Source organism: Strigops habroptila, chromosome 13 (genome assembly GCF_004027225.2).
Source record: "Strigops habroptila isolate Jane chromosome 13, bStrHab1.2.pri, whole genome shotgun sequence".
Lineage (NCBI taxonomy): Eukaryota > Metazoa > Chordata > Aves > Psittaciformes > Psittacidae > Strigops > Strigops habroptila.
In genome coordinates this window covers 10,993,449-11,046,271 of record NC_044289.2, presented here as the reverse complement: position 1 = coordinate 11,046,271, position 52,823 = coordinate 10,993,449, and the positions used below count along the sequence as shown (strand labels likewise).

At 51.5% G+C, this 52,823-nt stretch overlaps 2 protein-coding genes and 1 long non-coding RNA gene across 6 annotated transcripts; 1 reads left to right on the top strand and 2 right to left on the bottom strand.

Annotated features, from left to right (window-relative positions):
* Window positions 1–230: 230 nt before the first annotated feature.
* Window positions 231–34,880, bottom strand: HNF4A (hepatocyte nuclear factor 4 alpha). Of its 2 annotated transcripts, none has more exons than XM_030502672.1 (10): window positions 34,682–34,880; window positions 15,009–15,183; window positions 13,259–13,353; window positions 10,716–10,822; window positions 8,056–8,211; window positions 4,985–5,072; window positions 4,309–4,464; window positions 3,790–4,026; window positions 3,012–3,134; window positions 231–2,467 (listed from the first exon to the last, which is right to left on the bottom strand). In XM_030502672.1, the coding sequence occupies exons 1-10, from the start codon at window positions 34,728–34,730 to the stop codon at window positions 2,325–2,327; spliced, it is 1,329 nt and encodes a 442-aa protein (XP_030358532.1). In that variant the 5' UTR covers window positions 34,731–34,880; the 3' UTR covers window positions 231–2,324. The 2 variants fall into 2 exon arrangements, with proteins under 2 accessions (XP_030358532.1, XP_030358531.1); XM_030502671.1 differs by lacking the exon at window positions 34,682–34,880 and adding an exon at window positions 18,732–18,972.
* On the top strand, window positions 22,300–26,354 carry LOC115615039. Of its 3 annotated transcripts, XR_003993930.1 has the most exons (3): window positions 22,300–22,874; window positions 24,475–24,571; window positions 25,805–26,354. It is a non-coding gene; the product is annotated as an uncharacterized LOC115615039 (long non-coding RNA). The 3 variants fall into 3 exon arrangements; XR_003993932.1 differs by lacking the exon at window positions 24,475–24,571 and having other exon boundaries at window positions 25,853–26,354; XR_003993931.1 differs by lacking the exon at window positions 24,475–24,571.
* Window positions 34,881–36,383: 1,503 nt separating the features above from the next.
* On the bottom strand, window positions 36,384–40,205 carry R3HDML (R3H domain containing like). Its single transcript, XM_030502673.1, has 5 exons — window positions 39,856–40,205; window positions 38,494–38,612; window positions 37,826–37,958; window positions 36,922–37,037; window positions 36,384–36,834 (listed from the first exon to the last, which is right to left on the bottom strand). The coding sequence occupies exons 1-5, from the start codon at window positions 40,114–40,116 to the stop codon at window positions 36,708–36,710; spliced, it is 756 nt and encodes a 251-aa protein (XP_030358533.1). The 5' UTR covers window positions 40,117–40,205; the 3' UTR covers window positions 36,384–36,707.
* Between the last annotated feature and the right edge of the window lie 12,618 nt (window positions 40,206–52,823).

Genomic DNA, 52,823 nt, shown 5'->3' with positions numbered 1-52,823 from the left:
CTTTAATGAAAGTCAGGATTGCCTTTCAATCTTACGATGCCAGCACATGTGGCTTCAGGACAGACACCAGCTAACATTAGTCTTGCCAGGAAATAGTGACAGCTGGCGACAGCATCAAACACTTGCTTGAGCTTTTTCCTCAATACCCATATGCTTTGTGCTCAGACCAACAGGGAGGTGAACCCCTTGGTTTAAAACAAATCCTCCCAGAAGAAAGAAATCCATCTGTCTGGGGAAAGTTAGAAAATATTTTTGCATTTATTTCTTCTCTCTTTTTTTTTTTTTTTTTTTATGAATACAAACTCTAGTGAAGAAATATTCCTCTGTTTCCATTGGAAGGCAGTAACCAGCAAAAATTAATGTACAATATCGAGGAATGCTTGGTGCAAGCAGACCAAAAAGGATTCCCCACAGAGTATGTCTACGTACAGGAAAAAGGGTTGCTGCAGTTGGAAAAGACAGCCTGGTTATTATGGGGGGTTTTTTTGCATTTAATCTCCCAATTATAAATAATCAATGTGATTTACAGAATAATTTACAGAAAATGATTGGATTCATCATTGCAATAAATTACTTGGTCTGATGCCACCACTGAAAGACAGTACAATACTTGTGACACCATCAGCACAGGGCGAGGTGTTTCATTTTTGCATTGGAAATCACGGGGCAGATGTGCAGCTCCTCTGGCTGGGCTGGCTCACATTCCTTCCTGCCAGGGACCTCTCCACAGCCATGGTTCCACCAGCTCCATCTTCCCCAAAGCCAGCACCACACACACATAGTTCATGGTTGGTTAGAGCTGCTATTGCCTTGCGCTGCCAAAGGTGACTGAGGGCTGAAGCCATGCAGGGCTCCGTGAGCTCCAGCCATTCCCGGGGAGATGAGCTCCTTTCCTGGATTCAGCTGTAAACCAAAGGTCAGATCTGTGGGGTTTTGGCACAGGCAGGCACAGAGAAACAGGGACTGTGGCAGGTGGGTGCAGAGCCAAGGCTGCAGCAGACCCAAGGGGCTTGGGCGACACAGGGTATTTCCTTGACCTCTGTCATTCTCTGCAGGACTCGAAGCATTGTGGTTTTGAAGTTGCTGCCTTCAAACCCTCTAAGGTCTGAAGGAGCCATAATGAGTTCTTATCATGTTATGAAGAACTATAAATCTGTTATCAGCCACTCACTTTAAGCTGAAGGAGTGGCACTGGATTGGACAAGTAGATTATATGGCATATAATAGCATTAAAACTGGGTCTGAACTGATATCCTAGTCACGATGCTCCCAGCACTTGGGCAGCCCAAGACGTTGGTCCAGTTTGTGAGGCTCAGGCTCTTCTCACCCTCACAGGCATATCCCCTTCGTACATCCTTCCTCCCGCTTCCTTCCAAATAGGCATCCAGTGGTTTTCTGACTGCTGAGAAGCAGTAGTAGGGCCAGTGATGTTTTGGGCACTGCTGCCCACTGCCAGCCTGAATGGGGGTAAGCCCATCCCATTCCCATCCCATCCCAATCTCCTGAACCCTGTAGTCCCCCAACTTCCCAGTCCAAGTAGTGAGGAGGCAACAAGTGGTGTAAGGGAAGAGTTTGGCAGTGGTTGCCTCTCTGAGCCTTGTGGTTGGGAGGGTGCAAATAACAAAATGGCACAGAAATAACAAAACACTGCAAAAGACAGAAGGATCCAAACAGTGGAGAGTCCTCATGGGCCAGACTTTGTCCCCATATCAGCTGAAAAGATGTGTTAGACCTGGCTGGTTTGGGGGGATTAGTGTGCTGGAGGGTGACACCATGCAAAGACCTGGGACTAGCCAAGGCTGAGGAGCAGTTCTGGCAGTGCTGCCTGGACAAAACCCATATGGTTCACCTGATGTGATGCTCCTGGGGGAGCTGCCATCTCCACCAAGTTTGGCTGGACTGGGGACTGTCTGGGGAGCTGGCATGGCTGCAAGAGGGAAGCCCGCCATTCACATAGCACAGAGAATTGCTTGTTCGCTGGGTCTGATGTGTGCTGAACCAATGCTGAGAGGTGGCAACGGGGGAACAGCCCCCAGTCACTGCAACCTCCCCACAGAGGGAGGCAGAAATCTGGCCCTTCTCACAAGGACTGAGGGTTTCAATAAGGCTTCAGCCTTAGTTCTAGGACTCAGGGCTGCCCATGGCATGTGCTGTCTGTAGCTGCAGGAAGACAGCTTTTGGTGGTGGTGGACTAGTCCAAGAAGCAAGTCCGTGTGTTTGCGCCCAAGGAACTCTGGATGGCTTCTCTTTTCACAGTGACAGAGGCAGTTTGGGCCTTTCTCCCACACGGTCTTCTGAATGGAGGCCAGCTGGTCTGCAGGTTGCTAGATGACCTCCTGTTTCGTGATGGCAGGTTGCGGGATGGAGGTGGGCTGTTTTGCCACAGTTGCAATGGCTCCAGGCAGCAGCTTGTATTGCTCTGGCCCTGAGCCTGCAGGTGGAGAGGGCTGTGGAGTTTCTGGAGTAGCTACAGAGAGAGAAACAGAATTAGAAGAAGGCCTCATGGATCTGACAGCATTGGGGTCTGTCCTCAGCCACAATAATGAACATCGAATGAGGTGAGTTGCTGGCATTTTGACTTGTAGTGGCCATTTTTTTGGTCAGCTGAAGCCATCTCAGCCCAAATTCCCAAGTGGTGGCCCCATGTGGTGGCCCTGTGTGGTGGGCCACGTTTCCTGCAGAGGGCAAAGTGAGGTGTGTCTGCACCATTCAAGGGAGCCTTTCCACTGATTTCTGTAGGCACTGGATGGGATCATTCATCCCTTAAGGGCTATATAAAAGTTACAGTCTGCCAGGGAACATCTTGTTGAATCAGTCTAGACTAATCTAATCTAATCTAACTCACCCCTCTGTTTGTCTTTCCCTCCTTTCTGCATAGGAATTTCTCACACACTTATTATCAGAGGGTCTGTCTTGCATGGAAATCTCCTTGTGAGGTAGAAACTACTTTCAAGGCACACTTGAAAGCTCAGTTTCTCCTGGGAGCTCTCCATCTCTCTGGTGATACTCACACATCTGCCCGTTGTGCATCTGAGGAGGCATTGTGTTGGCCACGATGACGTTTGTTCCCAGGTTCTCCTGGATCAGATGAGGGTGCAGGGGGTGGTGAGCATGTGGCGTTTCACTTGATGAGCCTAAAAGACATTAGTTGCCACAATAGCAGGAGACAATTCAGTTGGGCAGACTCACTGCCCCAAAATGTCCAAGGCTTTGTGCATGATCAGCTTGTGCACGTGTGATTGGAGCACACCCTTCCCGTTTTGCTCCATGGATGAGGAAACAACCTCACTAACCCCTGCCTGCTGCCTGCATTTCCTTATATAGGATTATATTCCTCTCCTCTTGAGTCATACCTCCATGTAAAGAATAGCACAGCGGCAATTCTTCATTTTGTTTTGTCCCATTGGATGCCTCCCACTAGAAAATCTGGGACACACTTTCAACCTGAGCTTTCAGACCTTTGTGTTTTGATGACTCCCTTCTGGCACAGAGGAGGGTTAGCGAAATGGCTGGTAGGAGTTTGGGGGTTGCATAGAAAAGCTTGTCTACGTGCAGAGGGCTGGGGATGCCTCTCTCTAAATAGATGCACAGCTAATGCATCTCTTTAGGTGAGCAGAAATGGAGGACTCTTTTTAGCACTGCCAGTGCTAGGGGGAGATGATTTTGTGTGAGTCAAGGGCTGACCTGTGGACAGGCTGTCCTCACCTTTTTCATGTAGGAAACAATGGCTATGGCAGTTCTCAAGGGGATGGTGATCAGGGAACACTGAGAGGACCCTCAAGAACTCACCTCCCAGCAGCATCTCTTGCAGCAGGTTGTCAATCTTAGCCATGCCAAAGAGCTTGACAAACTGGATCTGCTCTATCATCTGCCAGGTGATGCTCTGCAGCACCGGCAGCAGCAGCAGCAGCTCCCCAAAGCGGCCCCGTGAGTCATACTGCCGGTCATTGATGTAGTCCTCCAGGCTGACCTGCACCTGATACCGCATCCGCTTGATCTTGGAGGGGTCACTCAGGCCTTTGGCATCTGAAACAACCCATAGAACCGATTGTCCAGACTGCTTCCCTAGGAGCTGCCCTTCAGCAACCGCATGAAGTCTGGGCGCAGGCTGAAGTGAGCTGTCTCTGATTCTCTTATCATCTCTAAGGGATGTTTTTTCCCTTCTTAGGATGACTTCTCCTCTCCCTCTAAGAACAGTTTGGCCCAGAGAGGAGATCAGGCAGCATTTTGACAATTCAGGACTGGTATTAGTTGGCATAAGCCAGACTAGTCCCCTCTGATGGTAGCCCTCACCAAGCTGGAGCATACCTGGGTCAAAGAAGATGATGGCTTTCAAGCAGGCGTATTCGTTATCATCTATCTGCACCTCCTGGAAGGGGAGGACCAGCTCGTCCAGGATGCGGATGGCCACGCGGTTCACCTCCACCAGCTCGGGGCAGTTCCGTGGGATGATGTGGTCATTTCCTTTAGACAAGCAGCACAGAGATCATCACCTTGTCATTGCCCAAGGCTTACCAAGAGTGGCAAGGAGTTCAAAACCCAGGCAACCAATGCTGGGATAATTATGAGGGTGGAGGACTTAAGAGGTTCCTCCTTCTGCCCCTTCCCTGGCTCAGCCTGCCAGCAATGCTGATCTGTGTTGCTAGAGCAGCCTCTCCTTGCACAGGAGTCACTCAAGCTAGCAAAAGCTGACCAGGGACCAAGAGCCTTTTTCTCAGTCACACCACAGCCTGCTTACACAGATCTTGTGGTGGCAGTGTGAATGTTCATAGTTCCCCAATTTTGCCACATGTCATGGCCTTGATGTGAATGTCAGCCAGGCCTAGCTGCACCCAAAGGTTGTGTTAGGCTCACTAAAATACAGAGGAGCTCAAGCCACCACCCTGCAAAAAGGATGTCCACGAACACTGAACCACCCTCTCCTTCACCCAGCAGGGAAGCTTCACAGAAGCAGATGGGCTGGGTGCAGAAAGATGCTCTTTACCTAGCAGCAAGACATCCTTGAACACCATGGACCTCTTGGCAGCTCCCAGTAACAGATGTTCCCCTGCATGTGCTCGCAGCAGAGCTACCTGGAAGGGCAGGGAAAAGTTATTTGGGTGATGCAGAGACAGACACAAGGCTGTGATTCCATGTAAGCAAGAGACAAAGCCCAGCATTCCTGTATTGCACTCAAGGATGGAGAGTGAGAGCCCCTCTCCAGTCGCAGTCAGAGAAAGAGATCAAAAAATGGTTTACTCCTGTGCATTAGCAGCTCTAAATCCATCAGGACCAGTGGCGTCTGAAACATCCCATATTCATGACGCATCATGAGCAAGTCCATGCTACACTGTCCCAGGACTTCACGCCAGCAGTGGGACATGTTCATAGTGGGCCATCTGCAGACAAGGCAACTCCTACTGAGTACAGAAGCAGGGATGGTGCTCCAGACTGGGAAGTGGGGAGATGTACAGTCCACTGCTGTGGACGATTGCTGTCCCTCTGGACTGTGCCCATCTTCCACTGAAATCTCACTCATGGGGACTCACATCCGCCCGGCTCGTGGGGTCACCCTCTGGCCATTCATTCCTGCCGCAGCAATGGGCATTTGGGCCAGGGAAGCCAAAGGGATGTTTTTCTGCCCTGACATTAATGATTGAAGTGTTTCATTTTACACCCTCCAGCAGCTCCTGAGAATGTTCTGAATCTTTTGCCCTCCTTCAGTTAAAAATTTCAGAGATTTAGGCAGAAACAGAAGTTAACGATTGGACAGCCTGACACGGAGGCTTCTTAATGTCCAGCCAGAAGCCTCTGCTGGAGAAAACAATCATTAAACATTAATGGAGAGACTCTGAAAAGTATGTCCTGATGGGAATGGTCTCCTTCTCCAGTGTGTTATCCCTTAGCATCTGACAAAGCCAAGAGAAGTCTTACCCTACCACAAATGGCCAGGGGAATGTGTCACCCATGGAAGAGAGCTCTGGTTAGAAAAGATGCTCATGTCCAAGAGAGGGATATTTATTTTTTGCAAAGGGTGAAAAAAGTTATGCAAAATAAACAGAGTGGAGGTCCTTGCAAAAAGACTATGCACACATGATAGTGGGAAACCTTTATCTATATGCCAACATCTAGTCTCTCTCTATCACTATTCAAACATGGGTGGATATGTTAGCCAAGCTCCTTGTAGTTAACAGAGCTGCACAAAACTAAGCTTGGAAAAGGATGAAAAAACTTCAAGTCCCAAGGGAGAGCAAAGCCCTCCCATAGAAATTAACTGCCTAATACAAAGTCAAGATTATGTTTCCATAAAATTTGCTTGTTTGAGCAGGGTTAAAATCAATTACTTCAGCAAGGCAAAGCCATCTCATTTATGCTTGCAGTGATCAACCTGAAATATGTCACTCTGTTGTGAACTAGGATAAATATTAGAGTTGTAACACAACAAAGTAGAATTTTAACTTCAAAGTGAATAAGCTTTGCCCCACCAAATCCAGTACTTTGAGATTTTGGTGCAGAGGAAGAATGAGGGGTTGGGTAGGACTTTTCCTATAAAAATGTTGGCTGTGATGATTCATTCTCAGGCAACATTTTAGTGGCAATGTAACTGCATTTCCTAACATGAAATGTTCCCACTGGACACGTCTTGACTGGCTCTTACATCCCTTGGACAGCTGCTTGCACTTGGTTTTGTTCATTCCTGCTCCCTGGCATTCTGTCCTTCCTCCTGCACTCCCCTGATTATCTGCTGCCTCTGTCCTCATATTGTTCAAAACCAGGTTAAAGCATCAGAGTCGTTCCTCTCAAGCCCTTTGGGACAGATTGGCAACTGCTCATGAGGAGGGGTGGCTGGTCATAACAGACCTATTTCAGACGAGCCAAGCCCATAGAGCATGCCTGAGAGCAGCCGCTCCGCTGTGGGAAGGCAGGGTCCAGACAATGTCATCTTTAGGTTTTGTTTTCTTCTTTGAGAAATTTTGCAGCCCCACAATTGTAAAATGAGCTCACGTGGAAATTGCTGTAGTTTGCAGAGTTATTAACCAGGTTTACTGCCTCTGTTCCAAATGGCACAAGGATGTGCGGAGCTGCCCCAAGCCTCTGCTGGGCTGCCGCCTGTGTGCTGGGTAAATGTCATTTGCCACTTGAGTCCATTTTGCTTTTCATACTTTTTGATTTGTATTTGCCTTAGGAATTTAACAGATTTCTTACCATTTTAAACAATTTAGCACTTGCACACGATAGAAAAGAGGGAGACATGCTCCTGCGTTAATAGCACTGAATTCCCTAGGGCTCTGTGCTGCTGAGTGTTACTGAAGAGCTCAGATTTAGGGGGTTTTGATCAGCTGAATACTCTCACTTTCTGGATATCCTTTTTCTTCATGATATAAAAATTACTTCTAGGTCCATAGGGCTGGAGATTGATCCTAGCTGAAAAGAACACATGCTGGTCTTGTGACTATAGACTGGACAGATTAGGAATACCTTCCTACCTGTGACAGGACCTGTGCTGGCCACTGCCAGAAGTGCTATCTCTTTGTTAAATGCAAATATATTCCTGGTTTTTAACCCTGAAGAGAGATTTTCTTACTGCCTTGGGAGCAAACTCATATTTAGTTTCAATAATTCCACACTAGGAGAATGGATACAAACACGTCACCAAGCAAGAAGCAGAAAGATAGACAGGCAGGTTTATGCTTAAGTTTAAGAACAAACTAGGATAGGAATTTGTCCTACCAAGTCTGATTACCCAAAGCATTTGTATATAACCTCAGGTATTCAGAGTGCTGCACAAACTATAAATAATAAATAACTGACCAATAGACACATGCAAAATAAGCATCTGATTATGTACCTAATTTGAGCTCAGTGTTATCATGACTGTGCTCATCGACTGATTAGCTGCACATGCAAATGGCCTGTGCTGGCATTGTATGGATGCCATTCCCAATCAGCTGCAGCAGTCAGGATAACAGAGTGTCAATGCACCTTTCCTTTGAAGGTCTCAGCTGCCTGGCTCTCCTTCGGCTCCCCGCCGCCTTCACCAGGACAGAGCGAGGTGGGGTGGATGGAGGGACTTGCCTGGTCATCCAAGGGCAGCTCACAGAAGGCAGGGATGTACTTGGCCCATTCCACCAGCACCAGCAGCTGCTGCTTCATGGACTCGCACACATCGGAGATGTTGGCAATCTTCTTCCCTCGGATGTCTCCATTGAGCACAGGAACTGGGGGTGATATCTGGAAGGAGAGAAGCGATTCTTCAGCTTTCAGTGCCACAGAGGAAACACAGACAGGAAAATGCCCAGCCCATGGATTGTGTTGATGCAAAGTCCAGCATCAATAATTACTTTTTCCATTGCACACCCAGCCTCTACAATACATAGCCCAGCACAACTCATTTAAATTGAGATCAGCTTGGGGTCTGTGAACATGAATGCTTCAGAGCTGAGGCTGTGGATCATCTTGGTAAACTGTCATGCCTTGAATAGACTGGAAAACACAAAAGAAGTGTTTCTAAAGTGAAGGTCTTCCTTCCACTGAACAAATGTGTTCAGCCAAGACCCAGGAGGGAGCAAAAGGACTTGTGTAGCAGTCAGCCTCACCAGGAGCCAGGACACTTCCACCCAGTGCTGCTACACAAGCTACTTGTCCCACCAAAGGGCAGAGAACTGCTCCCCGTTTCACTCTGCTCCACAACTAGTGCTTGTCCAGACCTGCCTTGTCTGCTTTTGACAGGACACATGCAGGCTTTACTTCTCCTCCTGCCTGTGTCAGCATGAGCACAGAAGTCTCTACTGAAGGTAGCCTTCCAGGCCTGACATTGCTTTCTGTGAGCACCATGTCATTAATATTTGACATTATCCACTTTGAAATGCTAAAGACAGGCTTTAAAGACAACAATCTCCCACCTCCCCCCAGCTCTTAGGCCCTTTTGGCAAACCTGCTGATGTACAAACATGCCCACCAAGAATGTTTTGCATGGCGAATTATTTGTGATTGCAGAGGCAGATGGGGCCATTTCATTTACAAAGGACAAGCCTGACAGCTCTGAAAGTACTGTCACACAGAGCCTGAAAGAACATCTCCCCCAAACCAGGCACCCAACTTCCTCTCTGGTTCTCATGCATAGCTGCTCACCCAGCTCATCTGAAAATTTGCCCTTAGTCACTACTTTGTCCTCATGCTCCTGTAAGCAATTAACTCAAGCCCGTCGCTGCCCTCCACCTGCCCTCTGTGCTCTTGTACAACATCAGCTCTTCCTGTCCTGCTCCTGCCAGCGTTTTCAGCTTGGACCTTGCCAAGGAAATAGGATTCAAATGCCACCTGCATTTTTTTTTTCCCCCAGGTTGCATTACCTGGAAGCTTTCCAGCTCTCGAGCTGTTATTGAATAAATACGATTGTAAAAATCTCACCACGTATTACCCTAATCAGAGAGCCCGGAAGGCTTAGCAAATAAAGAGAGACCTCTGAGTGAGTGACCCAAGATCTTGGAGAAAGCAGCTCCTCAGCAGTATCTCGTTCTAATTAGGTAGGCATGTAAAAGTTACCAATTACCGTGCTGGAGCCTGCCTTGTTTAATGAGTCTCTCCATGCTCTGTGGGAGATCAGGAGCTCCCCTGGATTTGTCGATGGTTGTAGTTTTTATCAGAAGACCCTACTCCACACTTACATATGATGCCCCTACAGGAGTCAAGAGTCCCAGAAGTGTCCTTCTCTTGCAGATCTGGTGACTTGAGACCCCCTTATCTCACACCTTTGGCAGCAGTACCAATATTAATTTTATAGGGTATGTAAATATATTAGGGCCTGCGTAGGACATGGTGAGATGTGGGATGAGACTGGATATGCTTCTTGTGTACAGGATTGGCCCTTAGCCCTTCTGGCATAGCCCCTCCTTGGGGCTTACAGCCTGAGCCCAGAGCACAGCTTGTCCTGCCCTGGAGCATCTCCCAGGGCAGCCTTCAGGGTAAGATGACCCTTGAAGCAAGAAGGAACATGGACTGCCAACTCAAACGCCTCTTCATGTTCCCTGGCACAAGGAGTGCTGCTCTCCCCACCTCCCATGAAGAGTGGCAGCTCTTGCCTCCAGCCCCATCCTCATCACTTCTTCTCACAGACAAACCGTCCTCGCAGCCTGTGCCCTCCCATCCTGTCCTGTGTCCTCCCAGAGAGTGCTGATCTCATGTACACTGTTTGCCGTATCCAGATTCTTAAATCAGAGTCATCTTTTCAGGTGAATGCTCTAGGAAATAAGTCCTGGCAGTGTGCTTGTGGAAATGGGGACTTAAAACCAAACACTGGAAAGAATATCCGCATAAAACAAACATGAAACTGATTCCTCATGAAACTGCAGGAAGCCAGATTCCAAAGTTTATAGGAGCCGATGGGAAGGGAGATTGTTCATGTGAGGCCAGCCCCTCGGCTGGCTTAGGTGGCTGCAGCTCCTTGGATTTCAATGATTCTACCCTATTTTCTTCCAGCAGGCTCTCCAGCCTTCATGTGTCACAACCAAGCAGAACAGATTACTGTGTATTATTACAACTGAATTCTGGACCAAGGAGCATTAAAGGAATGGTTTCAGGTAACAAATACCTTTGAAAAGCCAATGTTGAGTTGGCAGATAAGTTACTCTTAGAAAAGAGGTGGTAGTTGGATGACTCAGCTATTAAAAACTCAACTGGCTCTACTAGCCAGATAGTGCCTGACGTTTTCGTATTTGCCAAAGAAGAAAGAGAGGTACCTGTTGTGCCAGGACTTCTGCCTGCAGTAAGACATTGATGGAGGGCAAGCTGCTGTCTTCATAACTTGATCTGCGGGTGCTGATTCGGTCCCGTTCATTTTGTACAGCTGCAAGAGAGTTATTTTGGCTGAGCTGCAGCTCATCCATGGCAATGCACACTGGAAACTGGCACAGACTTTTGGCATTCCCTTTCTTTAGAAGCAGTTTCCCAGCTTCCCTACCTGGCAGGGCAGTTTTGTCATGGGATGAGTGTGAGAGCTGACTACATCTAGTGGTTCTGTTTTCAGATTCGCTTTATTAGGCTTTCCTGGGATGGGATTGTTTCAGAACCCAAACACCTGGTTCAAAGCCTGTAGACTTCAATGGGAAAGTTTCCTTTCAAAGGATCTGGTTCTGAGTTTTTTGGTTTCAATACAAGGGGTCTGAAACAGTGGCCACACTCACGCATGCAGCCCAAAGCTTATGTGTGAAATGGAGGAATCTGCATGGCTTCCTTGTCTGTCCACATGACTTCTGTGAGCTCCATTTGGGAAGCTCTTGCACCAGGTAGGAGCAGTTGGAAATCTTCCATCTAAGCTACAGTAAGGAAGGAAGTGCAGAACAGCTTCTATTTATCTATCCAGAGCAACTGAGCTCTCTCATACCTTATTGTAAAGAGAGTCCCAGGACAAGTTTGACGCCAGTATGCCTCCCTGCATGGTCTAGTCTCGAGTCTATAGACCACAGCAGCCAGAGCAGAAGCAGCAGTGCTGGGGATAGGATTTGCCTCTGTGCGCCACGAGGCCATGGGCTGGCTGTAACTCACCACGGCCATGCCAGTCAAAACCATCTGTTCAAATAAGGTATCGATTGACGGCAGAGGAAACAGAACAGTCCCTGCCTTAGGCTGGTGGCTCTCTGGATTGATACGTTCTCAATGTATAAATCCACCTGATAAAAAGCAATAATGAGGCTGGGCCAGAAGCAAAGCCCTGCAGTCAGCGGCTGTAAATAGGAGCTCTCAAGGTTATGCTGCTTGTTATCAGTAGCAGGACCCCGAGTTCAGTCACGCCATGATGTTTTCCAAATGTTTGCTTAGTATTAGCTGGTCATGCACCTAATGTAACTTCTATTGAATATTAACAGACAGCAGCAAACCTCCGGGCATGGGATGAGTGAGTGCTGCGGGGAGAGGAGGATTCCTATGTTCTTCAGGAAAAGCCAACCCAAGTTCCTTGCAGTTCCTCATCCCCTTTAACAGGGAATAAATGTTCCTGCTCAGAGGTGTTCCCCCAGGCTGGTGTTCCTGGGGAAGCCACCCAGGTACCGCTGGTGCTTTTCTGTTGTCTTCAAGGACCCCTTTTCTCCTCAGTTTCTCCTCGAGGGGGTGTGAACTGTGGGGGAGCACCGGGTTTAATTTCTCTACACGGAACAACAGGGCCAAAGACCTCCTGGTTGTCCCTTTGCAGACATCAATGGGGTGAGCTCTGTGTGGTGCCAACCTGCTCCTCTGGGCTGCTCCTGACACTTTGTCCCTCTACCAGCAGGACCACCAATGGGGCTACCAGCAGGGCCACAGCAGCACCAGGTTTCCTTGCCACTGTGAACACTCCTGAGAACCAAGCAGGGCTAAAAGGAGGGTGAATCCTGTCCCATCATGTGAGTCATGGGGATCTGGAAGGGTGCAGAGACAGAGAGGCAGGGAAGGGGTGGGCCATGCAGGGGGGTGCGTATCTTTACTCATTTCATATAGAGTTAAATAGCCAAAATATTCCACTTTGTTCTGGGTCTTTTCTGCTATGGTGAATGTGTCATATAAAACTAAGATCTCTGCAGAGGGTCAGCAAGAACCTATATGCACATTAGGAAAAACAAGGTGCAAAATGACAGTTGGACCTTTACTGGTCTCACCCGTCCAGGTGTGTTTCATGGTAATCTGGGGCAACAGCACTTAGAGCAGTTTTCTCAAAGTGTTTCCAAATTTCCAGGCCTTCTTTGAAGTTTCTGCTTCTCACTGATGTTGAGAGGCATTCCTAAACCACTCAGATGCCCCAGCTATGCAGGAGCACAAGTGATATGTGTGTCAGCATGAGTAAGAATGAGCTGAAGAGGCCCAGTGTGATTTGTGTGTACAAGCGTGGGTAATTCTGAGACTCAAGCATCGTCCTGTGGCATTGTCATGGGCCTGTCTTTGATGGCATTTGAGAGGTGCCCTGAGAAGTGTCCTTAAACTGCATTTGGGAGCACACAGGGCCCCCAAGCCTTACCCTCAACTGTTGGGACAATGACTGCTTGCAAGGACTTTGCATGGGTGGGAGTGGGCACGTTGGGTACATGCAGGGCTTCTGACTAGAGGCCAAAATTCCCCCTATGTCCCCTGTGATGGGGTCTGGATCTGTGCACGGGAGAGCACTGTAGAGGGAAGACAGGGCTGAGGTGGTTGGGCAAGCATGAGCATGGCAAGGACCGGCCTTGAGCTGCGAGGACTTCCTCAAACATAGTCAGACAGTCAGACAGTTTGACTGCTGCTGGGGGGAGCACAGGGAAGCCATGCCATCACCCACCTTCCTTCTTCATTCCTGCTCGGAAGCACTTCTTAAGCCTGCAGTATCGGCACTGGTTCCTTTTGTCTTTGTCTACCACACACTGCCTGTTAAACCTGGGAAGAAAGAGAAGTGTGAGGAGCAGCAAGACTGAGCCTGAAGGCTCCAAGATATGCTCAGAGCAGGTTCCCAGAGGCTCAGCCTGAGAAAGGAGCCCCGGTCTGTGCCATTTCCATGCTTTAACCTGAGGTTTGTTTGCACCGAACGTCTCAGCCCTCTGCTCTATCTCTGGATGTTCAATAAGGACGGATTAGAGCTGACAGTCGCATGCAGGAGATCAGGCTGCTGGCCTTAGTCACTAACCACTAGGCATAGGATGCTTGTGATGGATTAACAAGCCTCAGTGAAGTTAAGTGTGAGCCAGGAGGGTTAGAGCCAACTTGGTAGCCTCTGTTGTAAGTTAGATCCCAGTTAGAAGTGAGGAAGAATGCATTTATATGAGTTAAAAAAGGGTAGGTGGTTGTTCTTGAGTTAGTAAGGTTAAAAAGTGGGTTTAAGTCCCTGCATCTCTCCAGAGCTGTGTCTGGGATCCAGACAGGTTGGTTCTGACCTCTGAACAGCATCGCTGGTGTCAAGCTGGTGTGCAAACAGCTCTGCAGCCATCTGCACTTCAGAGAGGACTTGGGAAGCAACCAGCTCCTTCCCTCCACACTTGTATCACCAAATCCATTACACATGATAGAGCAAACACTGGTCTCCGATGTGTGTGGCTCCTGCATGCAGCACAGGCCTGGTGGCCATTTGCAGCTTGAATTTCACTTGCAAATTTGCTCTAATTTACTAGGGCTTGATCAAGCTTGCAAAGTAGAGCCAAAGGTGTACAGAGCTGGGAAAGGGCTCCCAGCCGTGCTGAGTTCTGTAGCTTTGGAAAAGGCTTGTTGCTACCATGCTTTTTAAAGTCCTAAGATTTGCCCAAATGATGCCTGAAAGCATTTTCCCAAGCATTTCTGTAGCACTTATATGAAAGCCCTTGTTTTCAAAGAACTGGGCACCTCAGCTTTTCCATTGGAGCTGTGGGGAAGGGGCTCCCTGGGCAGCAGCTTGAATAAACCTGGGGTGCAAGTGATAATATGCTTCACATGCACTCATAAACCTGGAGCTTCTTTCTGTCATTCAGATTTGAGAGTCACATTGTTCTTCACGTTCTCCAAGTGGCTGCCAGGCCACCAGGAGTAACTCACTCAAAAAGCCGAATGATTTAGGCACTCTGAGATGAGGATTCTGTGGTTTCCTCTGTGACTCTTTATATGTGGGTTGCTCACAGCAGGGAGCAGGCAGGTCACAGTCTCTGATGGCACAGGAGAGCCATGGGCTACCACCAGTAACACAAGGTGCAGTGCATGAGTTGCAGGAACAACATGGGTGCCTCATCCTTAGAGATGTGCACACTACACTGCCCAGCTTGCTGCCCCCTTCCAGTATCACCTTGCTTACTGGCCACATCCACAGATGGCCACATCCATTTGCAAGAGCACATGCTCGGCCCCTAAAGAATGGGGCAAGGCCTTCCAGGGTCTTTCCCTGGTGATCACTGGAGGTCAGTCCCACAGTGAGAGCAGTCTCCAACGCTTCCCAGCTGGGGGTTGAGGTCAGGAAAGGTGGTGGAGGATGCAGAGAGGATGAATAAGGTGAAGGACTATGCTGCTGTGCTTTGAGGGCTTTGTCATTCAGCTCCTAGGGACTGTTTTGTCTCTGTCCTCTCTATCCTTACCTGCAGGAATACATGTGGTTCTTCCGGACACTCCTCCTGAAGAAGCCTTTGCAGCCATCGCAGCTGGAAGCCCCATAATGCTTCCCCGTGGCGCGGTCCCCACAGATGGCACACAGTGCGCCCACCCCGATGCTGTTGGAAGTGTTGAGGTTGGCTGCTTCTGATGGAGATGTGTCTGCTTGGGGAAAGACACAGGAAGAAGAAGACAGTGAGAGAGACAGACAACATTTCCTAACTCAGTTTCCAGTGAGAGTCTTGATTTTTGGAAGAACCAGGCAACCGCAGCCAGAGAGAGCCAGGTCAGAGAGGTATGTACGAACTGGTGGGATGCTCCAAGTGTGTTAAGTCATTGCATTTTGATTGTGCCAAAGGTCCCCATGTGCCAGGGTGAGAAAGCTCTTCCCAAAGGCCTGACTCCAGCAACACCTTCAGAAAAAGCGAAAACCCAGTTGCAGGAGTCACGGAGCAGAGACAAAATTCCTTTGGGATTTGCAAGCTCTTTGGCCTGCAGTAGCGTGGCCAGAGAAAAAGCTGGTGCAGAGTTAAAGCTGAGGTATTACAGCTCAGGGTGAGCAGCTGATTTATTAGAGAGGTGTTTATGTTATATCTTGATAGAGCCTTGAGCAGACACTATTAGAGAAATGAGATGGCCAGCTCCCTTTTCTGAGAGCCTCTGTGCCAGACATGGAGCTCTAGCCTGCACAGTGGTTCTTCAGGAGAACAAGACTATAAGTGTGTAACAAACTCAAATGACTTCAGCTGGAAAACGCATGTGGCAAACACTGCCCTTGCAAGGAAGGACTGATTCAAGCTAGCAGAGGAAGAAAGGGTGATGCTATAGCATGGAGGAGGCTGTATACTGGGCATTTTCCAGAGCCTGGTAGCACCACAGCAAAGATTGATGTGTCTTATAGTCCTTAAATACTGAGGGGGCCTGGCACTTGCAGGGCTCTTTTGGGAGGATGGGGAATTGCAGCAGCCTCTGTAGGAAGGGGCATCTGAAAGGCTCAAAACCATACAAGGCCTATGCTAAAACCCCTCCAGCAAGCCAAACAAACCACAAGGCTGAAGGGATCAGCCCTTAATTCAGTTGATCTAGTTGTTCTCTCCTGTGTACATTTTCCTGTATCAGCACAGGCACATTCCCCTGCCTCAGTGGAAACCCTGGTTGCAAATGATAGCCAGGATCTACAAAGCCATAGAAACCTGCTGGGATTTGAATCCTTGAGTCTACTGGTCACTGGGTTTAGCAGGGATGCAGCTGACTGTCGCCCTGGGAGGGCCACAGCTGCTCCCACTTGGCACCCATCAGACAGGGAACTGGATGCTATAAAAAGGCTGGTCCCAGTAGGGCTCCCTTCAGTAGCTGGAGCATGGTGCTGCTGAGGTAATGCTGCTTGGAGTTGGGCTCCAGTTCTAGCTCTTACTTTGCAGAGAAAGGGGTGTTGCAGCAGTTGCTGCGCAGCCTGCTCATGCTATCCCTTGGCAGCAGTGAGCTAGTATCGGGAATCTCAAACCAGCCCTTTCCCTGGCTCTGGCAGCACCTTTCATTTCCCTGACAGCTTTCTGTCTTTCTAATTCCTCATGTCCCTCCTAGATTTCCTTCTAAGCCAGTTTGCTGCCTCTCTCTATTCCTGCCTGGCACGCACTGTCACACAGCTGCCTTTCTGTGCAGGCAGCTATCCTTGCAGAACTCCGTTCTCCACTCCGAAGCCCATTGTGGCTGTCTCTTGTCCCTTTGAGAGCTTGCTTCCAAAACCATCCCTCCTTTCAGTGCATCCTGAGGGCTAGGCTGGATGAAGGTCATTCCAGAAAGATTAGATTCCAGTTAGATTTCCAATTTCAACTGAACACAAGACTTAACACAAGAAAGGAAGAGTTGATTGGCCTATTACTCATTACTCATGTGCCTGTGAGAGCCCAGATAAATCCCTTTTTAGCAGTGTATCATGCTGTAATCAGATGAAGATAGAACAGGAAAAACTGGCACCATTATCAAAGAAATTACATCATCTTGGTCTAATTGCCAACCAACAAAAAAATTATTGCCTAATAGATAATTTTCCAATTAAGGTTATTTCATAGTGCTAGAAACCTGGGCTTGTGGCTTCTGTGGTGAAGTGGGTTTATGATTTGGAGTTAAGGTAAATGGAGGAATGAAAAAATCTGGCTTTAATTTGAGACCTCACAACTGAGACTTGTGTTAGTACAGGAGCTCCTCGAGAGGTCCCCAAGCCTGTCTGAACATGGGATTTGGTCTGTGACAGTGGCAAACCTGCTCAGTGCTGAGCAGCCACCTCTGGGCTGGAGCTGATCTCTCCTGCAGTCCTGGGCCAGGAAGGGAGGCGGAGGTTGTGCGGGCAGTTGTTAGAGCGCCAAAGCAGCCCTGGAGGTGAGACCTGCCCCTGGTGTGGAGCTGGGCATAGGAGGAGGAGGAGAGGCAATGGCGCTGCCTGACCCAGCTGACTCATCCACCCCAGGGTGTATTTTGTATCTCACCTGATCTCGTCATATAAGATTATCATGTCCCTCTGCCCTGTAAAGGCCAAGTCACAAGCCCCCATGCAGGAGCTCCTGTGTGGGAGAGGGGCAGAGAGATGGAGCAAGACCTGGGCTTGTCCCAGATGGACATCGGCAGAGCTGAAGGGGGCTGCTTTAAGTCCTGAGACCCCTGTGTGGGTAGGACCAGCCCCTGGTAGCAGAGAAGAGGCTGAGACCCTGGGCGGTGGAGGGTTATTGCACAGCAGAGACACTTTGGCGTCGCGGTGTCACGTCTGTGATGGGGCACAGCCATAGCCCAGGGAAGACCCACACAGGCTATGAGGGAAGAGCCTGTGCTGCTGGGACAGAGGTGCCCAGCGGCTTCGGTGACACAGCAGGCAGGAGGAAAGGGCTCAGGGGGGTCATTTTCTTCGTTGTGCTTTGTTTAGTCATTAACCTCGTGTTTAGAGAGACTTTAGGGGGGACTTGGTGAGGAATCTCCTGTTATCTCTGAGCATTTAATCATCAGGACTCCTTGGTCCCAAATGGGTGGGCCAGTGCGTGAATCCTGGATTAAGTGTGATCCTGCCCTCCTGAGAGGATGGGAATGCTCCTCTATCCCCACCAGGTCCCCTTCTTCCCTGGGGGCTGAGCCTCCTGACCCCGCAGCACTGCATGGAATGGCCGTGGCCTCGGGACAGCGCCTGCATCACTTTCCGTAGCGATTTCCACCCTTGCCAGGTGCTAAGTGGCTTACTGCTCTGGGAAAACCCATCTCCAGCTGCTGCTGGGGTGGGACTGGCTCTGCTCTGGAGCCACAGGCTCTGTTGTCTGAGCAGTGAGCCATCAGCAGCGTTTCGCTCAATCTTTTGACTAGTCTTTTCTTGGTTGAGGTCTAGGGGAGGCGAGACCTCCCCTATGCTCAGCCCCAGCACGGTCCCTGGGCTGAATGTCTGGTGGGGACATCTCATTGCACCCAGCTCCTGGCTTGTGCCCATCCTCAGGGTGTTCGGGCGGCAGTGCACCATCCCGCCTGTGCTGAGCACAGCATTGTTCCAACCACCTCTGTTTTTCCCCAGGGAAGCACAAACCCCCTGTGATCTGGTGGGAGCTGCTGGCTGACACCCCTGCCGTGCCCCAGCCCTCCCCGGGACCATTCCAGCCACCACCCCAAGGACTTCTCCTCCTGCAGCCCCCGGCTCATCCCACCGCAGTGGAGGGGAGAAGACAGAGGGGACTTACCGTTGCCCATAGCCAGCACCTGCATGTTCTCAAACTCCAGGGTGGTATACGCCGGGTCTAGCGCTGCGCTATAATCTGCCATCTCCATGTCTATTAGGGCTTTGGAAAGGCGCATTATCATCAGCAAACACGGGCCAGATTGTACCGATTCCCTTGTCCGAGGCTATTGGCCCTTCTGCCTCCCTCTGCCTTCGCTGCGTCCCTATCTGTTGTCTTTTATTTCAGGTATTTCTCTGAAAGGATTTGCTGAGCCTCAAGGCCTATATTCCCCAGAGGGGTGGAGGCAGGAGGCAGGGGGTTAATCTTTAATCATCTCACCCACTGTGAACGCTGCTAAGCTGTTTTTTTTTTTGGTGGAGCAGCAGTGATTCTTGTTGACTGTTTGTTATTGAATCTCAAGGCACTCTGACGATCCCGGCTCCCAGGCGCAGGCAGGACGCAGGAGCAGGCTCTGCTGATGAGGGAGCACCTTCCTGGGCTATTGACCTTGATGCTGAGCTGTTGGTGTTGGTCTTAATAGTACTTGTGTGGGAAAACTTGGAAAACCCCCTGACAGGAGAACAAGGTTTCTCTTCATTTCTGTCATTGCCTTCCCCTCTCCGCTGTTGGTTGTCTTCACCCCTGCTTTTCCCTTCTCTTGTTCCCAACATCCTTCCCACCCCTTCTCCTTTCTTCTCCCTCCCAGTCAGAGAAGGTCAGCGCCTGCCTGGCAATTTACACGTTGCTATGCAAAGTAATGACATATGACTCCTTTTACTTCCCTATAAACAGGGTTTTATAGGGGCTGGATGCCCCATAAACAGATCCTACTCTGTAGCCGTGCCTAAACAGCAAGCGGGGCTGGGGGGTGGCATGGACACCCTGGGCATCCCTGGGGCTGCTCCTGTCCCACTGCCAGAGCCACCCTGTGCCAGAAACCCCCAGCCCTGGGCTTCATTAGGTGTTTTACAGTGCTTTGCTCTGCAGTGGGCTTTTTCCTTCTGTGGGTGCAGTTTTCACCAGCACCATCAGTGCTGGTTCTGCTGCTTCACCCAGACCTTGGGTTGGACCCTGCTGGTACTGAGCAGGGGGCCAGAGCAAGCAGCAGAGCTGCCTGTGCTCTCCTTGCTAATCTGGGTGCTCTCCTTCCCCCTGCCCCTTCGCTTTAGATGAGACTGAGATATTTCAGTGTAATAACAAGATCAGTGAGCGGGAATGTAATCAATGGCTGGATGGCATTGGCTGCGTGGCCCAGGAGAACCAGCAATTAATGGTTTGGTATCAGCTTGCTCTACGTTGAAAACATCCCTGTGATTTCGCAACCAGCAGCGGGTGACTGAGTTCACAGGCTGCTGATTTGGGCTCCCAACTGCTTGTGTTTGTGCTTCCCAGCACCCCAATGCAGCCGTGGCCCTGCTGGCACCCCAAGCTATGCTGGGTCATGTGGCATCGCTGCCACAACCTGGCACCAGGGTCTCTAGCTCCACAACAGCACATGTCTTTGGGCAGTGACGCTAGTGAGGATTTGCTATTCATGTTTTAGGAGCACAAGATACTGTTCAAGCAGCCCTTGCCCCCTAGAACTGACCTATATAGCACCTCCAAACAGTTCTTCTGCCCTGAAACTGCAGGAGTGAAGCTGAGCACAGGTTAGAGCCCCTGTTTTCTCACTTGGGACTGTGATAAATGATCCTTTGCTGCAGAGAAAACAGTCATCCGGTCTGTGCTCCCGACGCTCTTGGCACTCATGTGCTGGTGGCTCTTCCCTTCGGCAGGAGCAGTCCTGAGCTAAAAATTGTTTTTACAATGAGCTAGGATGGGGATACTAAGGTAGAGCATAGCCCCCTCCATGGCCTAATCCTAGAGACCTCCATCCCAATCCTGGCCAGGCCACGGTGATCCCCTTGATTAGATAAATGCTACAGACACTACCTCAAATATGTGCAGGATTTGCCACAGCGTCTAGTAAAATATCATAAAAGCATGGCCCGTTCTGCTCTGCTCAGCAAAACAAACCTGGTTTTTGAATAGCCTGCTGAGCAAGGAAGGCTGCGAAGGACGTTTGCTCCCTGGGCAGGAAGGATTAAAAGGGCCAGGAATAGAAAGCAGTGAGGCAGCGTGTGCAGGAGAGTGGCAGATAAGGAGCAGGGAAGTTTGGAGAGCATTAGGTGGCTCACGAGGCCGGGACTGTCAATGGGACGTGGCACTTCCCGCCCGGGGTTGTGTTGACTGTCGTTTTCTCACCACCAGTGTCTTCTATCGGTCACCAGTGCCCCCTCCCAAATCCCATGTCTTGGACCTGCCAAGGACACCGTGTGACTCCTTTGACCTGGAGATGGGCTCATCATGGAAACACGTCGGCTGCTCCCTGGGCATGGTCTCCCTGGGGATGTTGTGCCTGAGGAGTCTCTGTCTCCCCCTGACATCCCTGCATGGTGGGGTTTGGGACAGCTTGCCAATGTAGTCATGGCTTGTACTAGCCAACAGGATGCTGCTGCCAGGCAGCTGTTTTAGATGGAGATGTTCAAGTCAGTGGCTATTTGTGGGGTGGATTCAAATAATTCTGTCCTACGGGAGATGTTTTGTCATTTTTATTCCAGAGAGAGACAATTTGTTGCTGGCAAACCCTCGCTGGTAGGTGAAGGCTGTTCCCAGATTAAGTGCTCAGGGGAAATTCAGCTTTCAGGCCCTCTCCTCTCTCCTCCTGTCCCCATTTGCTGAGCCCTCCACCCGCTACTTCCTAGCCAGGACATCACTGCAAAGGAGACTGTGGCAGCTCTGGGGGATGAAGTGTTCTGTGCCAAGTGATTACTTAATTTTTATCTTTTGAGCAGTAAATCCTTCCCCACACTGGCACGTTAGACACTAATTCGGCCTTATCTATATATCCCTGGCTAGCAAATTCATCCAAAGCAAAAGGGGATTCCCAGAAAATAAGATCTATACTTCTCAGTAAATGAGGATCAGGAGTAGAGTATATAATAGAGCATTTATGGTAAGGATGCCATCAGCTACTGTGCTTGCTAGCTCTTCATGTTAAATGGGTGAGCAGGCTCCTCTCACAGGGCTCCTCTTGCCCTTCTTGAACAGGGTGTTGAAGGATTAAAGGATAATTGAGGTTGGAAGGGACCTCAGGGTCTCTACTCCAACCTCCTGCTGGAAGTAAGGCCAAGGATGGAGACCACACAACCTCTCTAGGCAACTGATACTTGACTGTCCTCACGGTGAGTACATTTCTCCTTAGACCCGTAGACACTTCTCTCCCATTTTTATGCCTGTTGATCTCCCCCCGCCATGCACCCTGTGAGGAGCCTGGCCCTGTCTCCTCAGTGCCCCTGGGTGGATTGTGCTCGTGCTGTTCCTTATGGCCCATTCCTGCTCTCCATTGTTATTGATCAGACCCCCCAGTCTGGAGTCACCTGCAGCTCTCTGAGCATGGACAGTGACCAGGCAGCAGCAAGGAACCTGGCGCCCTCCTGCCCCTTGCTTTTTTCTCTCACAGCTCTGCACTGTTTCTGAAATTCCCAGCAGAAATGCCAATGCCCAGAGCCAGCAGGACCAACCTCACCTTACATGAGTGATTCCCCAACTCCGGGTTGCTCCCATGTCACTTGCAGCTCCAAGGCCCCTGTGGGACTGCAGTGGTTTTTCACTGGCATGCAAGTGAAGCAGAGATGGGTTTGGGTCTGAAACCTCTCCAGAGGAGGAACACCCTGAACAAGGTCAAGTCCCCTGCTCATCCCACCACCATTTTGCCAAGCGAGCTGTTGGGGAAGCACGAAGCCCAGTTACAAGACAAGCACCAGAAGTCCCAGGGGAGCGTCACCAGCGCAGTCATCTCCACACATGCAAAGGTCCCTTTTGCCTTGGGTTTTTTTTTTTTCCCCTTTGAAATTTCAAATTCCAGTTTGTGGACAAAGTCCTGCCTATCTGAGAATATAGATCTCCGACCACTGACCAAACTCCACTCCAAGCAGTTCCGAGGGCTGCTCTTCCCCTTGCCCACAGATGCCTCCGCTCAGCCTCCGGATCTGCTGGGATCACACCTTTTGCACTGGAGCAGAGCACTCGTACTTGCACAAAGAGGATTTTCTGTGTTTCAACCTTAATGTCAGCAGCTCCCTTTCTCCACACGGAATGGGAAGGACCATGGGGAATAACCAGGTAGGAACCTTATCACCTGCAATTCATTTGGGCAGCCATTTTAGATAGAAAACGAGAAGGAGAAACAAGGGCTTCCATTGTGCTTATATCAGCAATTTTAGATCATCATTTAAATTAGGGAAGGGGGGAAAAGGCGGCTTCAGAGAGGATGAAAAATGAGAAGGAACATGAACTGGTGGAGGCAGAACCACTCCATATGGTTAACTGATAACTCCAATTTGCCTCTTCCCTCTCATCTTTTCTGCTTCTGATCAAGCTCAACTTACTCTCATGCTAATCATTTCTTGACCTGTTTATTCTACATTAAAAAATTAACAGAGAGCAGTTTACTGCATGACTTGCTCACACAGCATTGCCACAGATTAGCAGGCAGGCTTTAAGCCTCCACGCAGGACTTTTGGGTCTAACAGCCAGTCTACACAGCTCGAGGATGAGCTTTTTTTCCTGTTTTTAAAGAACAGCTTTTTCTAAAGTCAATATAAATCCCCCTCCCTTCATGCCTTAAGTATATTTGCTCTGTGGCTATTTCCAAATGGGAAAGATAAAGCCAAGGGTTTGTGTTTTGTCAGACTTTTTGTAAACAGGGATATTTAGGCCACACTGTCAAACCCTTCTGACTTCTACCATGCCATGATTCCGGAGCAGAGTTGTCAGTGCATTAAAAGCAGCTCCAAGGAATTTGGCAGGGTCTGGGGGGGCTGCAGGTCAGTGCAGCTGAAACAAGCCCCCAGTTCAAGCGGAGGATCTTTGCCTCTGCTCTGGGCAGTCGTATGATGGACACACAGATGGGGTCTGTGCCTGTGTCCATCCCCGGAATATCCCCAGCAGCAGCGAGAAGTCTCCAGTAAAACTGATGATTCAGCAGAAGCTGATCAGGGTCTGTTTGCCCCTCGCCAGCCTCACAGAACATGTCCCTGCCCCAGCAAAACACCTTGTGGAGGTGAACCAGAAAGATCCACCACTTGCATCCAGAGAGCTGGATCAAAAAGATCCAGCCCTGAGAGGCAGGAGGTGACCACAGCCATGAAGGACCTGTTCCCCAAGGGAAGACACAGGCATTTCATCTTCCTGTGCAAAACCAGATCACTCTTGGTGATTTATTTTCCCTAGTGCTGTGGTTGAGACAGATGCTACTTAGAGCTGGGGGCAATGCCCAGGGCAGACAATGCCTGACAGACCCCGGACATGCTGTTACTAGTGAGCTTGTGACATGCAGTGGCACCCTGAGCTCCCCAGCACAGCCCAGAGTGATGGAGGCAGCTTTACAATAACCTCAGGTATTTCTCACCAATGCCAAATCTATCCGAAAGTAGCCAAATCAACCAGAACTGCCCCCAGGCCATAAAATCACCGTATGGAGAATCAAGGCAGTTTTTGGACATGGGGAAAGAGATACTTCAAAGGAGGTTGCTTGAACTCCTCTCCAAAAGCAACATGTGCATTTCAGCCAAAGCTGGGATGAATGTTGGAGCTGGAGGCAATTATTTGAGCTCAAATAAAAAGCTGGTATGAAAAAGCATTAGGGAAAGAACTGCAAACATGAAGACAGACAGACCATTTCAGCATATATTGATAACACTGTGCACTGCTTTCACCCCAGGACCAGAAAGGGGTTTTATTATCCTGCCTAACAAAGGCTCTCAGCAGTTGAGGAAGTAATTACTAATATGCTTGGGAGCTGTTGCTTTGCCAGGAGAGTAAGTGTGAACTGTTCTCAGACCAAGAAAGGAAAAGGAACTGTTGATTCATCTTGCATTACACCATAGGCTGTAACTCATCCCGAGCTATAGCTCCAACTGCTGATCCCACTTGCCTCACCTAAACCATTAAGTGAACACTGCACTCCGTCCAAACCACAATCCAGATGCTTTTCAGCAAAACACCCTCTTGCCTATTTGGGAGGAAACCTGGGAAAGCTCTGACTTTGCCACATGCTGTTTCAGGTTCACTGTCTACACTGGCACTGTCTACACTGTCTACACTCAGCTCGAATCCAGTCATTTAAGCCCAGTTTAAATGGGAGAGCAGAAGCCACAGGGAAGCAGCAGTGCTGGAGAGGGTTTGCTGCTAGCAACGAGCACCTATTGCTTTCCATACCTCACCAGCTTACGTGTTTAGTGTGGCAGGGATCTCAGCAGCCCACATCTGGAATTGTTTAGCAGATTAATATAATGTCTTTTTAACTGAAGTAATCTTCTAACTTCCCAGAGAAAAAGAGCCCTACAGAACTCCCAATTTGGCAGTTGAGAGAGATTTCACTTCACCCCTGTCATCACCCTTGCAAGGGATTTAGGTTTCATTGACTTTCTACATTCATTATACATACATGAAACAGCCCTGAATCATTCCAGCTGGTGAAGCAATGGGTGGAGAACAGCCAAAATCAACAAAGGTTACATAGCAAGTTTTACCTTTCTTTTTTAAGCTTTTCTCTTTTTTGCAAAAGTGGATGCAGCAGCGAGCCAAGATGGGGAGTGACCCCCAGTCACTGCTGGGGCTCTCGGGATCAGCCCTCACTAGAAAGGAAGGCAAAGGACTGCAAAGCTGCTGGGAGTGCGGAGGGATTGTTCAGTGGGGTGAGGGTGGTGGGGGGCAGTCTGAGCCTGTGTCCCCGAAGGAGGGCAAGTCAAGGGCTCCCCAAGGGCAAAAAGCATCTTTCTGAATCCTCCAGCTGTGGGCTGGCTGGAAAAGTCACCCTGGGTGGGGAGATGAACTCGGGGGGAGCATCTCAGGAAAGGGATGGGAGGCAGCATAAGGAAAGCATAAGGTTGCTGGAGGAGGAAGCACTGGTCAGGTCTGAACTGGGAAAGGTAGGCTGGGCATGGGGAAAAAATAAGAAAGCAGTAAGGAGTGGCAAGTTAAAATTTGGGAGATTCTGGTTTCTGGAGTCAGAAGGAAACAAGTTAGTGCTAAATGCTTTTTCTCTGCAGGAGTGTGCAGAATGCCTGAATAGCCTGTCTTGTCCCCACTGTCCTCAGTTGCCAGAGCACACCAAGCGCCAGAGGGGTAGGTGGGAGCAAAGCAGCACCCGGGAACTCCATGCCCACAGCAGCTTCGCACCCCTGCAGCCTGTGGCCACCACAGCACCTCCTGTGTAACACGACATCCTGTCTACTGCCACAGAAACGGAAACACACAGCAGCAAGCAAGGCATGGGAACATGGAAGGTTTCTACAGGCAAGGTTTGTTGCATGGGGAGGGGACAGCAAGGGGAGGAGATCACACGTGGGCAGGACACTGCAGTGCCAACTGCCTGGCTCCCGACTAACAAACAACATAGCTAACGGCTAATTAGCCTCTGAGCATTTGACCTATGTCTCCAAGACAGGATAACACTATTATTTGTCCCTTTACATTCCTGGAAGGCCCAGTGCCATTGGCCTCTTGTATCATAAAGAAATTAAGATATATTATGACCATAAACTACATCATTTGAGGAAATGAACTATTTCTTAGTAAACCTATCATGGGACACCGAAACCGTGAACTTTTCTAAATCCATGGCTTCTGATAAAGAGCACAGGTATTTGCTGGGAGCAGCTCCCAGCATGCAGCTCCCTGTGGGGTGCTGGTGTGGGGAGTTCGTCCCATGGGGTGGTGATTTGGGGTGCAGGCTGCCCCAGGAGGCACAAACCCCATTGTCAGCACAAGCCCTGCTTGGGAGGATTGCTCAAGCAAGAGGAGCCCCAGGATTTTTGCTGTGCCCCAGGGTCGAGTGGGGGGTGTCGAGGTGTTTTGTGGATGAGGCTTTGCGAGGAGCAGTAGTCCAGGGTTTGGGAGGCACCAGACATGTCCGAACATGTCCTGCGGCAGCACCCTGCGTCGAGTCAGCTTCCTCGCTGTGGTGCCTGTGGGAGCTGGCTGGTGGGGGACATGAGCTGGAGTGAGACCCAAAAAGACCTTTCCGGTAAGAGCTCCGTGCAAACAGAACTGAAACTGTTTTAGTTGCTTTTACACTTTGATTATGAGGGCTGGGTCAGTCCCACTGCATACCTCTAGCTGAGGAGCTAAGGCAGTAAATCAGGGCGGAACCAGAGGCTGTGCTGCAGGTTGGCAGGGCGCATCCCTGGGCCTGCCAAGGCTGCAGCACAGGGCGGTAATGACAGGCACTGGGAACTGGGCTGAGAACGACCAATTCATTTCCCAAATGACACACTCAAGGTATCTGTGGGACACCAGCCTGTCTCCACCATCTCTTCCCCCAGGAGCCCCAGCAGCCACCCCACCATGCTCCCAAGTTGGGGTATCTCTCTCAAGAGCCCCAGAACCAAGCTTGGGGACATCAGCCATCACCACCCACAAACCAAACCAGAAACCAGGGACACTGGGGTCCCCTCGGAGGGGGACAAGCAATACGTATGTGGGGGATTAGCATATTTTGCTGCTCTGAAACCCCACTGGCGACCCTGGGGGTTGCTAACGCCCTTCATTCACATAGCCTCTGCAGCTACTTCTCTGCCTGCCGTGAGTGCCAGGGGGGACTGTAGTGGGTACCTGGTGTTTCCCGGAGCAGGTTGTATGTGCTGCCATTCATCTTCTCTGCAGGCAGAGCTAAGGGAGTCTCGCCCTGGGATGGGGCCGTGCAGCCAGCGAGCCCCCCGTGGGCAGCGGGGCACGAGCCATGCCCAGAGCTGGCTGCGGCACAGCAGCAGGGACCAGCTAATCCCTTAATGCTGGTCACAATGAGATTTGATGGGGAGCAGGAGTTTGTGCTGCAGAGCTGCAGGTTTTAAAGGGTTCTGGCTACTACCCGGAGGGGAATTATAAGGTGGCTCTGGGTCTGTGCCCTGCTGCCGGTGCCTGCAGGCTGCTTTCTGGGCCACCTTTCTGAGGTGCCCTCACCCTGGCCTCAGGCCTGCTGCTGGGCTTCTGCAGGGCAGCTCTGGAGGCTGCTCCAGAAAACATGCCTGGGTGTGTTTAGCAGCAGGAGCGGGTCTGACTCCCTCTCTGAGGAGAGGCTGCCCGCTTTCGCTTTAAAATGTTTCTATATAAATACCAGAGCACCATATCCTTGAGAAACGACCTTGGTCGCCCCTCCCAAACACCATCATAACACGCAGGGATGGGGATGCTGGGATGAAGCAGGGTGGCAGAGGGAGCTGTGTATGTGGTGCTCCCTGTCTTTGGGCAGCACTGAGTTTTGTCCCGCAGGCATGTTTCTCTTCTGCAGGGAGTGTGTGCCAGCACACAAGGCTCTGCTTAGCCCGGAGGAGGAAAATTAGGTGTGGGATTAGTGTGGCACTTCACTGGGTTTTCACAGGCTCTGAGCAATACATGGAATGCTGGAAGGGAGATCTGGGCACTTTGGCAATGCAGCCCTGTGCCCCAGTCAGGGCCAGGAGCGAACATGGCCTCTGCACCCAGAAGAACCATCTCGGGGCCAAGGCCATCTGAAACACCCATTTTCCTGCACTTTCCTTCCTCCTCGAATGCCTTTCCTCCCACCAAGTCCACCTCTGCTTTCACTGTGCTAAGGAGGAGAGAGCTCTTTCCTGCCATCCAGAGACATTGCATTGGATCCTGAGCACCATCTCAAAGGTGTGAGTCTAACGGAGCTAACCCATTCCTAAACTGTTCCTGTCCCATCTCTGCAGCCTCTGCTCCCACGCAGGGCTGCCTGTGGTGCATTCACATTAATTTGGAGTGCACACGGCTGGCAGCTGCCAGAAGACTCCTGGTGAGTCAGGGATGGGGAATGACCAGCAAGTCCATACACTGGCTCCATGCCCAGGGAAGGGGTGTGCTGATGCCCAGCTTGCCCACATGGAGCCGGGAGCAGCATCGAGGGCAGGGCTGGGGCTGAACTGTGCGTAACCCCATGACACCTCCCTTCACCCCTGCGTTTTCACACAGGTTTCAATGCCTGTAACACAGAAACACACCCAGGTCAACAGAGATTTCTCTCAGACAGTGGCAGTCCCTGAGCACACCCATGGATGAGCTGCGGGCAGCATGCGGCTCTGCTTCCACCAGGGTATCCATGGGGTGGCAAAGCTACCATCTCCATTCCATCACCATTTAGTCCCTGATGGCAGCAGACTCTAGGCAGGGGAGCAGCCAGGCTGTGGATCTGAAGCCTCGCTCTGTCCCCTTGTCCCTCCTGTTCCTTATTCCACCCTTCATTTCCCAGTGCTACCTTTACCCTGCTGATGGCTGGTTCCCTTGGGTGCCCATCAGCGCCTTCTCTGCTCCTATCTGCTGGGGCACCTCAATCTGGCTGAGTCTGCCCATCCTTGGGGCAGGACCTGCTCACGAGCCATGGTGGCCGCAAGTGAGAGGCCACGCAGCCTGCTGGACAGGGGCCTGCAGCACAGGCAGGGCTTTTCTCCATGGGGCAGTTGTTATTTTATGCCTCCTGCTGGCCCCACAGTGTTGCCCTATCCATTAACCTGACATCCTGCCCAGCCTCATAGCCTGTGGCCTAATTTCCTTGGGTGACGTTAGCACCAGTGCATCCTCTTCCCAGGCTGAGCTGGTAGTGGGATGGACCCTGCCATCCTGATGATGGGGTGCGATGCAGGACCTGCCCAGCTGGTTGGAAACCAGGGCAGGCTGGCACACTGGAGAGGAGCAGCAGCAGCTTCTTATCGTGGGGTATCAAGGCTTCAGGGACCATGCAGCAAAATGCTGAGCCTCCTCTTGGAGCAGAGAGGGAGAGAAGTGGCTGAATGGGGCAGGAGGAGCGGCACTTGGCCGTAAATGCAGCATGGTGGCTGTCATTTATGTGTCAGCAAACACCATGAGTGGGCTTGACTATTGATTCTGACTGTATAAAAGAGTGTTGTGGCACTTGTTCAGGTTTGTGCAGGTTTTACAACTCTTGTTCTGCAAAGTACTCATGTATTTGGTTTTGCTCCTTCCTTCAGGTCTATCTGTTGACATTGGCTCTCCTGAGCAGAGCGTTGGGCCACGCCAGGAAGCTGAGTGTACAGCTCTCCTTGCGTTTCCCACTTTCCCAGGGGTTATCGCCTATAAAATCTCACACACACCCATGGCCAGAAGAGGTTTCTGATGCAGAGGCAGGTGAAAGGTGCCTGCTGGTCCCGCAGTGGTGGATTTGGGTGCTCCATGCTTGGTGACAGGAGCTGAGCCACCTACCCTGACAGAGGGGTTTAGGGTGGATGGGGAAAAGCCACAGCAAAGGTGCTACCTTGGGCAGCCTGGGGTGGGATGAGCATGGTCTGAGGTCTATAAAGCTGTGATGAAACTCAGGGCATCAAACCAGCTTGGTTGTGCAGGGAAGAAGAAGGTGTCAGGGCTCCCATCGCAGAGGAGATGGCCCATGCGTGGTGACCCACAGCAGGAGGCACACAGTATCACCCATTCCCCACCTCCAGTCCTCTTCCCTACAGGAGGTGCCAGCACTGGCCGAGCCCCCAGGGACACCTTGGTGCTGAGGGCTCAGAGGGATTGAGCCTGTAGCGATGGTCCCCATTCACCCCTCAGCAGTGGGGCTCCTGGTGCCATGGAGATGCAGCCAGAGCCCCTCCAGTGGCTGCAGCATTTTGGGGTAGAAAGTCTGGTCCTGCCTTGCAGACACTGCAGCTTTTTGGAGCCAGGATCCATCTGCTCCTCAGCTGCTGGTGCCTTTCCACAGCCACTTGCTCTGTATGGAGCTGCTTCAGGGCATCATGCAGAGCCCGCCGTTAGTTTTTGACACATGTCTTTCCTGAAGGGTTTAATTTTCTGCGGATGCTCAGGCTGAAGGTTGGACAGGGTTTGTTCCTTAGGGGTAATTGCTTCTGGGATCCAGCTTTGCCCAGAGGCCCCGCTGGGAACGTGGTGCCTCTGCCCAGCGCAGAGCAGAGCCATCAGCCTTGGGTTCACGATACAGCCACTACCTTGAAATTTGCCTTTCATGAAAATTCTGCAACATTTGCTGTTTCCACAAACTTTTCTGCCAGGAACATTGTTTGCTTGAATAGTTGAGGAAAGCAAACAGAGGGGGGAGCCTGAACACAAACAGTCATGGACATTTTTTTGCAGTCTTTGTCCTGTTCTAACCCCAAGCCCACCACAGAGATACTTGTAGGTGACCCCTCTGCCACATGCACCCCTTGGCTCTGCCCTGTGCACCGCCTGTGCCCACTGCTCGCCACGGTTCCACTGCAAATATTGCTGTATTTAAAAGGGGATCACCCAGACCTTGCTGCCTGCGGGACCACCACCGCTCACCACCTTTTTGCACTCACTTTAGACAAACATCATTTTAATGCCATTCGAGAAACGTCAGCAGAAGACTAACCGAGCACGTCTGACCTGCAGACCTACACCTGCCCTGCGGAGCTCTAAATAGCTCTCAGCCACTCCTCAAGCCTTCCCTAGCCTCATGCTGCTCACCTTCCAGAGCTGGAGCACACCCCAGCCCTCTGTGCTCACTCCTATTGTAAAACACCATCGTGTTTCCAAGTGAAGCTGCAGACCAGGGCGTGCTGCTGCCTGGTAAGTGTTGGGGTGAGACGGCTGCCCCGGTGCGGTGGAAGTCGCGGCCCTGCATGCAACCACAGTCACTCTGTGACACTGAGCAGCATCCCTGCAGCTCCCTGCGATGGGGAGCATCCCCAGCTCTTCCCCGAGGAGACCTTCACCAAGCACCAGCAAACAGCACTCAGGATTGGGCCAAGGTGGCTAAAGCAGTGACTGTCCCTTTTGCATCCTAAGTACCAGGGCTTACTCCTGGGTGCGGAAAGACCCTGCTCAGCTGTTTCTTGCCCTGGTAAGTGCTGACCCTGCCAGCACCAGTGTTGCAAACACCCCCAACAGCCGGTGGGGGTGGTAGGAGTGGGCACAGGGAAGGAGCTGTGCAGGTGTCCCAAAACTTATGAGTCCCTGATGGCCTCTGGGCCATGGACACAGAGCACAAGGAGTAAACAGAGGAATTAAATAGCAGCTGACATGAGAAATCAAGGGGAGGGGGGGAAGCTCAGTTTGGGTAGTATCTGGTGTAAAGCTATAAAGAATTAGATCTATTTGGCAATGAAAAATACCTGCTTCATAGTCAAAAGTAAAAATACGCAGAATTTCTGCCTCCTCTTATGTTCTTCAGCTGAAGCTGTTCACCACATCTCACCAAACTGCCTGAGCAGCTCTGACGTCTCGCATTTTTCAGCTGATTTCCAAAGCTGCTTTACTGAGCTGGCCCTGCCGTAACCACCAGCCCCAGGGATCCCTGGCTCTGAGACACTTCCAGCATGCAAACGAGAGGTGCTACCAGAGCTCGGGGGAAATTGAACAGGTTGTGCCCAAGTTTTGTCGGGAGGATAAAGGTGGAGCCGGGTTCTTATCACCTCCTCAATGCCCCTTACCCCCTCTCCATCCCATACCCTCTCACACACCCATTTGCAGTCTCGCCTGGGGATTTAGTACCAGTGCATCTGGAGGAGCCCTTTCCAGCAGAGCATCCTCAAAATCCTTTACACCAGGCACAGGTCTGATGGGAGAGAAATCAGTGCCTCCAAGGTATGGTTTAGGGGGAATGCTGGTGATAGTTTGGGGCAGGGATGGATGGGGAGGGTTGAAGGAACTGCAGCGGGTGGATGCTCCACTCTGTTCTTATGATGCTAGCGGGCAAAGAGCAGGCTAGACCCACTCACTGTCCTGAGGCTGAGTGCCAGCACTCAGCTTCCCCTTAGAATATATCCCTGGCTTCAAACAGACACCGAAACTCTGAAGCCCCTGAGACAGATGGGGAGATGGAAAAATCAGGAAGTCTTTCCATCTGTCAAAGGAAACTGAAAATGACCCCTCCAAGGCTGAAGGCTCATCTGGTGGACGAGGTGTGCTCCATCAGCTGAGCCCTAGCAATGCCTTTGGGGTGGCTGGGGCATGGCTGAGGCTCAGCGCACCACCAGTGCCTGGAGCACCCCAATGCTTTGCAAGGGAATAATCTCCCCAGTGACCCTGGGAAGGGCTCGGCCACCACTTTGCCATCAGCCCCATGGCGCATCTGGCTGCTGTGCCCACCCTGCCACACAGCCCAGCCCCACAGCACCACCAGGCACTGCCCAGTCCCCCAGCCCTTCCTCACCTCTATTTGGATAACTTTTTCACCCATTTTATTTACGAGGTGTCCCCTCCTTCTGCCAACACTCTGAGCTTCCTCTCGCTTTGGTCTGGGAGGCCCGTCTTGCTTTTCTATTCTTATTATTTTTCTCTTTCCCCCTTGCAAGGCCCCAGGCTCAGCCCCATGACGGGCTCACAGGCAGCAGTCCCATGGCTTTGTTTGGCCACGGGAGCAGATGGTGGGATGTGCAGCGACTCTTCCCCAGCCACCCTGCAGCACCCGGCCCTGCCTGCGCCTGCCCCAGCTCGGCCCATGGCTCATCACTGACCCTCAGGCTGAAATATTAGGAGAAAATCAGGATTAAAACAAAAAATCAGGAGAAAATATTGGCATCGTGTGCCTGCCTGTGTTTGAGGTCACTGATGTGCCAGGGTGGGCAAGTGGCTGCTCACATTAGAGCCAGCTACAAGTGGGCAGAATAACTTAATTGTAAGTGATTAAAGAGCTTGTTCAGCTCCTTGTGTTGCGTCTGTCAGGCAAAGCCTGTTGCTCACTACAGAAATGAGGCTGGCTTTGCACCCTGGGGCTTGGGGCTGGAGGTGGCACCCACAGGAGGCTGCAGCCTGGAGCAAGAGAAGCCACCACCCAGAACAGGGTCATGGGCAAAGTGCGAGGAGGTGGCCTGGGAGTCCCACAAACTCTCCTGGGACCTGGCTGGAGTGTGGGCTGGTGGGGCTGTGCATGTTCGTGACTGGGGTGTGGTAAAGGAGAAGGGGAGCAGGACATGAAAAATACAGTGAGGAGAAGCAAGGTACCATGATGGAGAGCCATGGAGTGTGATGGAGAGGTAGGGAAAATTATGGAGAGCCACAAGGAAGTGATGGAGAGCCACAAAGAAGTGATGGAGAACCACGAGGATGTGATGGAGAACCTCGTAACTGTGAGACCTTGTTTGCTGGGGCCTTCCTCCACATGCTGGCCATGCCCAGGGAACTGGGGTTCCCAGATCACATGGAACCAGCCCCAGCCCCTCACTGTGCAGGTAAGCTGCAGCACGGGCACCTTTGAACCCATCCCGAGGAGAACAGTGGGCTGATGACAGCCTGGGCAGGGGGACCTGTCCCGTGGTGCCCATGTTTGTTGGCAGTTGGCATCTAGCACAGCCAACAAGAGCAGTGGCACGGGGCTGTCCCAGGCCGGTACTCGCTGTGCCACGCAGGGAGCATGGGCACAGGTCTGGTGTGCATGTCCCTGCAGCCGAGGCTCCCTGCCTGACGCTGTGTACCACAGAGACTGGAGCTGCTGTTCACCCAGGCACTACACTCCCTGCTGGGAACCTGCCCAGCGCCAGCCCTGGGTGAGAGCAGCAGTGCCGGTGGGTGCCTGCTGTGCCCGCTCACACAGCCCTGGCATGCCACGGGCCACCACAGCCTTTGCACTGGGGCTGGCTGCGTGTCCTAAGGCAGCGTGTCACCTCCTCTCTAAACTGCTTCCACTTGTGCTGCAAGCAAGCCCTGCAGCAGCCCCTTGTGCCAGCTCTGCTCCCTTGGGCACGTGCCTCCTTCTTCGAGCCAAGCAGAGTGAAAGAGAGAAAATACAGAGATATGTATTTATACGACAGAAAGGTCAGTTGGGGACCCTTTTCCTGCCTCCATCTCCAGCCTTTGCAAGTGCCTGAGGCGGTGGGGGCCGGGCAGCGCGGCGGGGCCGGGACGTGGGGCCGGGGGCTGCTGCCCATTCCCAGCCCCGCTTCCCGCGAGCGACGCCGGGGCGGCAGCGCGGGCGATGGGAACGCTGTACTCACCATATGGAGCCTCCATCTTAGCGCTTAGCTGGGTGCTTACATTGACCATGTCTCGCCGGCTACTGCTATGGGGACTTGGGGCGAAAAACCAGAGGAGGTAGAGGAATAAAAAGAAATCTAAATAAATAAATAAAAATGTCTTTCACTAAGGAACGAGGTGAAGGCAGGAGGGAGCGCGGAGAGGCAGGGCGAGAAAACCTGCCTCTCCTGTTATCTTATTGATTCGCTTAATCAGGGCTAATGTGGGTGGAGATGTTAAATAGTAACCAAGCTCTTATGGAAACCAATCTGCAAGGTGCCGTTGCTGTAGCTATAGTAACTGCTGCCAAGCTAGAAACTCAAACACGGCTTTTACTGGACTCTTTCGGGGCTCCTGTTTCCCCCCGGTGTCAAGGCCAGGGCAGCAGTCGGGCTGGGGTTCACCCCTGGCTGCAGGGGGACAGGGAAGCCGGATCCGATGCTGCAGCATCCTGGGTGTTGCCAGTTTTGTGCTGTAGCCCACCTGTGACGGGGAAAGCACAGCTGAGCCCGCCCACAGGCAAGAGGCAAACACAGCATGGGGGGCCAGGGGTTGTGGGATGAGCTGTGGGGCTGGCATGGGCAGAGCAAAGCCTGGCCAAGGCACAGAGAACAAAATGCTCCGGCCATGAGTCAGGGCTTGTCCGCTCCATGCGAAAGCAGGGGGGTCACTTGGGGAATGGGAGCGCAGGGATGCTGCAGTGGGGTGCAGGGTGGTACCCTGAGCACAGCGCCAGGGCACAGGGCAGTTGCAGCTCCTTCCCATCTCTCTCTGCTTCCCAAACTGAGGGACCTGCAAAGTTCCACAGCCGCTTATGGACATCTCTGCTCCTTCCAGGACCACAGCACCCAGGAGGAGCCCCAGGGATCTCACGATGGCCCGTCCGGGATGTCCTCTGTGCTGCCCGTGGCTCCATGCTGAGGCAAGCAGGGCCACGTGCAAGAGGTGTTGCTGGGATGACACCAAATATATGGGGAATCCCAAAGGAGTGTGTATCGGAGCAGAGCAAGTGAGGACAGGGCCGCTGGGACACAGTGAGCTGCATCGCAGGACAAGCCTGCCAAGCTGTCTCACAGCCAAGGCCTGGGAATTCGGGCACCCCTGAGCTTGCTGAGTGCTGAGAGGTCCTAGAGAGTGAGGGGATGTGGATAACGGGATGCTCAGTGGGGCTGGGTTTGAGGTAGGGCAGTGGGATGGTGTCGGGCAGGCTGGGTGGGACAGGGAGCTTGTGGCCCTTTGGTGTCCCATCACCCGGTGTCCCAGCAGTGCTGGCTTCTCCCATATGATGGAGCAAAGTGCCCAGGCATCTCCTGTGGCCGTGGCTCATGGTCCCCCCAAGGGCTTTTTACCCCCAAACCAGCGCAATGGCTCGGTGTTACCCTGAGGCCCCAGGCTGCAAGTGGGGGACGATTGGCATGAGCACAGGGGTCTCCAGACTGCTTACTGGGGGGCTTAGAGCTGGGGCCCCCGTGGCCAGAGGGGCTGCCATGGAAGCGGGGGCACACTTGGGGGTCCCCATTTCTCCAGCTGCTCATCTCAAAGGGAACATATTGGTATTCACTTACACCAGCCTCTGCCTTAGCACTGTTGGGGGGCAGTGGGGAAAGCACCCAAAGCCTGCAAAGTAGGGACCATGCCAGCCAGCCCCACTCCCTCCACACACCCCCAAACCATTCCTATCTCAGGAAACAGGGACCTGAACCATCCCTATTTCCTGCAAAGTGGAAAGCAGCCAGACAACACAAATGCTGCTGGAGCATATATATATATATGCTAATAATTATAATATAAATGCTAAAATATATAATATTTTATATTATATATAAATACACAATATATAATATGCTAAAAATTATACTATAATTTTATATTATAAAAGCAGTTTCCTACACTAGGGATGAAGCAGGTTGGACAGCCGGGCTGCTGGCGGGGGGTCACTGTTATAAATAATTCCGGTTCACCCCATCCTCATTCCTGGAGGCTCCTCATGGGGCTGCAGCCCTAGAATCAACTGACGTGGTTGGATTTGAGTCCGGTGAAGCACATGTTGTTGGAGCAGCCCCCACCATAGGTTGGGGGGCAGGCTGAGCACGGCTGCCCCACCTTGTACGGCACTTCTCCCTGCCAGTTGCCCCTAAAAAGAGAGGAGAGCATCACCTCTGAGCACCACCACTGTCACCAGAGCGAGGGCACTGGGGGGGGCTTCCCTCCACGCACTTACTTGAAAGCGTAGTTGCAGACGAGGAGGACGGCGTGCCGCAGCGTGCTGCCCCACACACGTATGTTGGTGCATGTGCTGAGGGCACAGCCCAGGCGGCTGGAGGATGCCCACACCATCTGCACCGGGACAGAGAACAGGAGCTGTCAGTGACCATCCACCCAGGCATCCCACATCCACCACCCCAGGACCCCAGCACAGGGCTCCTTCCCACCAGGAATTGCATCCTGCCTAGCAAGTTCCTTGGGTTGGATGCTATGCCCATCACGGGCAGTGCTTTGTCATCAGAGGGTGATCTTTTGCTGTCCCTCTTCTGCCTGCAGCCCCTCTGCCGTGCAGGGGCTGCCTTGCCAAGCAGCAAGATGAGCAGCAAAGTCTGTGTCAGTTCTCTGATTTACCAAAATTAGCTCCCAAACCTCACCCCGAATCATAGCCAGCAGCTTACCCTGCACACAGGGAGGACAAACAGCACCAGAAGCTCCTCCTAAAGCCTCTCCAGGCTCAATTTCTTCCTTAAAAATGTATCTTGCCCATTTGCAACCCAGAGTGTCCCTGAGCATCCGCATGGATGAGCTGCACAGGGATGCAGATGCTCAGGTAAAGGCTGGAGCCGTGCAGAGGAGGTGATTAGAGGTTGGCACTGGGGAGCAGAGGGAGGTTTTCCACATTATGCTGGCCAGGCTGCTGCTGGATGTGCCAGGGGATGAAGTAGCTGCATTCCAGGGAAGCTGACACAGCTGGGTGCTGTAAAGCCGCTCCATCACAGACAGGATTCATGCCTGCAGCCTTCCAGCAGGCACACTGCCTGCTGCCAGCTCTGTTGCCAGGATTCCATCCCAACAGCACCCAGGATTCCATCCCGGATCCCAGCTCTGCTCACTGCACCGGGGCTGTGTGTGGTGCTCACCTGCGTGTAGTGGCTGCAGACAGAGCCGCTGCATTTGGAGGGGCAGCGGGGGTTGCACTCGCGGGGGTGCGGGAAGGAGTAGTGCTGCTTCTCCTGGTGCCACGATTTCACCATGTTTATGACAGAGCTGGACCTGCAAAAGGTGCTGCGGGTAAGGTGGACCTCCTCCACCTCAGAGCTCATGCACGATGGAGAGAAAGGGGAAGGCTCCACTTTGAGGAATGGGGAGAGAAGGGGTTGGAGCAAGGGCCTTTCAGGACCAAGCATTACTGGGGAGAAGGGGGCAATGACATCCTTGTGCCAAGTCTACTTGTGGAACTTGTGGAGACCCAGCCCTCACTTCAAGCCCCTGAGTGCTCAGCTTCATGGTGGAGATCCGGGACCTGCATCCCCCTGGTCCTTGTGCCAGGCAGACAGGGAATTGATGCCATTCTCCCAGATGAGCAGTGAGCACTTCTGGTTTCCTGTATTTACCCTTCTGCAAGAGCTGGACCCTCCATCTCCACCCCGGGGGCCTTTATGTGCCTCCTGGTTGCTTCTCAGTCCTTTGCAACTCCAGGTCAGAGCCTCCCTGCTCCTTGACCAAGGGGTGGCTGCTGCTCCTCCTCCTCCAGCATTGTGGGGTACAGGGGGTTCCCAGGGGCCTGCTCTGCCCATGGGGCACTCACCTGCCCGAGTGGATGAAGAGGTTCTGCCCCATGTATTTCATGAGCTGGGGGGGGCCGTGGTCCCACAGGCAGCGCACAGCCCATGCCTCCGCTGCCCTGGCCAGCCGCTCATCCCAGACCTGGCCAGGAGGAAGGAAAAAGGGCAGGCAGGGATTTTGGCTGCCCAGAGGAAGGAAGAGGAGAAACCCCCGCCCCTGTGCTCAGAGAGCACCCATCAGTGTCCAAAAGCCACATCAGGCAGGGAAAAGCCCAGGGGCAGCACATCAGCATGTCCAGGAGCGATGAACCCCCCCTGCTGCCCACCATGCCTCCTGGGCACCACTACCTGGGCAGAGCAGGGATGCCCTGAAGCAGTGCAAGCCCCTGTGTGTGCGAGTGATTCCCTCCAGGAATGAGCTCCTGCTGCAGAAGGTGGAGCTGAGCCCAGGGGTGAAACCCCGCAGCTCGCAGCCATCCCCATCCCTGCACCGCAGCCTGACCGGTGAGCACAGCTGGATCCTTCATGCATTAAAGATTCCTCACCCATCCTGAACTGCTTTGGGAGAGTTATTTTGGAAGGCAGGAATTTAAGCCAAGCAAGAAGGAGCATGGGATGCTCCTGGGCACGTCTGACCTGCTCTGATACCCAGCAAGCCGGGCTGCTACATCCTACTCCCATCCTACTCCAGCATCTGAGGAACACCCGACGGGAGCTCCAGTTCCCTCCTTGGGAGCAGAGCAGCACCTCCTGCCCCGAGGGTCCCACTCTGGAAATCCCTCCTCTTGGTGACTCCCCATTTCTCCTCCCTTAAGAGCTGCATTAGGAGCTCCAAGCAGGGTGGAGACAACCTCAGGAAAGCTCTGCCCTTGTCTGGAGGAGGTGCCCAACACTGCAAGGCTGCATAGCCCCGCTCTGACCCACATCTGCATGTTTCTTCTCCCAGGGGCTGGCATCCCTAAACATGCTCGCATCCGTCCCAGCTGCAATTAGGAGAGAGGCTCCCACATGGCAGCTTGTAGCCACCTCCCTTCCCCTAATGCTACCTCTGCAGCGCGGATGGATGGATTCTGCCATCCCATAGCTGGGAAGCTCCCAGATGTCCCAGCCATGGGACCAGGGGTCCTAAATGTGCTCCTGGGTGGACACATCACCCTGTTAGGACTCCATCCCTCCTGCACAGAGACTGCATGTGTGCGCCCTGCACCAGGGGCATGAAACATCCCCCGAGACAGATGTTAGCCACAAATCCAGGGCATCACCCTGACATCCCCATGTGTGGGTGCCCCATCCCTACCAGGTTGGGCACCCACATCCCAGGTGAGCCCCTCGACCCCACCACAAGAGCTTTGGACCCAAAGATGCCCTGCCGGAGCCCAACTCACCATGTATTCCATGTTGGCAGCTGGGGGGGACACCTGTGCCCGCACTTGGTTGTGATAGTCCAAAATCATGCTCATGTCGCGGGGGGAGAGGTACCGCTTCTGATGGCCCCGGGGGACCCCCGTGCCCCACAGCAGCCCCGTGGGGCTGCCCCCAGCGGGGGACAGGAGCTCAGTGGCATTGGGCAGCAGCCGGGAGCTGGACTCTTGTGGCATCCAGAAGCCCAAGGCAGTGAGGAACAGCGGCAAGTGGAGCACAGTCATGCTAGCCTGGCCGGCCAGATGGCCCAGTGGCTTCCTGCTCCTGCACAGAGTAAAGGAAGATCACCGGTCCCTGCGGCCAGCACGTGGATCTAGGAGGGAAGCAGCACAGGCACTGCTCAGGTTTGCAAACACCACTTCCCAGAATAAGATGGAAATACATTTTCCTGATAAAATTAATCTCCTCAATAACATCGTTCATCACGGCAAATTCCCCAGGACCAGCAGGGAGATGTCTGGGGAAATGGTTTTCTTCTTGTTTCCTTAAAAGAATAAAATCAGTAGAAAATCTCCCCCATTTTTTCAGCCATTGCATGTACCTGTCAGGCAGGGAAGCATGCTGAGAAACTTGCTGCAGCCTCCTGCCCTGTAACTTCCCACATGTTTGGTGTGTTGAATAAATCTCCAGCACAAATGAAAATCTCATATAGATAAAGAAATGCACAGCAAAATTGTACCAGTAAGAAATTCTAATGACTCCTTCCTTACCTTAGGGAAAGACAAATCAGTGCCTAACGCAGAATTTTCTGCCTTTCTAAAAGAGTTCTAAAAGAAGGGAAATGGGTTGAATGAATGAAATATTCCCCCGTCTGTCAGCCGATGTCTGTCTGGCACTTCCTAGCATCCCTGCCAGCCCTTCCTCGGAGCAGCGGGGAGGATATGCTCCAAATACACACCTTGAGGACCGAGCAGAGCACGACGCCGGCAGCCGGTGGGATTGTCCTTCGCGACCAGCCTGCAGGAGGGGTTTAGCCTAGCCCCGGCGGGCAGCCCGCTGCAGCGCCTGGTGCATCCTAACTCTGCCCCTGGAGAGGGTCATGAAGTTCGGAAGGAGCCCTGTCCTCGGAGACTTATAGGCTGCTGGGTGCCTCCGCACACGGGCGGGCTGGCAGTAACACTGAGCCGTGCACGATGCTGGCCGGGGGGAGCGAGCAAAGCCCAGCCCACCCGTCCATCAGACAGCGAAGGGCGTTTGCTACTGGATGGGAGTTTAACCTATTCTGGGACATTCACAGTTCTGTCGTCACCTCCTCACCCCCCCCGCCGGCTGCATCTGGGCGGCAGCAGTACGAAACGCAGGAGGGCTTTTTCCCTGGCAAGGTAGCCGGTCTGGCACTCATCCCAGACGGCTGGGACCACCCCACTTCGGGTGAGCAGACGACAGAGATGCGACTGTGACCACATGTATCCGTGTGCCAGCATCTATCTCTGTTAGAAATGCCAGGTTCCTCAAGGAGGAGGCTTGCTGCAGCCCGTGGGGCTCTGCCGCTGCACCCACCACTGCCCTGGGCTGGTGATGCCCAGCCAAAGGTATCTCAGGGGAAAACAGCCCTTCCTCTTGCAAGCTTTGCTGCCTCAGGCTTGGACTGGTGTCCAAGTGTCGGTCCCCAGGGAGGGGAAGTGGCTGCACGAGTCTGAAAGCCACAGACAATCCTGCAGCATGAAGTGTGTTTCCCTACAACATCCCAAGCGGTCACGATGCCTGGGGCCAGCTGAATTATTGCAGGTCACAGAAGTGTGAGCCTTGCAGGCTGGAGGGGCTGCTTGCAGTGCCCGTCACATCTCTTCCTCTGACCTCTGTGCTTTGAGGCAGTGTGAGTGGCCACATGTGAGCTGCAGTGGGGCTCACTCCTGCCATCCTGCCATGCCACAGGGCCACAGGTAAGCAAGGTGCTTACTGGGTTCACCAGGGCACAGGTGGGTTTGGAGCCAGGATTTGGCTTTTTGATTGCATGAAGGGGAGCACCAAGGCCAAACTCCCTCTCCTGAGCTGGCAGGAGGCACAGAGATGGAGACATGGAGCTGAAACCAGCATGTGCCCAGAGAAAGCTGGTGCTCAGAGGGGGATATGAGGGATGCTGGGATGGTGCAGGGGAGGAGAAGGCAGTCCCACAGCAGCAGCTTCTTCCCAGTCCTTACTGGTTTGACTGGGACAAGGATCACAGACACACACCTCCTGCCCCTTGCTGGGACTGACAGCACGTCCAGAGCCTGGTCAGCTGCATCGAGCACCTCAGAGACCCACTGTGCAGCAGAAGCCGACCAGGAGCTCAGAGAGGAGCAGACCCAAGCATGGAGTAGGAATAGTGCTCAGGTGCTGAGCTGATGTGCTCTGTTAGCACAGCCTCATCCTATTGTGAGCCTCTGCAGAAATAGTCCCCTGTGTATATTTTTCCTGGCACCCGCCCGCCCATAAAGCAACTCAAGATGCTGCGGCCCCCTGGGAGTGGCTGGAGACATGTGCTGAGGGATATTTCCATCCACTCCCCACCTGGCAGGTGGGATGATGCTTGTGCCAGTGAGGAGACAAGGAAACCACTGCTGAGGCACCTCCATTCCCTCTGCGGTGCCTCGGGAGCAGACCCTTAGTGCAGGAGGCAGCAGCACTCTATGAACCGTGCGGCTGAGCACGCTGCTGAGGGCCGTGCCATGCCGCGGATGCCAGTGCTAGGCAAGACAGGGTGTCAGGATGGCTTCCGGAGCACACCGGCTTCCCAGGCTGCCTGCTGTAGGGTCTAACCAGCTCAACTTCCTCTTCTTCAGCACCAGACCACCCCAAAACACCAGCCACCTCTCTGCAGGTGCCAGGCAAAGCACCATCCCCAGTTTGCCAGTCCTACCAACACCCCTAGTTTATGTTCACATATGCGGAGATGAGTGCCAGTGGCTGGCAGTGGGACAGCCCTTTGTACTGCACCGGCACGGCACATGCCAGGGCTGCCTCCTCCACTCAACCCCAGGTATCAAATCTCTCATTAGCAAGGCTGGTAAAGGCAGTTTCATTCCCAGTGGATTAGAAAGGCAGATGGGGACACACAGCAGCAATCATGACTGGGCAGACTGGGGACGTGGTTTGGGCAGACTGGGGACGTGGTTTGGGCAGACTGGGAGAAGCAGCCACACACTGAGGTGGGGAGGGCACTGGGGCTGTGTTATGGAGAGTTTTGGTGGGTTTTGTCAGAGCGAATGGTCACCCAGCACCGTGAACTGCACAGCTTTGCATCTGAGAATTGTCTTCGGGTGTTTGTTTCTCTGGGGAGAGCAAACCCACGGCAGCTCCCACTGCCACACAGCAGCCGAGCCCCTAGCCTCTGCACGGGGACTAGGAGAGGGGTTTGTCTTGAGTGCAGGTTGAAAGCACTGCTTAATCAGCGCTCCGTGGGACAATCTGAATTCCAGGAACTGAAAGCAGCTTGTGTCCCTGTCAGGCGTAATATCCTGCAGCCAGACTGGTCCAGCTGCCAAAGCACAGTGAAGCCAAGAATCTGCACACGCATTCAGCTGGAAGCATGGTGATTCTATAAGCAGTGGCCGGCCAATTCTCATTTTAATGAGCATCAGGAATAAAAAGAGATAAACCACTGCGCTCACAGTGCTCTCTTGGCAGACACACCCACCGGTGCTTTTAAGACCAACAGACAGCAGCTTGCTCCAGAATAAGCCACAACGGGACTTGCAGGATTTCTCTGTTATGTTTGTTTCTCCCGTCTCTTGGCTTTGGGCATCACTCACCAGCCATGTTTCAAGGTGACACGTGGTGACATGAGCCCGCATTGGACTGAGCAGGGCTTTGACCTCTGCTGTGGTCCCTGAGCATCCCTATGCCTGAAGGTAGTCGATGTGACTTTCCATAGCAGAATCCTTCTGTTTACTGGGGTGAAATAAAACAAAAGCCCTGTTTGAACAAAACTGTTTTCCCAGGTAATGCACAACCTCTGTTGCTCTAGTGAAATATTGCCCTCTTATGAACTGGCAGAAAGGATCATTTTCCAGCTTTGCTGGAAGCTTTCCCCATGTCCTTCCACCAAACACCACCAACAGCTCCAGCTGCCCTGGTGCCCACCCTGGCAGGGGAGGAAAGTGGGGCTTTTGACATCTTTTTGCATTTCTAGAGCCCTGTAGAGGTCCAACACATCCAGAGCTTGGTTTCTTCTCATGCTTCATGAAAGGAGATCTTCCTTCTGACTCAGAGATCAGAATATTTGATCTCCACATTTTGTGATGTAAGAAAACCCAGGCTGAATTCCTGTACATTTATTTATGATCTCCCTGGAGTGAAACACCACATTGAGCTGCAACCCAACTGAGATCAGTCTTGAAGACTGAGGACTTCAGAGTCCTCCTCCTTGCTAATTCGGACCAGATCCATGTAAACGTTGAATTCCTTTCTGAACCAAGCTGAGCCGTGGAGGAAGATGTGTGGAAAAGTCAAATCCCATGCTCAGGAGGTGACCTGCTTTCGTGGCATGAAGTAAAAACTACTCATTTTGAGGTATTAACTAAGGTGTCCATCAAGGCTAATGGGGGATCCTACATGGTGTCCGTGGTCAATAGGTGGGTGTCAGCCCTTCCACCTCTCATCCCATTCACCGTGTCACTGTTGGAGCTGTGGTCCCCACCAGCAGCCCTAGAAGGCAGCTGTGAAGACCACTGGCTCCAGCCAGCACCAAGATATAATTGGAGCCTTTGAAAGGTGAGAAATGTTTCTGCCAGCTCTAGAAATAAACATCTTTGAAGTCAAGCGCTGCGGACTGGAGCTTCGCACGAAGGTGTTTTTCACTGTAAGTTTAAGGGCTAAGTTTAGAAATCCACTTAACGCATCGAGCTCCTCTCGGCAGAATCCGGAAGATGGTTAATTCGATGTTTGCTAACAATTTATTTCTCAGCTGTGGGTGTGTGATGGTCTCACTGCACTCTGCCGACGTGAGAGTATCCAACAGGTCTATGGAAGGAAGGGCCCATTGCACTGCAAGTCAGCTGAAAATGAGATAGACCCAAACCTGGGAGCCAAGCATCAGCTGTGACCTCCTTGCCAAATGCACCCACGCTCAGTGTTGGGAAACCCATTGGTTCCCCATCCCATGGGGCAAAACCAGCCTGCACAAAAGGCATCATCTGAGGCAAGCATCCCACACGGTAAGCACTACCTGTGCAATGGTCAGGAAATGCTGCAGCTCTGGCAAAGGGCTGGATCAGCTGCTGATTGGGGGCTAGCGGATCACAGCCCCAAAGCCCAGACCTGGTGAAGTGAAGTCAGGACACCCTGGCAGCCTTACCATGTAATCTTCTTGCTTGGGCAGGTGTGTACTGCAGCCTGACTGCAGCCCCTGTGTATTCACTCCATTCCTTTCTCCCAAGACCAAAATTCGGATAGAAACTGAGCACCTGGACCCAGTTCACAGGCAGGTTTTCATGGCTGCACAGGGAGGTCTTGTTCTTGTTGCTCCTCTTCTCACATGCCCAGGCTCCCATTGTGGCACCAGCAAACACCCTCCAACCATCCCCACCGGTGTGCAGTTCACTGTCTCTGGTGGCTTTGCCACAGAAAAATGTTGCTGGTGTTTGTTTGGCTCAGATTAAGTAACAGTGGGGCTAAAAGAGATGCTGCTTTTCCTTCCCGGCTCAGAAGGAGGAAGGAGATGTTTGCAGTGGTTTACTGTTACTTGGGATGTTGGGATGGGGTCTCCTGAAGGTGTTAGCTCTCCCCAGGGTCTGTCTGGGGCATGTCCAGCAGGCAGGAGGATGCAGCTCAGGTGGGTGGTGATCATTCAAAGCCTGTCTGGCTTTAAAAGCAGACTGGTGAGCAGAGGAAGGTGGTGCAGAAGGAAGGACACATAGCATGAGCTCCTGGGGGTATCCAGAGGAGAGGAAGGAGCTTTGGGCAAGAAAAACATGCTCATACAGGCTCTGGCTGTATTAACACCCAAGACTCTTCACAAGACTGGCAAACAGCAGCAGTTCAGCTGTCCCGGGGATCCCCAGAGCAAGTACACACGTGGGATGGAGTGTAATCCTGTATTTTTTGGTTTCCCAAGTAACACTGGCAAACAACTTTCCATACGTATTTCTCCATCTTCATTATCACACTGATCACACCTACCAGAGGGCTTTGAGGGTTGCTGGTGACTGGCCCTGCACCAGAGCTGGTCCTGACCTTGCAGGATTATGCAGGTTCCAATCAAGCCTTGGAAGGTCCGAACGCATGATCTGTTTAAAAGTTAAACTGTGACCAGTTTAACTGAACACACCTAAAATGGGAGCGATTCTCCTCACTTCTTCAGCTTGGAGACACACTTCCCAGGATCATTTCTCCCTGACATGCTGACATGTGAGTTCCTGAAAACCCTGGAACTGGGACACCTCATCTAAAGATAACTCTCTGGTCTGAGGGTGCTCTGAGTGCTGGCAGCTCACTGAGCCCATGCTCTCCAGCATCCACCCTTTCAAATACAGAGGGAGCTGGATGAGGGATTCCTGCAGCTCAACGGCATCTCTTTCCATCACTGAGGCTGTGACCACGCAGCAGCACAGAGGTCTGACAGCAGCTTGTGCTGACACATCCATAGTAGTGTGACCTTGCCCATGTGCCACGAGCACTGGGGAGAAAACAGCAGTGAGGTTGGGCACACACTCATACCTGGAGTGCACACCCCGTGGGGACCTGGGTTTGTGGTGGCCAGTAAGGACCACAGCTGATAAGATTTATGCCGGCTCAGCCTCCCTGCTGATGCTAGTGAGATTTAACTGGCCTGCACAGGCAAGCGCGATACAATCCAGCCTTCACTGTGCTGACAGATGTGGTGGTGCCAGCTCCCGCAGGGGCATCTGGCAGGTCGAAGGGGATGCTCAGCGAAGGAAAGGGCAGAGCCCATCTGCCCCTCGGCTGGTGTCTTGCAGGACAGCAAATACTGAGCTCGCCAGACTGCTGTTGCTTTTGGCACATCCCTCTCCCTGCTCCGCTTCCCCAGCAGACACTGAGCATGGTTTTACCCCAGTGTTCTGTCTGCTGCCCATGTGCTGCTTTCGAGCTGAGCCTACCCAGGCAGTCTGGCCCCTGCACCCAGCTTTGCCTGCCTTGAAATGAGGGGAGGCGAGAGCCATGCAGAGCACCATGCCCAAGGCACTGGGAGGGGGGCACCCCTGGAGCATCTTCCCAGCGCACATCCCAGAGCCAAGAGGAAAGGCACCCTCAAGGGCTGCTCCCAGCTGGACCCTGTTATAGCCTCAGCGCATCCTTTTGTGTTTGCCAACATCCAGCTGCGGGTTCCTGGCTGAGAGAGACGGAGGGTGGCATTGCCCCAGGGGCCATGTCTGAACACTGGCAGGTGCTGGGTCAGGTTTGGGCAGGGGGTGAGGAATGAGCCTAGCCCCATCCTTCTGCATCCTTATCTGGTGCTCAGTTGTTTCTAGTTTTTCCCTTTCCTTTCTCTTATTTTAGCTGGTATTTTAATGCTGTGCTGATAAGAGAGAGGAAGCCTGGGAGCACTGCTGAATGGTTTGGTGGCTGGGGCTAGCTGCTGGGTGCCTGCATCTCCCCCTCCACCAGCTGCTGCAATACTGACTCCACAGACAGAATGATCCAGCAAAGCCCTCTTTTCAAAACCAACACCTTGAACCCCTGTAAGTGGGTTGGGGGGGATGTCAGAAACTAGTACTTGATAAAATCATGGAGGTGTTACATGATGGTGTGTATTCTGACACAGGTGGCTCACAATACCCACCATTAAACCTGCGGGACCAGGACGGAGATGCAATGTGCTCTCAGGCTCTGTGAACAGCTGATGCCCATCTGGGATAACTGGGATGAATGCAGTGCCTATAAAGCAGCAGTACTGAGAGCAGGGCTGGTCTTCTCCCCAGACAAGAAAAGGATCTTCCTCTCTGCCTGCTCCAGTGGTGGAAAGGATGAGACATCTCTATGAGTTCATGGACTGTGCTAAGGGGAAAACCTCCAGGTCTCCTGACTGCAGTGATTTGTGTCTCAATGTGGTTCAGTAACAAGGCTCCTCTCTGTGTCTGCTGAACCCCTCTAGCTGTCTCGCACAGATGACTGTGGAGGTGATGAAGAGGGTTGATGGACTCTGACAAATATTTACCTGTTTCTCTGGGTTTACAGAAACCTCACTCCAGCCCTGGCTTTGAAGTGGAGTTCAAAGCCCCAGCAATGCTGATGTCTTGTGGGAAGCGAGCTCTCATCAGCATGCAGAAACACTGCCCTACAAGGAGAGGATCCACGTCTACTGTCCTCCTTGGGGAGCACTGTGCACAACACTGGCATCTTCCATCATTTCATAGGGTCCTGCTTGTCTCTCCGCACCAAGGTAAGATCTGTTTTGCCAGTTGTTTGGGGCCTACATTAAATGAACAGCCAGTAGAAAAGCCTTTCTCCAGCAAAGTGGCAGAACATACTTCTCATGTGTTTTTTTTTCCTAGCCTCTGAACGGTGCCAACAGAGGTTGGGCTGAGTTGCACATCTGTGGTGAGCTCATATTTTAAAAAAAATAGCTTGGTCAAACTGTACAAATTAACACTTGTAAAAAGAATCCTGTTTCTTTAAGTGAAGCTGGCAAACGCTCTGATTTAGTTAAAGCGTTAGGATTTGGCTTTAATTTCATTTTTAATCAAACTTAAAGCTAGAGGGGGGAACAAAAATGTTGTTTATTCTCAGAACAGCAGAAGCACAACCTTCATCACCCACCTCCTCCTCAGGCTGTCGGTGGCACCCTCCTGTGCACTGTTAACCACCTTCTGTACAGTCCTTCCACTTGCCAAAACACAGACTGGATCACTATAGTCTATAAGATTTTCTGTTCCTGGCAGACTGCAATGTGCTTCTGGTCTGATCCATTTCCTGATGGGAAACTGAGCCAGACTATGATGGACCAGTAATGGTCCTGTCCACCTCTTGTGCCTAACAATAAAGATCAAGAGATGCCTTGGAGAAGGTGCAGAAGCTCCCTAGCAAAGGCTTCAGGCTTAATCTGCTCTTTGGGAGCATTTAACCCTAAGGACAGTTGTTCTTCTATACCTGGTGGGACCCCACGGGTACATACAACAAAGCAAGTGCTCCCAAACTCCTGCAGAAGCTAAATGGAAGAGGAATTTTTTTCTGGCTGGGGAAAAGGGTGATAAACCAGAGCCCAGGCACCAGGACAGATCTGGGCTTCTCATCATTGTGGCAATTTCATCTCTTTACTGCCCTAGCCCTGAGGAGGGCTGATGTGGGCATTGCTCAGCGTGTTTCACACTGACACATCTCATCCTCATCACTGTCTTTCTGCCTATCTTGTCTTTCAGATGCCACCAGAGGTTGATGACCACACCAATGAACTCCACAGCTTGGGGCATCCTTGTTTGTTCTGATGAAGGCTGAGATGCGGGGCAGCCCTGTGATGAAAGAGCACAGCAAGGAGAGAAGGAGGAGTTGAGCTCACTGAACACAGGAAATGCATAGGTAAAAAACTGAACAAATTACTTACAGAAAAGGTAATTTATTATATTAAACATCCAAATTCACACTGTGACAATCTTGAGTGCACTGGCTGTTCAGCAAACCCTTTGAACATCTTCTGTAATTATTACTTTTTATCTACAGAGCATTTCAATAGTATTATGGTCAGGACAAATTCAAATCATGTTCCCAGCCAACATTTGTATAATTAACCAAGCTGGTAAAGCACAAATTATTATGTATGTATATTTTTTTTAGTTTTACACTTTATATCTGTAATTATATATTTGACTGAAATAGGCACAGCTCATGTTACATGGCTGGCTGTACCAGTTACCCAGTCAAGAAACCAGCACTATTAACTGTGGTCCCTGCAGCTAATCAACACAAAGTTGCTTCCAGATTTGACACCTGAATATATATGACTGAGTCTTTCCTGCAAATGCATGAGCTAAAAATGCACCAGTAAGGTTTGAAAAGTTCATTTTTCTGAATTTGAATGAATAAGCACAGACCATTTCCTTCCCATATTTGACCAGTTCTAATAAACAGTAGTCTCTTCATCTAAAAACATGTAATATTTTGGTGCGGTAGCTCAAGGGCCACCCAGCAAAGGGTTTCCTGGAAATTGTTGTTGTGAGTTCTGCATGATGTTTAATCTATGATTAATAATCATTACAGGAAGAGAATAAATGGAAACAACAAATAACATTTTTAGTACCTGGCCGGCAGGAAGGTTAATCAGACTGGGCAGGAGGTACTTCCCAGTGACTGTGCTGCTCAGAGAGCGCTGCCTGCTCAGCCTGCAGGGAAAAGCCTGCCGGGCAGCTACCTCTGAAAGACAGCACAGCAAGAATCAAATGAATTCCAATACACAGGTGTTGGGGGTGAGGGTTTTCTGTGGCAAACACAGGAAGTGTGAATTATACACTGTGCAAAAAGGGGAGTACTTCAGCAAGGACTCGGCCACAACTGCTCAAGGAAGTTGGGCGATTATAAACATGACTAATTCAGACCATTTTGTGCCCAAGCGCATGTGCACTCACATGAATTATACCTTTTTTCCATGCATAATCTTGTCCCCACTTCATTGGCTAATGGGCTGTTTAATTTGTATTAAAGAATACAAATTAAAGGGAGAGTAACTATTTTACATCTTTGTGAACTCTGGTTACTTTTACGCTCTTCGGATCATTATTGTAGCCCATCACAACCTTACAATTGTCTCTGAAAGTTTAGGAAGGAGGATAACAGAATCTCTCCCATATCCTGCTCAGGGTACAGAATACAGAGGTTAAGGAACTTGCCAATGGCTGGAGAAGGGGGTTTGTCAGAGCCAAAAATTACACCCAGCTCTTCAGAGTCCATGCTCATCACAAGATCATTGCCTCCTGTATATTAGAACCTGTTGTTAGTCTGCTCTGCTGCAATCCGGCTGTGCAGAACAAGGAATGTAAATATTCTGTACCAGTAGGTAGTAATTTGTAGCATTAACAAAGTTTCTGCAACTGAAAACTGAATTGGTTCGTTCTTGTGCTTCTTACGCTTTGCCCCATATCACAAAACATTTTGATCTTTGGATATAACCACCAAATATGCTGAAAATTCCCTGCAGCTCAGATCATACCCTTCCTATTCATTTGAGGAGAGATGGAAGGGGAATGTGCAACCTGAAGAGGTTTTCAGGCCCGGCCCAGCAATAGTTCAGTCTGTACAAATTCCCTGAGGTTAATTTCCACACTTTTTTTATTTTTTTTTCCCCCCAAATTTCTTGGCGTTTCAGGACTGGAAAGGACCATTCCCATTTGTTTGGGCAGCTCCACAGGTAGTGAGTTAACATCATTTCCCTGCTGTCTCTCAACTCGGCATCTTGTCTGTAAATAACAGCATCTGCTCGCAGGAGGGAGACTTACCCTTGGTTCTGACAAGACTGGGGCTCATAGGAAGAGCAACCCTCCCGTCAGAGGCTGACAGCAAAGATGTAGCCCAGTGTGAGGGAAGGCTGCTACGCCTCTGCCCCAGGCTGCATTTCAAAGGCGTCACTGACACAAGGGAACAAAGCACAATGTTATTTTTTTTTTAAATCTTTTTTATTTTTTTAAGCTGACAGTGAACAGAGAAGGCTGCAGAGCTCAAAGCACTGAGGTTGATGGATGGTGTCTCAGCAAAGGGCCAAAGCTATCTTAAACTCCAAGCTTAAGCTCCTATTAGGCAAAGAAAATACAGCACAAATTCTGCTTATGTAGCACCTCTCATGCAAACATCCCAGGACGTTCCACGGTCAAACTCAAACACAATCAGTCATGGAGATGTGAGCAGCGTTCACCAAGGAAAACAGGGAGCAGGGAGGCTCGGCAAGAAGCACCTGGCTTCCAAAGGGAAAGGCTGGGGACAGTTATGGGGATAACTAGTATGGGCAGGGTGTGGGAATCGCTGTGAGACGGGAGGACAAGGTGGTAGGAGAGGAGGTCTCCCAGGTCCAAACAGGACATTACCAGTGCGGTAACTTGGCCCCTCCAAGTGTGTAGACATAGGCTGGGGGCTCTGATGGTCCCACTGGGCAGCATGCTTGGATGGGCACCCACCATCTCATCCTGATGCCCTTGGAGCACACCTTCCCTGTGGTGTTGATTGGCCTGTGAGAACCTACCTTAACAACCATCTTCAGTTCTCGAAGTGGTTCTACAGCTCCTAAGGAATCTGTCCCTGCACGCTTCAGAGGCAAAATGTGATTCCCAAAGGAAAGTGAAACAAATTGTTGGGGATCTTGGATAAAATTAAACCAGAAACCAAACAAACAAACAGAATTTTAACCAAATAGTCTGGAAGATTTCAGCTTGAATCAGGCAGTGATTTGATGAAGTTAAGGAAAGAGATACAGAGAAAGGGAAGGACAGCCACATCTGCTATATCTGAGAAAGTAATTCAGTTTAGTGTGGTTTATACCTGTTGCAGCTCGACCAGGTGTCAGTAAGAGCTCTTTGGGAACCTTCTGCAATCCCCCTAGAACAAACCTTGTTCCCTGTTTATGAATAAAAGTTTCTCTGCTGTTTCAAAAGACCTAAATTCTTCTCTGATTCTATACAGAGGAATAATGGCTGGCTCCTAGAAGGAATATTGGCCTTGGCTGGTGCACATGGCAGCAAATACATGGCCTGAAAGTAGAGATTTACTCTGAATCTGCAGGACACCTGGACCCAGCTGAGCTTTGCTCACTGCACTTGCGAAAATCCATGATTTACAGAGATAATCCTCAGACATTTCAAGCTGGGCTGAAGATAGACGCATTTCCAGCCCATGCCATCGATTCCATTCATCTGGAACAGGTGCCAAGCTTATGAAATCCTCCTGCTGTGTGGTAGACACCACAGCATGCTTCATTAGCAACCAGCCGAGCAGCTCGCCACCTCCAGCTCGCAGGCATTGCAAACAGTCTGAGACCCAAACCTGGGAAGCAAAGGAAGCAAGGCTTCAAAGG

Bases quoted from the DNA above. Each gene is read 5' to 3' on its own strand.
- HNF4A (XM_030502671.1), bottom strand. From the start codon at position 18,852: ATGATAATGCGCCTTTCCAAAGCCCTAATAGACATGGAGATGGCAGAT. The intron at 3,135-3,789 runs GTGAGTTCTTGA...AATGTCTTTTAG, and splicing joins GCAAGAGATGCTGCTGGGAG to GCTCATCAAGTGAAACGCCA. The intron at 2,468-3,011 runs GTGAGTATCACC...CTCTCTCTGTAG, and splicing joins GATGCACAACGGGCAGATGT to CTACTCCAGAAACTCCACAG.
- R3HDML (XM_030502673.1), bottom strand. From the start codon at position 40,116: ATGACTGTGCTCCACTTGCCGCTGTTCCTCACTGCCTTGGGCTTCTGG. The intron at 38,613-39,855 runs GTGAGTTGGGCT...CCTCCTGGCCAG, and splicing joins CTGCCAACATGGAATACATG to GTCTGGGATGAGCGGCTGGC. The intron at 36,835-36,921 runs GTAAGTGCGTGG...CTCTCTTTTTAG, and splicing joins GTCTGCAACTACGCTTTCAA to GGGCAACTGGCAGGGAGAAG.